General features: G+C 41.7%; 2 protein-coding genes and 1 pseudogene across 2 annotated transcripts in view; 2 read left to right on the forward strand and 1 right to left on the reverse strand.

The window, feature by feature from the left end:
* LOC125294873 (phospholipid phosphatase 2-like) overlaps positions 1 to 6,221 on the forward strand; it is a 37,836-nt gene extending 31,615 nt beyond the window's left edge. The window contains exons 3-7 of the mRNA XM_048243926.1: positions 849 to 1,000; positions 1,295 to 1,557; positions 1,878 to 1,935; positions 2,367 to 2,543; positions 4,270 to 6,221. Coding sequence (XP_048099883.1) covers positions 849 to 1,000; positions 1,295 to 1,557; positions 1,878 to 1,935; positions 2,367 to 2,543; positions 4,270 to 4,422 — 803 coding nt within the window. The 3' untranslated portion in view covers positions 4,423 to 6,221. The remainder of the gene's footprint in view (positions 1 to 848; positions 1,001 to 1,294; positions 1,558 to 1,877; positions 1,936 to 2,366; positions 2,544 to 4,269) is intronic.
* Positions 6,222 to 12,850: 6,629 nt separating this feature from the next.
* On the reverse strand, positions 12,851 to 15,284 carry LOC125299252 (annotated as a pseudogene).
* A 17,551-nt stretch (positions 15,285 to 32,835) lies between these two features.
* LOC125294912 (DELTA-sagatoxin-Srs1a-like) lies at positions 32,836 to 50,281 on the forward strand. The gene is made up of 4 exons (XM_048243981.1): positions 32,836 to 32,854; positions 47,198 to 47,246; positions 47,619 to 47,697; positions 49,622 to 50,281. The coding sequence occupies exons 3-4, from the start codon at positions 47,627 to 47,629 to the stop codon at positions 50,037 to 50,039; spliced, it is 489 nt and encodes a 162-aa protein (XP_048099938.1). The 5' UTR covers positions 32,836 to 32,854; positions 47,198 to 47,246; positions 47,619 to 47,626; the 3' UTR covers positions 50,040 to 50,281.
* The last annotated feature ends 21,808 nt before the right edge of the window (positions 50,282 to 72,089 follow it).

A 72,089-nucleotide genomic window follows, 5' to 3' on the forward strand; every position in this document is an offset into this window, starting at 1 on the left:
TGGTAAAGTTATAATCGGACCAGTAGGCCTAGTCCGATTTAACACTGCAAAACAGAAGCAGCAGCTGGCAATGGAAGTCCAATAAATAATTTCCGGGTCAGAGCAATCGGAAAAAATAAATATCAAAATCAGTTTTGGGCCTGAGGCCGTTTTTTAAACGTTCTACTTTTGATCTGACCATGAAATCAAAAGTCTGAAAAACAAAGCATTATTTGTTGGTTTGTATCACATTCATAAACAAATAATGAAAAAACAAGTCCTTTTTTCGTTTTTTCATTTTGGATTCTCAATTGAATATCAAATGAACGAATAATACAGACCTTCCAGCTCCGAACCAATGTGCCACGTTTTGAACCGGTTTTCGTTTGGTCGAAATGCTTAGTACAGTTCAAATGTTGGTCCCGCGAACGAGAATGGGACCGGCTCTCTGCAAGTGGAAAAGGACTATGAGTGGTATCTTGGTAGTGTGTATACTATCCACTGAGTGTATCCATCATTCGTGGCATATACAACTTCCTATCTCCATATTCTATTTCCTGTCTCCACATTCTTCTTCCTGTCTGAAGCCTCACATTGTTACGCAACATCAAGACATGATTCAATTCCTTTATATAGCATCATAAACAATTCACATTGTCTCAAAATGCTAAAAAGAGCTCAAAGCCTGAACTCCTTAGGGTAATCACAAAGTCAGCAGCTACAAGGACAAACTGACAGGAACTACAGGGACTCATTTTGAGCAGAACACCACTCAAAAAGCAGTGAATTATTCCTTTTATGACTAAGTTCTTTTTATGACTAGGTTCCTTTTTAAGGATTATTTTTTCCTCCTTCCCATTCGTTCCCAGCGGCAATGCCCTTCATTATCATGACCATCGTGTTCCGGCCATACCAGAGGGGCATCTACTGCGATGATGAGAGTATCCGCTACCCCTACAAAAGTGACACCATCTCCCATGGCATGATGGCCGCCATCACCATCTCCTGCTCAATTATCATTGTGAGTTACCCAGAACATGTTCAACAAAACACACACACTCTCTTGTTTCTCCACCCCTGTAAATCATGTCAGACAAGGCCTACCTGGTGTACATCAAGCAGTTACACTCTAATAATACATACACACACACACACAAAAAGCTCAGAATGAAGAGTGGCTCTTGTTTGCCCACCCTTGTAAATAATGTCCGACAAGGCCTACCTGGTGTACATCAAGCAGTTCCACTCAATAATAATAAGACACACAGACACAGACACAGACACAAAAGTGGCTCTTGTTTCTCCATCCTTGTAGATCATGTCTGGTGAGGCCTGTCTGGTCTACACCAAGCAGCTGCACTCCAACTCTGGCTTCAACCAGTACGTGTCAGCACTCTACAAGGTAGTGGGCACCTTCCTGTTTGGCGCCTGCGTCAGCCAATCCCTGACTGATCTGGCCAAATTCACCATTGGCCGGCCACGGCCCAACTTCCTGGCCGTGTGCGCGCCCATTTCTTGTACGGGCTACGTGCTAAATATCAACTGCACTGGGAACAACCGCAATGTCACCGAGTCTAGGTAAGGCATTTGGAGTGGTGTGTGTTAGAGTGTGTGTGTCTGTGTGGTGGGGGTGGAGGTTGGGGGGTAATTCCCAAATCTAGGCAGTCCCTCCTTTCTGTATTAGGAATATTAGATGAGTGCAGTTCCTCAGAAAGTGTGCGTACGTGCGTGTGTGTGTGTGTGTGTGTGTGAGAGAGAATTGGAGTCCCGGTGAGGGTAGTTGAGGCAGTCTTGTGAGGAGCGAAAGTATGAGTAATGGCTCTGCTAAAGGCCATGGTGAGATAATGAAGGAAGACTAAGCATTTTTCATTTTTTGTTCATTGTTTGTTTGTTTGCAGGTTGTCTTTCTACTCCGGACACTCTTCCTTCGGCATGTATAGCATGCTCTTCCTTGCAGTGAGTACTGTTATGAACTGTTATGTACTGTAGTTTCAGTTTCCCACTATTTTATAAACTGTACTTTACTGTGCTGTGCTGCTTGGAAACCTCCAGGCTGTCCATGACCATAGTGTAATGCATAAACACTCTTAGGCAGGGATCACATTGACCAGCAACAGGTTTCTTTATGGTTCAGCCGCAGAACGGTGGCAGCGCTGGCGTAGCGGTAGCATTGAACAAGCTGGGCGTTGAACTTGGTTCAACTTTGAAAGCGCAACGTGAGCGTATTCAATTGTCAGTTTAGTCAAACCGTTTGTGTTGCTTAGGGATGAGATAGAACTTCTTATGATCTGAGCGTTGCACTAGGCATGCCGCTTTCCGCTGGCCAATGTGATCCCCACCTTACTCTGTGGTTTGTAATTGACTCTGTGGAACACCCCCATCTGCAGTTGTACGTCCAGGCCCGCTTGGTGGCCAAGTGGGCTCGGCTTCTGCGTCCCACAATCCAGTTCTTCCTGGTGGCCTTTGCCGTCTACGTGGGTTACACGCGCGTCTCTGACTACAAGCACCACTGGAGCGACGTGCTGGTGGGGCTCCTGCAGGGGGCGCTCATCGCCGTCCTCAATGTGAGTACCTGCTGCAGCACAGCACCACTGCACCACAACACCACGGTCACATCCTCCTGTACCAATGTCATATTACATCACAACACCACTGTCACATCCTCCTGTACCAATGTCATGTTACACCACAACACCACTATCACATCCTTCTGTACCAATGTCATGTTACACCACAACACCACTATTACATCCTCCAGTAACAATGTCATGTTACACCACAACACCACTATCACATCCTCCTGTACCAATGTCATGTTACACCACACTACCACTGTCACATCCTCCTGTACCAATGTTATATTGGGGCAGCAGTGGCCTACTGGTTAGCGCTTCAGACTTGTAACCGGAGGGTTGCCAGTTCGAACCCCGACCAGTAGGCAGCTCACTGCGCCGGGATTAGTGTGTGCTTCACCTCACTGTGTGTTCACTGTGTGCGGAGTGTGTTTCACTAATTCACGGATTGGGATAAATGCAGAGACCAAATTTCCCTCACGGGATCAAAAGAGTATAAATACAATACTATTACACCACAACACCACTGCCACATCCTCCTGTACCAATGTCATGTTACACCACAATACCACTTTCACATCCTCCTGTTCCAATGTCCTGCTATAGCCAGGTACTGTAATTTGTAATAGGAGGAGAACTTTCACTATCAGGACACTTCAGGTTTCCGAGAATCGCTGTTGTTCACCTAGAGGATACACAATGATTGGAAGCCTATGGAGCATCACCGACCAATCAGCATTCATTAGCAGAATGCTAACATGTTAAGGGCCAAACCAGCCCACCCTGTAAAATACTGAAAGGACCGATATTTGTTTGTTTCACGTTTGATGGAAAACCCACACTGTAGTTGTTATAACTACAGTAGAATTTTTTTTGCGATAAGCAAGTGAAAAAAAAATTCCCATCTTTCCACTCCCATTCATTTTGCACTTGCTTTGGACCGCCCCTAGGGGAACTATAGGTGAACTGCAACTGGTTTCGATACAATGGCAGTTAAAGGTGCTCTAAGTGATGCCACACGTTTTTTAGGCTAAAGCATTTTGTGTCACTTACTGCAAACATCACCTAACGAAGTCCGTGTCCTGAAGACACTGTAAAAAAATGCTGTGGACAGCCCAGGCTCCAAAAACGGCAACAAAAACAACCTGGGCAAACCTAGCCCATAAAAACAAAACAAACTGTTGCAGCAAATCACAGACGAGATGCTCGTTAAGGAGAGTTTCAATTGCACGGGAGCAGCACGGGAGGGAGGGGGAGGAAGTAGTGAGCTAGCTCTCTGTTTTGTTTGAAAGTCAACAGAAGTGACGTTACCCAGCATCGCTTATTTGATATTTATTGATATTTACTCATATTGCAGTTGTTGCTTGAGACCGCCTTGCCTTGACAAATGATGAATGGTGGTATCAAGTAGAAAAGAAGAGGGAACAGCCTCTATCTGGCTGACTGAATGAGTTGCATAACTAAGCACAACAATTTTCCCACCCAACTCACTGACATTATTTGCATTTCTATGTAAACTAAGATACTGTCTGGTCTGTGAGGTAAAGGGTGATAAGAGACGGAGCCGACATGAGCTGTCTCTCTGAATGTTTACTTATGAAAATCACCAGGTATCTTCAGTTGAAATGTGTTTTCCCATTAAAATATTACACAAGCACATAACACAGGAGTAAATTTGTGTGTGTGTGTGTGTGTGTGTGTGTGTGTGTGTGGACAGGTTCGTTACGTGTCAGACTTCTTTAAGATCCGCCCACCCCTCTGTGTGCGATCGGACTCTGGAGAAAGTGAGGATCTGGAGAGGAAGCCCAGACTGCAGATTGCTGAGACCGACCGGGCCAACAACCACTACAGCTACCCAGGACCTGTGTGAAGCCTTCACACACACACACACACACACATTATACGTTTCCTCACATGCACATATTTTAATATTTCTTATGCACATTATACACATATTGTCATATTGCTTTTCACACACACATACACACACACACACACACACACACATTTACACACACACACACACACCTTCTAATCAAGTACAGACACATACATGGACTTGCATCACTGAACTATTCAGTCAGTCACCTGGCTATTACCCCATTGTGTGCGTGTGTGTGAGTGAGTGTGTGTGTGTGTTTGTGTACTTTGTTTTTTTGTGTTTGTGAGTGACCATGTGTGTACAAATGTACAAGAGTGTGAATGGTGAACAAGCAACACTTTTATTGTTCTTCATAAGGCTGACTGCTGTATGCAAATAGCAGGTCTCTCAGTAGCTCAGTAAGTGGCCTCTTCCCACTGCGTTGCTGATGTTCTTCAAGGTCAGAGGTCATTGTAAGCAAGGGACCAACAGACTACGATGGGAAAATTTCTGGATTTCAAGAGGGCAGGATGCGAAAAGGCTTTTTTTTACCCATAGCCATGTTTACAGTGCCTTCATGGTTTGTTTTGAAATTGTTTGTAGTTTTAATAGTTGCTGGGTAGTAGTTGAGCCTGCTGTTGTGGATTATTATTTTGTTGTTTTTTGTAGAACGGTCTCTATATGCCTGTTTTATACTATTACCCTGTATTTTAGTGCCACATTTAAGTCTTATTAATTTGTACTTAACACTGTGCTTTGGCACTCATGCTAACTCATTATGAGTGCACCATTAACATAAAGAAGCAGTGCTGTATTGATAGCCTGGATATATTAGCTAATGGCTGCTGAGCTAAGCTTGATTAGTTCTGTTTGATCTGAGCTGAAATATCAAAACATGAACACATTGGACCAGTGTCGGAGCTGAGCTAGAACTGAGCCGGACTCACACCGGGTCGAGTGATACTTTTGTGTTTGGTGTGTGCGAGTTGTGTGTGTGTGTGTGTGTGTGTGTGTGTGTATGTGTGTGTGTGTAAGAACCATTGCTCTGGAGAGCATGTGCATTTCCTTAGAGCACAAACTACTGTCTGCCATTTAGATGTGAAACAAAGTATGTAAACTCACACAGTTAAATTTGTTCTCAATTAGTGTGTATGTGTGTCAAACACTTAATAACACATTCGTTGGACAATATTATAAACTTATACAACAGCACCTGGGCTGTTCTAAGAAACACTCCAGGTTCTTGGAGAAGTTATACGAATAGATTGCCACCTTGTTTTAACAGTGTGTGTTCTTATTCTCATACCGTAACCGATGGAGCCCTGACTGTTGTTGCTGGTCCACTAGATGAATTGTTTGGACAGCAAGCCTGCGCTTACTCTTCCTGTCTGTATAACTATGTTTTGTATCTTCACCAGTCTTTGTCTAGACGCCCATGTTATATTTTCTGTACACACCTGTGAGGCATATTTATACTGATAGCAACTGCACCCCATATTCAGTCAAGCTGTATTTTATGTCATTTTTCTCAGTACTCATTCTATACTGTATGTATGTTTGTTTGTTTGTTTCAATCATATAGACCTGAATGTTTTTCACGTAAAAGATGCTAAGCCACAGAAATCGTTGTTCTGTTTCTTGTAATTAGTTGTGGACTGTGTTCTGGTCTCTAAGTGTACCCAGCCTAGTGTCTTCTCTATCTCCTTCATTCTTTCTTTCTTTCTTTCTCTCTCTCTTTTTCTCTCTCTCTCTCTCTCTCTCTCTCTCTCTCTCTCTCTCTCTCTCTCTCTCTCTCTCTCTCTCTCTCTCTCTCTCTCTCTGCTGGAATGCAAGAGGTGACACTGTGTCAACTCTATCGCCTCCACACTCGTCACATTCCAAGACTCTCCCTTCAAAAACAGGAAGCGCAGTGTTCCTGCGTCTGACACCAGGCCCCCCTGCCCACCACACAGGAAGGGACACTTCACTGTGTCTCTCTCCCTCGCTCTCCTTCTCGCTCTCTCTCTCTCTCTCTCTCCGCACCGCGCCACCCTCTGTCCTCATGCCAACGTAAATGCCAGCCCATTGTGCCGCAGGGTGGCAGGTCAACCAGGGAAGAGCTGCACGGCACAGCGTGGCTTGACCGGATCACTCTAGTTCACGGCTGAGAGAGGCCACCTCAGCAAGTCACATGGGGCCACCACAGAGAGGAGCAGCAGCACCGAGGGTTAACCAGGGGAGTCATCACATACCATATGAGGAGAAAGGCCGACCTGGACAATCACATGCTAGAGCCCATATGAGGAGAAAGGCCGGGACAATCACATGCCTGGACAATCACATGCCGACCTGGACAATCACATACTAGAGCCCATAATGGGTTAATGTCAGGTTGGGTGGGGGAATAGACCACACCTTGTCACATTGTATTAGCTTGGTTTCAGTGAGTCCTGTGGTCTTGTGGGTTAGCTTTGGTCAGCGCCTTCAGTGAAGTTCATTTACACGCAGACACTAATGACGTGGGCCTCATATTGGCACAACCCTGCGCTCACTCACCCTGCCTTCAGCTGACCGCATGAACTCATCATGAACTTATGATGGACTCATGATGGAGACCTGGGTCACCCCAGTCAACACTTGGTGTCTTCTCCCATGCAGGCCACCGGCCAGAGAGGTGAGGGATGGATGAGGATGTGGCCGATGCCATGATGGATGTTCAGATGGAGAAAGCTACATGCCTGTTCTGTGTTGACGCTGTCTTGTCCCTCAGGTGACCAGACCTCTGGAGAACAGACTCCCTTATGTGCTCTGATCTTGGTGACCTGCTCACACCATATACACCTGATTATGATCACTAAAGCCATCCCATAATGCCCCAGGACTGGAGAGGAATCTCATCACACCTGGCCTTACCCCGTCACACCTGGCCTGATCCGTCTGTGTCCTCTCCTACCCGATGGCGTCTGTGTCCTCTCCTACCCGAAGGCGTCTGTGTCTTCTTCTACCCGAAGGCGTCTGTGTCTTCTCCTACCTGAAGGTGTCTGTGTCCTCTCCTACTTAATGGCATCTGTGTGCCGAAGGCCTGACATCACTGGACACCACACGGTTCACGACATACTCTTTGTCTCCCATGTCCTTTTCTGGAAGGACGACATGCATAGCATCATCTTTGTGTATTGTGTTTTTGTGAGTTTTTAACTTTGTTGTGTTTATGTTTGTAAGTTTTTTTCTTTGATTCATAAACATTTTGACATCCATTAACAAAGTTGGGTCCAGTCTTTTCTTCTGTGTGTCTGTGTCTGTGTCTGTGTCTGTGTCTGTGTCTGTGTCTGTGTCTGTGTCTGTGTCTGTGTCTGTGTCTGTGTCTGTGTCTCGCGTACGCAGAGTGAGTGAGCGAGAGGGGGGAAGTATTGGAGTATTTCTGCTCCAACAGGAACTGAGAGAGGTGAGGGTGTCATGTCTCAGCCTGACGTTCAGGGTCGGTGCTCTACTGTTTCTCACGGTTGTCACTCGGTTACCGCGCAACACTTTTAGCTGCTCCAGATAACTACTTCCTGCTCTCCTAAAGGGCATCATCTCCTGTCCTATTCCGGAACGCTGAGATGGAGGTCCTCACCCCCGACCCTCACAATGCACCATGGGAAAGGAACTGCAGTGTGTAAATCTGATTTATGCCTTCCCATTGTGTGACATGCTCTGGCAAAAACACAGCACTGCTGAACAAATGGTGCCCCTCACATTAAAAATGCAGCCCAGTAGTAAAGGGCACAGAAAAAGCTGACAACTGTAGACCCCCTCCTCTCTCTCTCCCACACATATTTGAAATGGTTTTGAAGGCTCTCCAGCACCACTGTGTGGTTTTGAAGGATCTCCAGCACCATTGAGTGGCCATTCAACTACAGATGGGCCATAACGTCTGCTCTCCACAACCTGTTTACTGTTTGGACTTCATGATCAACATGATGAATAGGAGCATGTCATCAGACTGAAGTAAAAAACCAGGTAGTCCGGTAAAATCAGGCACATATTAGATATTTTTGGTAAAATCGGCCACATAGTAGATATTTCTGGTAAAATTGGCCACATATTAGATATTTACGGCAAAACCGGGCACATATTAGATATTTCTGGTAAAATCGGGCACATATTAGGTATTTCTGGTAAAATCAAGCACATATTAGATATTTCTGGTAAAATCGGGCATTAGATATTTCTCGTAAAATCAAGAACATATTAGATATTTCTGGTCAAATCAAGAACATATTAGATATTTCTGAAAAGGCCATTACTTAGTTGTGAGTTTGAGTTGTGAGTTTACTTAGAGTGTAGCTTTACAATCTTCTTTAATCTTTATCTGGTTGCTGTAAACACTACAAGGTAAAACACATATTACACAATTTTCTGAACTATTTGACTACTTGACATGGAGAGTTCCTAATGTGAAAGTGTCAAAATGATAAAAAATTGTCCACAAAACACCTATTGTGACATTCTGCTTGTGTGTGTGTGTGTTGGTGAGAGGCCCAATTTGGAAAGTGTTGTTATACCTTCTATTGAAACTCCCTACCACAGCACAGATGTCTTAGTCAGTCCTGTTCTTCTGGGGGGAGATTTTTGAGCTCAACTCACCATGTGGATGTGACCCAGTGCTTCCTCTCTGTTTTGTCTCTCACATGGTATAAGAGCTCTGGACACCTGTCATATGCTTATCTCCACCCCAGAGTGGCTGAGTTACGTGGATAAATATGCAGACTTGTGTCATCCATCAATTCTCAAGTTAACTCTGCCGCTCTCTGAGTGTTTAGGCCGAGGCTCCAACACAGACAAACACGCGCACAACACACACACACTCACAGTTTTGGGGCTCAGGTTCCAGCACCCAGTGTTGGCTATGGTGAGCCAGACTGCTGTACACCTGTGAGTTCTGGGCCGGATCCACTGTGGAAACCATTGGTAGGCTTTGTGTTTAGACCAGTAGTGCCCCCTAGTGGACTTTTAGAATAATACAAGACAAAAATGGAATGGGATCACATACAGTAGATGAAGAAAAATGTCCTTATCCTACAAATCACTGAGTGGGAAAGAAGTTCCATCCAGACTGATCATGAGAGACCTGTGAGAGATCAGCTCCTCCCTGTGCAGTTGGATCCTAAACTTTGTTTATATCACATTCATAAACAAATAATGAAATAACAAGTCAGTTTTTATTTCAAATGAACGATCCAAACACAGACCTGACCCGAAACTGATTTTGATATTTAATTTTAACATCACACATCCTCAGCATTTTTTTGCACTTGACTATAGTTTTTATTTTTTTATCTTTTATCTTCCCCCCTCTTAATACTCACACTTCAGTCTTATTTAATTAGCCATTAATATAATAATTTTTAATGACTTAATTTATTATTTAAAGTTGAGCTGGCTCTTGAGCATAAGAAATTGCATTACTGATAAATGTATTTATTGTACATGACAGTACACTTGAACTAGAACTTGAAATCACATCTTTGGAGAAGTTTGGTCTCCGTCATCCCATTGACCGCTGCCTATTAATTTAGTTTTCAGTGAGTCACTTTACAACGCAGTGTGTGTGAAACCTTTATTGGGAGAATCACACTGCTACCAGAAAGACTTGGTAATGGTGGTAGCAATCCTTGGCTGAAATAAAATCAAATATGTATTCCAGGGTAGGATGATATTTCATGAAGACTTAACAATAACAGTATTTAGTGTGAAAGTAGCAATGAGTGTTGATGACTGGGAAGAGGGGCACAGAGCCCACCCAAGACATGAGAGCTGAGTCCAAGTTATGGTTGTTGGTAGAGAGAGGTGAGACATAGGTGACAGACATGAGCTGACTAATCATGTTTTGCTTTTTGGATAGACTCCTGCAGAAGAGACCTGCACGTTGTGTTCTTGGATTTGGCTAATGCTTTTGGGTCTGTGCCGCATAGTCTGTTGTGGGAGGCCTTTGATTATTTCAGAATCCCAGGTAGCATTAAAAGCCTAGTAAAAGCATACTTTCTGGATATTCAATTATGTTTTACTACAGCTGATTACACCACAGGGTGGCAACAACTTGAGATAGGAATCATGGCCGGATGTACCATCTCCCCACTTGCTTTTACAATGGCAATGGAGGTCATCATTAGGGCCTCAAAATGGGTAGTGGGTGGGGAGAAGTTGCAGGGAGGGCCACGCCTCCCCCCAATTAGGGCTTTCATGGATGACATGACAACCTTGACGTCAACCGTTCCATGCACCAACACGTTGCTCGATAAGTTAAATAGTAATCTGCAATGGGCCAGAATGAAGGTGAAGCCAAGTAAGTCTAGGAGTCTCTCAATTGTTAAAGGGATGGTAATCGATAAGAAGTTTGCTATAAATAAGGAGGTGATTCCCACAGTTCTGGAGAAACCAGTGAATGATGGATGCTCTCAAATGAGAACTTAAACAGAGTTGTTCAAGAAGTTCTTCAGTCTACCACAAATGCAGGTGAGCAGTATGTGCATGGGAGCTTGAGGTCACGTGGATTACGCATTCAAAGGTGGCGCGTTAGACAAAGTCTGCAGGAAATTGACCCAATTGGACGGTCCTTCAGAAAACGCTGCGCAATACGCCGACAAATTTACAGTGTTCCAAGCCCCAATCAGTTATGGTCAGTTCCGACTTCAATTGGTATTAATATGCACTTTATCATTAGTGTCCTGATAATTGTATTGCATTCTCATTTTTTATAGGTAAAACTCAACAAATATAAAATATTGTTCAAAAGTTAATTCATTTCAATAACACAATTCTGAAAAATACTGTATGTTCACGTAGGCCTATATGGCCTGATTGAGGCATGTGTTTTTGAGCCCTGCTTGCTGTTAGTAGCCTGGTAGTCTTGTAATCATAACCATTGATTATGACTTTGGATTTGTTAGTTTTCTCCCTCATAAATCATGATATCATATCAATGTCTTTTAGGCACATTGATGGAAATCATAAGCTTGTGAGATGGAGGATGGTGTTCCATGGCTGTGTAGATGGTTTCAGTCGAGCCATCATCTACCTTCCTTGCCTGGATAACAACAGGACTTCCAGTGTTTTGCCACTCTTCATTGGAGGGATACAGACTTTCGGAATGCCATCTCGGGTCAGATGTGATAACGGAATGGAAAACACTGCTGTTGCCCGTTTCATGCTTTACAGGAGAGGCTTAAACAGTGTTATTACCGGCAGGTCTGTACATAACCAAAGAATAGAAAGATTATGGGCAGAGCTAAATAGAGTGGTGTCTTTTCATTTTGCCAATATTTTCAACTTTATGGAGGAGCACGGTATATTAGATTCACTTAATGAGCTCCATTTATTTTGCCTATTTTATTTAGGTCTGCCACAGAATTTCAAAACCAGTGGAATAACCATGGTCATTCCACACAAGGAGGGCAAACCCCTCTCCAGTTGTGGCAAAGGGGCATAATTAACACTGCAGGAATGCATAACCCAGGTATGAATGGAATTTGCAAAATAGGCGCTGTTGGTACAGATTATGATAGACCATTCTCTGAGTTGCAAACAAACAACAATATTGTTGTTCCATCAGTTAACATTACCATCAATAAGACAATGGATAGACTTCAGCAGACATTTGATCCTTTTCAAGATGATAACAATCATGGTATTGATTTGTTTTGCAACCTTGTTCATTTTCTTGAAAGGCAGTCCTAAAGTAAAGCACAAATATCAAGTAATACTTTACACCCTCAACAGCTATTGCACCAAGAGAAGAAAATGTCTGCAGTGATGTAATGCTTTATGTCTAGTTTGAGTTCATGGATGTCAGATACTGAGGTTTACACTATTACATTTCAAGTTTCACATTCATACTTTCCATTATTCAATTCACAAGAAAGTGAGATATCTGAAATACGAGATCACACTTTATTGAACATTGAATAAACGTTGATTGTTGTAACATTGTTTTTTAAAAAATGTGGAATTCTATTCTATCAGAGAAGAATTCATCACACCAGAGAAGGATAAAAGGACAAATGCCCATGCCTCTTAGCAATGTAACCTGGTGCAGGTGTGAGGATTTTCAACCTGTATTTAATTAAGGAAAAACAAAACATAAATGAAACAGTTTTTACCTTCTACTTTTTTCTGAGGTTTAATAAAACTGGAACTCTATTTTTTGTCCACAACCAAACCAACCAAAAAAAGTATAATATTGTCACATACTAAAATCTTGGTTATCATAAAGCTTCATAAGCATTCCCTCAATACTTTTACACACAAAGTATGTCATGTTATGAAAAAACAAGCAAATTGACTCATAGTATGTAAGCTATGGGCAAACACGAAGCAATTTGTAACAGTATAAGGTTATTTACATTAACATTTTACGATACAATTATTTAGATTGTGAACTTGACATTTACATGGAGACATACACTAATGACACGATTTAAGCAAAACCAAAGCCATGGGTATTATCCAAGGCAAAGTCAATGTTTTCTTGAAAATCATTGTATGTTGTGTGTAGAGGTAACTTTAAACAATTGATGCATGTGTTTGCAATGGGTAGCTTGTATGTTGTGTCTGTGCCATGCTCTTTATGCAGAAATTCAACTGAGGGTCGTGGCGAGAAGCCAAGTGGTGGGATCCTACTGGCTCCTGTGGCAAAGATCAGGATGGACGCCAGTTTTTCAGTTCCCTGTGCTAGAATTTAAAGAGAGAAGATTACATCAGAGCAAAATGAAAACACACATACATCACTAGTAGGCCTTCAGTATATATCATGACAAGATAAGTGCATTATTCATTCAATTCTTTCTAACTGGATAAGAGGCAAGTTGTATTAGTTCCAAATATGGTTTGGTAAATAAAGACTGATTGGTAAAACAACACAGGAAGAAGAACCAAATAAACTAACAAACCAGAATAATTTGGTGTCTTCAAACATGATTTGTTGTAAATTAAATTGTTATATAAGAAGCAATATGATACAGTGTACCCACAGCTTCAGGCCTTAATACCAGTTCCATTCTCCCTTGTCCCAATAAACATAAGAAGAACTTAAAATACATGTACTAACTTTCTGCATCACTTAGATAGTCACGCCATAAAGGAATGACAGCATCTTCAGCAGTCCATTTATTGGGACCCTCTTCAGATCGGCGAATGATGAAAAACTCGTCAAGCAGGTTTGCGTTCAGGGTTGAAGGCACCCAACAAAGAAGGGGACGAAAAACTTTCAGGATAAGCCTGGATTTTGTCCAACACTTCAAGGGTTCTCAGACCATCCTGAAACCTGTTAAAAAAAAAGGACACTTACTTCCCTGTCAAAGCAAACTAACATTGACAAATAAAAGATAGAACCGTACCTTTCAAAAGGACCACAAACTCTGTGTACGACATGAAACATCAAGATGTCATCAACAAGCACAACCTTGTCTGCCAACCTTCGCAGTGGTCTCAAGCAACCAGCACTGGCCAAATATTCCTCTAGTGGAATGGTAGCTGCTCGGATGTCCTCAGTGGTTTTACTCTCTGCAATCTTCCAAAAAGAAGCAAACAACAAAATTGTGTTACAAAAGAAAATAAAGCAGCAGAATGTTACAATGAAAATAAAGCAACACTGCACATACACAAACACACAGACTGCACTCACATACACAAACACGCGCTATCCCCTACCCACAGCCACAGCCCTTAGCCCCACCCCTGTGCAAGTCAACATCAGCACTGCTGACCAACAGAAAGCAATGTCACTACATCTTACACTTAGTAATTCTTTGTATATGACAATATGTGATATATAAAAACAAATATACCATCTTAATTTTTTCTCGCAGGTCCCCATCAGCAATATCTTCCAAAATCGGCTTGGCGAAGTCAGGTCCATTCACGAGGCACGTGAAGAGAGTTGGGGACAGAAAGCATGCAGGAGGACCGCCGTGACGAGGCTAACTGCAATGGCCCTCCCGGCAATAAAATACCGGTCCTCCCTCATGGCTAGGGAAAATAAGATTACATGCAATTTTAGACATCTAATGTTTTAAAGAAAAAAAATCCTAAGATTTGACAACTAATGAAATAAATTCAATTAATTCTGATATGTGAAAAATGTCTAGGGATTAACATTTTTTGATCAATACAATCAAGACATAACCTACCAATACTGTCAAGGGCCAAATCTGTTTTGCCTTCCTCCCCCTCAAACATAGATGATTGTGACAAAGCATCCATTAGAAGCCTCAAAAACTCTCTTTTTGGTCCTCCCAAATCAATAGCTTCCTCAGGGAAACCCATATCGTCAGAAAATCTGACCATGATGTTATAATGTGGATCATATGACCCCCTTTTGAATCCTCTTATGGCTCCATCAAGCACATTTGATCTGCTAATGTTGAACTTCGACTTCATTTTGAAGTTGATTTTTGAAGCAAGCTCTTCCAGAATGTCTTTCACTGCTGGAGGACATCCAGTGGATCTACTGTAGAACAAGATTAATTTCAATTTACAGCCACAGTTACAATACCCTATAAGTTTGTAGCTCACTGTTAGTTTAGCTCTGTGCAACACTTCTTGAAAGCAAAAAAATACAGTATCTCACGAAAGCATATATGTGAGACATTTTAATTGTGTGCAAACCTTTCACTCTGCAGGCTTGCAAATATTGCATGGTTCAGTTCCTCCTCATCAGTTGATTCATCAGACAGTGCAGCCACTACTGAAAGGTAGTTGTTGTAATTAGTAGACGGTTGGTTTGTTGAGGTAGAAGGCACAGGGCAATAACTTTCTGTAGTGCTGTTCTGGGGGTCTGAGTCTGAGCTGATCTGGATGGCTGAACTGGGGGGCTGATCTGGAGGGCTGATCAGGAGGGCTGATATAATCATCCTTTAAAAGAAATTACACTTCTGTGTCTTCTACTCACACTATTCTGAGAATTGGCTCACTACATTGACATGTGCCAAAGCACTTTTTGCAGGGTTGCCAACTTTGGGTGTTTGGCTGGAGTGAGATTTTGTGAAGTCATAGTGCGTGTGCGTTAAATTTTTCCCTAAACCTAATTTTAAAAATGTCTGACCCCTAACTTTTTTGCTATGTACAGTATAGTATAATCCCTGATTTATGTTTAAAAAAAAACGAATAGAATTGAAAAGTTTCTTCAAAATGTACAATTAAATTATTGATTGCACTTGAAAACAAGACCAGTGTTTTAACCCCGTGGCATGGAAGGATTATGAGCCTGGGCCCCTGGGCACAGACATGAAAAGGGCCCCCCTGCCCACCTGAAAAAGGTAGTAGCTCAGTAGAAAAAATTGAAAAATAACCCCTTAAATTAGGACTTCTGGCGAGTTTTGTGGAAATAAATGGACAGATTGAGACTTATGAATGTGTGTATGAGTGTGCGTGATGTATCAGGGATGGAAATAGCCTAAAATATTTTTTTTCCACCTTACCATTGTGGCTGGTGGATTCCAAAGTCTACCAGCCACTAGAGATACAGTATGAACATTTGATGAAAAATCATGACCAAAATGATCACGGTTATTGGTATTATTATGACAACAAGAGCAGGTTTAGTCAGATTTTTTTTTTTTTTTTTTTTTTTTTTTTTTCTTTTTCGCATGTCCAAATTTCCGCCAATGATTCCCGGGACACTGAAAGACCGGGGTAGACAAAACTTGCGGGCATGTAACCCCATATGGATAGCATGGAACCATCGTTTTCGTTTTGATCTGTAGCCCCCATCGCTGGACTGCACCCCCTAAAGGAGGGTAGGCAGACACAGTTTTCTGTGAATATCTCGAGAACCGTAAGGTTTAGGAGGACCACCTTTTTTGTATGTTGATCTCAAGGGGCCATGTCAACCCATTCCATAACCACTAATTTCATGTATAGCGCCACCTAGTTAAACACAAAAAAGTAAAAATGAGGTGTTGTAATTGTAGGTATCTGTGACCTAACATAGTCAAAACTGCACGAAATTGGAAGTGTAGGATCATTTTGACACCTTCTGAATGCACGCCAAGTTTCGTGGAATTTTGTTCATGGGGGGCCACACAATAAATTAATTTATATTACTATACACCAACTGGCCTGTAGGTGGCCGGAGACAGTTTTCAGAATATCTCGAGAACCGTAGGGCCTAGGGGGTCCACCTTTTTTTTGTATGTTGGTCTTAAGGGGGCATGTCAACCCATCCCATTACCACTTATTTCATGTATAGCGCCACCTAGTTAAAAAAAAAAAAAAAAAAAATTAGGTGTTTTCATCTCAATATCTCTGGCTGACAAGGTCAAAACTGCACGAAATTAAAAGTGTAGGATCATTATGACACCCTCTGAATGCATGCCAAGTTTTGTGTACTTTCGTTCATGGGGGCCTTACAATAAAATAATTTATGTGTACATTTAGTGACGCACACCAACAAGGATTCCCGACACTGGAAAGACCGGGGTACACAAAACTGGTGGGCATGTACCCCACATGGATAGCATGGAACCGCTATTTTTAGCTTTCATCTGCAGCCCCCGCTGGACTGGACCCCTCCGAAAGGAGGGTAGGGCAGACACAGTTCTCTGTGAATCTTTTATGGTATGTTGGTCTCAGGGCCCACATCAACCTGGCTCATAATCACTCATTTGTGATTTGCCCCCGGTAAAAATGAAAATCAGTAGGATTAAAAGAAAGCCAAAATAAATATTCATCATCATCATCATGGCTGCATTTTCAGTATTGGTCGCTTATCGCTTGTCCACTAGATGCGATCGTTGCAGTGAGACGTAATTTTGTTGGAAGTTAAAAGTGGGTTGAAAAAACAATGGACGCTTCATACAAGGACTGTAATTTCACCGCGAGCTTAACATCTAATAAGGATAGGACGATGTTCACATGAAGTGTAATTCCCATTTCTTCTTGAAGCCTAAATAAATCTGAGGATGTTTATCGGACATGCTTGGTTTTTACTGCAGGTAATGCTAATCTTGTAATATCAATAAGGACCTAGGTAATGTTACCGCGAAGCTTGGTTGAGTGATGGAGGCATTTGATTTATTGCATTTGTAGAAAACTATAAATGCGGTTATACCAAGCAAATGTATAGCAGCACTGTTTGTATCTTTCGACTGTCATTTATTGCACGTGCTAAAAAATCATTCTGTGCAATGGAAGATTTACCAACGCTACAATCGGGTCTGATACAGTTTTGCCTATACATGCGTGGAGACTGAGACGCCGTTTATTTTGTTTTAAGGCGCGCAGGGTGTGAGAGGGGAATCGATGTGCTTTGATTACAGCTTGGTAGTTGTAGTCTGTGAAATTAAAAAGCACGCAGTGTGTGAAGTATCCAAACAATGACACCTTCATTTCATTATGGCTGCTTTAGCAAAACACCTTAAGCTACTGTGTAGTGGGTCCCATTTAGAAGTGGCTACTTCATTCCAGCTTTCCTTGACTCATGGAGCTGCGGAATGTTATTACAACTTTTCGCCACGATATGACAGTTTAAGTCCGCTTTGATACTGTAAGGTGTAAGCCATTGGTTTCCAAAGGAGATTTTATTTGTGTCGCCAGCATAGCCTATTGACAATTTATGTTGTCATTAGGCCTACCTTATAATCCTACCTGTAGCTTAGGGAAGCTAACAACTTTCTATTAGGATCTAGTTTGTTAGTTACCGCTTTGTCATAACTCCCTGATGCATTTTTGCATTTAGAATAGCCAGAGCGAAGGCTATATCTCAATCGAAAAATTAAACAATATCGGGTGCCTATGGACTAGGCTGGGTGAACCCAGCCTGATCTGCCCGCTATTTATTTTTTTTGATTTCTTAAAAGATTGAGCTTGGTCTGATGAAAGCCAGACTAGCCATGGACCTCAGTTAAACAATGCAAGGGAACATGAATCAGCCTATTTTGCACTAACAATAACGGACAAAAGCTCTTCAACTTTGGGTCTGCTAAAATGTGTATGAACAGTCTAGCGACGATTTCATCAAGGCCCATTTGGACATGTCAGTTATTTGCACCACTGGTTAGATGTAAAACAGCATTTCGTTTCAGACTAGGCTACTGTTACTTAATTTGTGCATTAACAATAACGTTTCAGACTACTGTTACTTAATTTGTGCATTGACAATAAAGTATTACATGAACTAAAGATGACTAAAATCTTATGTAGAAGAAGAAACATTCACAAAAAATCCATCCATCCAAAATGACCTTTGTTTTTTTGATAGCTGTTGAAAACGGCATGGAACTGACAGAGATGGTTTTTGTTTATAAATACATAAAAAATAAATAAATAACATTATGCTGATACCTTTTGCTTTTCCCAAATACAATGTAGCCTACAGGTGTAAGTGACCTTTCATCAATCCAGTTGCAATGGATGAACTGTGATGAACTGCCCTACTTGTGATTGTTTAGAGATTTTAAAGGTTTTATAACAATTCTACATCTTCTTTGGCTATTCTACAATCTATTCACCTTTTCAGCACCAGTAGGGTACTTTCTGTGCAGCCGCACACACACACTCAGGCATGCCAAATAAGCATACACAAAAGTTTCAAGAGTGGGGGATGGAGTAAAATATGGAGACAAATTGAAGTGTGATTTATTTTCGCGGAACGGATGTACAGGACTGAGCGGCGGTCATATTTTGTACCGCTATGCGGTACATCTAGTTACAATATGATTAAAATGTGTCCAGGGTTCACTCCTGTTAGGATGGTATTCCTCTGTCCAAAACAACATTTTCTGACTGTTACAAGCCCAGTAATAATAAATAAAGTTGAGTAGTGCCAGGCCAGCAAGCCCTTTGGGTATTTCACAAGATTGTCTTTTGATCCTGTGTGGTTTACCATTCCAAATAAATGACGTTATGCTCTGGTCCAAAGTTCTGAAAAACTTTTTCCTTATTAAAATGGAATGTTTTGGAAAAAATAAAGAAATTTTGGTAATACAAGAGAGTGGTAGATTCGACCACCTCACCATATCTTGTTTACATTTAGGGTCATTCCACGTCAATTGAACCAGGGCCCACGCACTTAGGTCTCAAAAAATTCTGAAAAAATTACCAGGTGTACCTATGTTATCCAGGAGATACACTGTAAAATTACTCTTATGTAAAATCTATACTTTCCAAGATACAGCCTATTTTACAGGGGGAGGGGGGTGTCAATTTTGGTCGGCCTCTTTTTTTTGTCAAAGTTCACAAGCCCACAGCGCAATAACTAAACCATGTAGGAGGCTCAAATTTTGAATGCTGGTACATAAATAAGAATAGTATGTAGCAAAATCGTCACGCTTGGTCTGGATCCTGCATGGTCATAGTTGTCCCTCAAAGTTGATAAAAAATGTATTGGAGTTTTTGGCTGGGCTCTGTTTAGGCCTTCAGAAGACATATTTGTACTCAACATAGGCTCTTGATTTATTTTCCTTACTGAGATAAGTAGAAACACTCTCACAAAAAGCAATGAACAGAAAATAAATCCCTTCAGGGTCTGAACAGCAGACCTCACAAGTCTGAAAAATCATTTTGGTTATCATTTTCAGAGCGCCCAAACACCTTGTGGGAATATACAAATATTTGTTTAATATGTTTTTCTTTATTCTCCATGATCCCTTCTTTTTAAAAACACCAATTTGACTTGTCTTATGAACATCTCTCTTTTATTTTCCACCCTGAACATGGGCAAAATGCCCCATTGACATCAATATGTTTTGTGTAGAGTTACCACAGTGCCACCTGTGGTTGTATTGAGTAACCTGTGGTAGCTCTATACAAAACATATTGATCTCAATGGTGCATTTTGCCCATGTTCAGGGTGGAAAGTGAAAAAGAAAGATTTGCATAAGACAAGTCAAATTGGTGTGAGGATGCCATTTCACCCCCATGTTGAGGGGGCACAAGACGGTTTCACCTATTGCCAATTTAATGGGGGGTCACCCACTCACATGTGCGCAATCACACACACACGGGAAAAATATGGTCACAACAAGTGAAAAAGAAGGCACGGCACACAAAAACAGGGGGTATCCCGCCACCGAAAGGGACGCTACACCTCGGGCCTCAGCTCCTGGGAAACAGAGAGGAAAGCAACACAGGGTTAAGGGGATCACACACACACACACACACACACACACACACACACAACTGAACAGGTGAACACAAAATACAGTACAGGCCAGGGACCTTGATGGCCCTGGCACTAGAGATCCACAGCTATAAAAGGCCTCCGGCTAGTGATGGGTCATATGAACACAGGACGAACACAAAATACAAATACTCTCAAAACGAGGCTCCAGACACAGATGATCAGCAGCACTATGGAGGGCCTCCGTCAGTGGTACAATGAGATGAGATGTAAAATAAAAGAATAACACAATCAATTAAAAGGGGCCAAACGCTGTCACACTGGGTATCAGCAGCGCTACACAAATGGCCTCCTCCCAGTAGCAAACATAAAAAGGTAACTGACAAACTCATAAACAAAATGAACGAAAACGCTCAGTGGTCAACCAGGATCAGTGGTGGAATGTAACGAAGTACAAATACTTCTTTACTGTACTTAAGTAAATTTTCCACGTATTTGTACTTTACTTAAGTAAAATTTATAGTGCATACTTTTGACTTTTACTTCGTTACATTTTACAGCAATTATCTGTACTTTTACTACATTTCTACAGCACCATCGTTCCTTTTTACGATACATTTTATGATCAGTTTTTTTTTCTCTCTCTGACAAACACGTTTGTTTTACCGGGGGGGTTGCTACCAAAGATTCTGGAGCGCTACGTGCATTCTTAGAAACATAAGCTTCTAGTCTAGACCAGGCAAAGCGTGAGCTTGTAGCCATCTGCATTCGGTAGGCTATGTTCACCAGACCCATGGCTACACTGTACATGCAACTGTGTTCTGTGCCTTTCTCTGTCTGTTATCTGCAGCGTTAGGGCCTCCTCTCCGATGAGATTGCTATCCGCGGATCAGCGAAGTTACAGGCTATGCCCATGCTTCTGTCACTCGTCTGATCATTTGCGGCACAAATGAATGGTAGACTATTAATGAACCGGTGGCCGGAAAAGACGTAACATTTTCCAGATTAGGAAATATTCCTTAATTGTGTGTGATTAAATAAAGATGCATAGCCTACAATTGTGGCGTAACGTCAGCGCTCATTTAATGTCTATCAAGTGAAACTGAACTTAATCATAAAGACACCTTTCTCAGCAACTTTTCTGTTCAATCAGCATAATTGGCATTACGATCCACCCGACGTTTCCCTTGTCTACCCCGTTAAACTTCAGGCTCTCGTGTTTTGCTGAATGATATTACTCAGCAGATCACCCTAGTAGATAACCAGAATTACAGTCTCTAGAATTGTAGGTCAGAATGTAATGGGCCACATGGATGGTAAGCACAATTGCATTAACTTAAAACTATCTAGTCGAGTATAACCTAAAACTATCTTAGAAACTAACTAGATTAAAATGCCACAGCCCATACTGATTTTTCCTTTTAGAATATAGATATTAAGAGAATAAATCATTATGCAAATACTTTTACTTTTAATACTTAAAGTACATTTAAAAGCAGGTACTTTTTACTTTTACTTAAGTAGGGTTGTCATTGTGGTACTTTTACTTTTACTAAAGTAAATATTTCTCTGTGTCTTTGTACTTTTACTTAAGTACTGAGTTTCAGTACTTCCTCCACCACTGACCAGGATACTCAGACACTCAATGCATTCACACAATAACAGCATATTCATTCATTCCTTCATTCATTCATTTGGACGCTGGACACACAAAGACGAATGACACAACACAGAACACAGTCCAATCCAGCTGGCAAGCGAAGCACGCTAGCCGCAAACGTTGTTGTAGAATGATGGTGAAACAGCGGTCAGCAAAGCAGCAGTATGTTCAGGTGTTAGTAGGACCAGCGTGATGGTTGCCGCGCCCTTGTGCTAACTGGCCAACCCGTTCAAGCGAGGTCTTACTTCACGGAGCCCAGCTTGACTAGCGTAAATTCCACCGTAATCTATGATGCACGCTTGGCAGGTGGAAGTCCAACACAAGGGATTCTGGGGCAACGACGAATGTCAGGGAGGCAAAAACGGGGCGGGCCTTTGACGTCTGGCACCTCGTAACGAGTGATTCTCGATTTAAATAGAGGCGCACCGATAGTGGTTGGCTCACATCTCGTTACAGAGAGCCATTCACCATGCAGCAATTAGAGCTCAAATGAGAAGTGGGCACTACACCACTTCATCCTGCTACATTTGGAAATTAAGAGCATAGACAATTATCATTGTTTCAGGAAAAAGGCAAAATCCTGGCTCATGGACAATTTAAATCCCTAGTGACACTAACATGTCGTCCTCCATGTGAGTTGTTGTCTGTTGGTGTTGTCTATGTATGCACATTGCACTTTAGTACAGAAAGGTAGGGTTAGGGTTGTTTGTTTTATATGTTTAGCCTCTCATAGTCTATGTTTATGATGTTTAATTGTTTTGTTTTATATATGTCCTGTTTTGTAACATCAGGGACCATGATGGAAATAAGTGCTTGCACTTTATCATGTTTTTTCTATCCCTTGAATATGTCTTTATTCCAAATAAATCAAAATCAAAATAAGAAAAAACCTCCATGGTGAAAACCCATCATTAAGTACACATTTACACATAGCCAGAGTAATGTAAGAATTCAGAACATATCTTCAGCGTTGTGTACCCTTTTCTGGTTGGCAGTTCAGGCTGGAATTATATGTTTCATGTCACCAGCAGCTGCACATCATATCTGTTTTGACACGGAAGGGGGAGGTCTAAGGTTGAGTTGAAATATGTACATCTCACAGGAAATGAGCAGGGAGTGGTTGTGTGTGAAGAAAACACGATAGCCAGAAACGAGATAAGTCTTTAAAAAAAACTTTAATCTGACCTTAAAAGACAGCACAGACACCACCAAGACATAAGGTAAGGCTTACTATGCACAACTTCCCTTAGCAGTGGTTGCTGTTAGCAGACCTGTTGCCTTTATGAGTTATCCAGTAAGTTGAAAGGGAAGTTCTACTGTACATATGTACAGCATACTGTACTGTCTTTGAATGCAGAGTTTCTGATCCCATATATATTGTTTAATGTACATAAATATGACCTGTATGGTTCAGACTTTGACAGACTTATGAATATCATGCCAGGAATTTGTGCAATAGAATGCCAGGTATTAGTACTTTCTTAAGACAGCTTTCAGAAAGATGATCAGTCTAAACACATACTGTAAATTACTTGAGATGAAGGCACAATGTAGAATTTCTATTATATGAGTTTAATTTCTAGTAGAATTGTAGTGGAAGACCTTGAATCTGAGGGGAAAGTTTTCGGCGTTCTTCCTGAGTAATGTGAACACTCAGTTGTGGGAGGTAATGAACAAGAAGCGACTGTGTTTGAACTTGCACAGATGTTGTGCAACCAGTCAGACCCGACAGAAATAAAACAATAAACAAAGTTTCGTTTTTTGTGGATAAGCTCCGTCTTGTTTGTTATACTGCCTTGGTAGAGCTGTCACTAAGGTTAATGTTACAGTAAGTGTAGAATTCAATGGCATTGTTGTTAAAAGTTAATTTAAGACCAGTAGGTGGCATTGTCCCTCCTCACACTCTGTCCATTTGTTTCTCTCTTTCTCCCTCTGAAGACTTCCAGCTATGGCAGCCATTGCTATAACAGTATCAAAAGCCATTCCAGACATTGTTAGCAAAGGAATGGCCATTCATAGCCAGTTAATGCAGGTGAAGAAGAACAAGACATGCTGTGCACGTTTGGCAAAACGTGTGAAGGCTTTGGTGGATCCGCTGGAGGGTTTGGCCAACCAGGGTGTGGATGAAGAGGTTTTGCAGAAAGCCCTTGATGTATTCAACAAGGCATTGGAGGAAGCTGAGACGCTGATGAAAAAGTATGAGAAAACCAACTGGTTAAAGAAGACATTCAATGCAGACACCTTGAAGGGATATTTCAAAGAGGTGAACCTACACCTCACAGAGGCATCACACTGTCTCTGCCTACAAGTGGTAGGCCGAGCAGAACAACAGAAACTTGAAGAAGTGTTTAATGGTCAAAGGATTCTCAAGGAGAATGATGAAGACATGAAGATTGTTCTGCAGGAATGGGAGAAATGTAAGGTCTCTTCATATGCATATACTTACATAAGTCTTCGTCTGGTGTACAGTTCCATTTAGCTGCTGTTTTTACTCAAACCAATTTACAATCGAAAAGCAACGATGTGAAAAACTAAGCAAGACTGTAGGCTATGACTGTAGAAAGAAAGTTTCAATGGCAGCTGCTTCTCAAAACATCAATGTCTCTATGCTAACAGCTCTAGACTGACACCTGCAGTTTTGAATAGAGAGACTAGCTATACAACACCAGCCACCATTACAAATGAATCAGAGACTGGAGAATATAAATGTCAAGTTGGAAAGAAATGGACAGATTCAAACAAAGTAGGCTATGGTATGCTGACTTCACGTCAAGTTAAAACTGAAGGTGCACAGTCGGTAAGCTCCAATATCCAAACGGGGTGATTATACAATGTAACCTCATTAATAAGGTAATGTTGGGATATATGCCACCTTGTGACACTGTAATGGGAAAAACATAAATCCGTATCAGCATATTAATTTGATACTGTAATGTTAATTTGTAACATTCTGTGTAACCTATGTGCAGTTAAGAACTACTGGTCTCACCGTGTTTGCCGGTGGGACAAGCGAGAATTTCGTCCATAGAGATTGAATGATGTAACCTAATTTGCATGCTCTTGTCCTGTACAAATAGTACATCTGTACATGTACAGTATGCTATGACCTTATAAACAGTGTTCTGTGTTCAAAAGAGTTCAAAGAATCTGCACATATTTAGGCTACTGTGGTAAAGAGAAAACCCTGTTATAATCACCCCGTTTGGATATTGGAGCTTACCGACTTGTGATTATTTAAAAAGGGTATGAATAATTTTGGTCATGCCATTTTTCATAAAAAAAATGTAAAAAGATGAAAACACCTCTTTTTGAGTCCATGTTTCTACCACGTTGTCTTACAACCTTTAGCCATGTGGCAGTGTCATTTTATCAACATTAAATCAGCAGAATGTGTGCAGGCTGAAAAGCACTTAGTTAGCTTATTTTACTTACGCACCTGGGAAAATATGTCCATGAGAGCTTAATTTGGAAAATAGTAGGTGCATGAGAACATATAAGTACTCAAAAGTATCATCACTTATTCTAAAATATAGGCAACAAAACCAATACGTAAGCTGCCGGTAGACAACATCAGTTGACTATTTCCAATCATCCTCAGATCGTAGGCCTTGTATGACCAACATATATGAATCAAGGCAGACAAACCAATTATCAAAACTTGCGGTGTTGTCAGTTAATTTATCCAGTCCATTCATCTCTTTTTGAACATCTTTCCAATTAATAGTAACACCAGACGAGGATATAATATTTGGTAACACTTTACTTAACAGTATCGACACAACAGTGACATGACACTGTTATGAACACATGACATGACACATGAACCCTAACCCTAATCCTAACCTCTAACCTTAACCCTAATCCTAACCCTAACTTGTTATGACAAAAAACGAATGACATTTAATAACAGAAGCGTTATGTCATAAACATTTATGAGTTGTTTATGACACGTTCATGTCACTCTTATGTTGATACTGTCAAGAAAAGTGTAACCTAATATTCCCATAGTAGGCCTATCATAGTTATCAGACATGAACTCCAATCAACTGATTGAAGGGTACTACTACTCCTGACCGGTAGTGCGACAATATGACGTCAAAATTGTGCCATTTCCTCTGTCGCACGAGAAATTTCAGCCTCACGCAGGCAGGTCGTGCACAGGAAAAAAAAATTCAGATGCGCGCGACAAGCAGGATGAGCTTGAAGCCAGTCAGGGAGCATGCATGCCTCTATACAGACATCAACCACATTCAGGCATTTCATCATCTTAAATAAACATGATATTTGAATAGACAGTTTGAGAAGAGAGGGAAATTAACCTGGCTAGGTTACCAGCGAGAATTCGTGATTTTTAAATTGTTTGCTGGATAAGTTAATGAAGCTAGAGATGTAACACTGGGAATTAAGATGAAAGAACTAGGACCCAGGGACATGCCAATAATCCAGCAAAAGGTAGCAAAGATATGTATTTTCAACCAAAGGATATCTAAGACCTGAAAAAAACCTCTTTCCACCTTAGGAAATTACACAAACTCATCTCTCAGCACCAGCCAGCTAGCTAAAATTTCCCTCGGGATGAATAAAGTGTCTATCTATCTATCTAGCTGCACACACTTTGGAAACTAGATGGTAATGATGGTAGTTGTGAATAGCAGCAACAAAGTCTGAAGTATCATCACAGAGGGTAGTTTTTACTGCCATTGAGGCCAATGCCAATTCAGGAGAATATTGCAACTAGTGTCGCGACCACCACGCGCGAGTATAAATGGTTACGACGCTCCCGTGACGTCACATTGTCGCGCTAGCGGTCGGGAGTGGCGAGGATGTAGAATCCATTAGCGTGACTCATACAGTGCAACTGGAAAGGTTTCAGACCCTTTCAAGTTTCACACATTTTGTTATGTTTCAGACATCTTAAAATGGATTCAATTAATCTTTTTCTCATCAAGCTACACACATTCAGACCCTTTGTTATGACACTTGCAGTTGAGCTCTGGTGCATCCTACTTCTATCAATGGTTCTTGAGATGCTCCGACAACTTGATTGGGGTCCACCTGTGCCTAAATGAATTCATTGGACATTATTAGGAGAGGCACACATCTGTCTATATTAGGTCTCACAGTTGATGATGTATGTCAGAGTGAAAACCAAGCCATGAGGTCAAGATAATTGTCAGTAAACCTGCGAGACAGGGTTGTGCGAAGACACAGATCTGGGGAAGGATAAGAGACACTTTCTGCAGCATTGAAAGTGTGCAAGAGCACGGTAGCCTCAATCATTCTCAAATGGAAAGGATTAAGAAACACCAACAGTCTTCCTAGATCTGGCTGCCCAGCCAAACTGATCTGGGATAAAGGGCCTTGGTCAGAAAGGCCAATGGCCCCTATGAATTAGATCCATTCTATTGATTTCTGGGAATAGTCACATTTTTACTATATTGAGTTAGTTGGCAATGTCTGGGTTGGTTGAAAGAGAACAGTTTTGTAGAAAGGTTGTTGGAATAATGTCTTGTTATTGTGACAGAGTTCATATACATGCACATATTTTATGCAGTGTGTACCAACTGAATTGAAATCCTGTTGTCTACACAGTGCTATCATTAGCTGAGGAAACCAGGGATGAAGTAAAAACTGTGCATGGTGGTGGACGGCACTGACCAGAAAGTGAGCTCTTTACAAAGAGACGTGCCTGACATCAAGGACGCTGTGAGAGCAGGCAAGTAACCTTCTGTATTCATTGACAAAAATGTAAGATTGATAAAAATGTAAGAGAAAGTCAAAAGCTTGTTTGTAAATATCAACTGCAGTAAAACATGGATTACTATTATTGCTTCTACACAGGTGCTATGAGTCAGCCATCTGCAGCATCTTCACTTGAAGCCACAGGTAAGGAGTAGAAGGAGAGCAAACGCTGTTAGAGACAAATCACATCTGTGATAAATAAGACCTGAAATAAGAACCTTGCTGCAGATTGTGTTATTCTTGCTGTATTATTGTGAAAAATATACAATATCTGTCATATTCATATTAGTGCAGTGTCTGTGCATGTGGCTTTGTGACCAGCAGGACTTAAAATCAGTCATCACCATCTCCCCACAGATCAAGTGTTCCATAATCGATGTGAACTCATAAATAGGATAGAAGATGCCTCTCTGAGAGATCTACTGGATGGCCTTCAGAAACCCACCTCTGACATGCCCCCTGTCATTAAGGGCAGGGAGAGGAATGAGGTTCTGCAGAAGCACAGTGTGACTGAGGACCAGGTGACCTGCCTGGTGGACATGGTGTGGAAGAAGGGTAAACGGGCCTGTGAGAGATTTCTGTCTCTCCTTAAAGAAGTGGAGCCTGGCCTCTGTGAGGAGCTTGGTTTGTAGACATGTGATCTGTCATGTGACAAGCGATCTATGAGATAATAAAACCAACCAGCCCAAAGAGAGCCCACCAACATAGACCCCAATGTGGTTTACTGGGAAAAGCACAACACACACTCTGATCCAGTCTATTTACTCTAGAACATGTCACCATATATTTTATTGTGGAAATATTTGTTTTGTTATGGAAAAAATACATTGGTTGTTATTAATGTCATAATGCTTCCTGTCATGTACAACATTATACAATTAATGTGATAGTAGATCCTAATTTAGAACTCTTGGATATTTTCAAAGGCAATCTGATAGCAATTTCATGTGTTCACATTCCAAAATGCAAAAGAGAAGTAAGCTAAAGCAAGTTTGGCAAAGTCTTTAGTTGATTGAGTGCTTCACAGGAGTCTACTATGCATGCAGGCATCAGCCAGTATCCATGGGTTTGTGTGTGAGTGTGTATGTGGGTGGGGTTATGGGGTGTGTGTGAAAAAAAGATTTGGATGACAATATCTGTCTTCACTAGACTAAGGGTTTAAAGCTGCAGTTGGCAAGTCTGACAGATTGAAGGGACTTGGAAATGGAATGGACTTGGAATGATTACAACTCTCATGCCCCTCCCCCACTAACACCGAGCACCCTCTCATAGAGTTTGTGCTCGTCAGTGCGTACCAGACTGCACCAGACTGTGATTGATGGTCAGATCTCACACAGCCCTGCTCTGATTGTACCAGAAGAACCGGGAGCTGTGGATTTTTGCAAAACAAATAACAGGCTCTAAGTGGAGGTAGAATTGCGGGTAGAATTTTTCTTAAAACCAGCTGATTCTCAATTGTTTCTTGAATATATGTGTGAATGTGGTTTCTATAAACATTAAAATGTACAAAATAAAAGGAATGTACCTAACATTGCATGGCTTCACAATCAATATGCAGCTTCTTACAGTTACACAATATGCCCACTAGGTGACACTCACACAGCTTACAGAGGCTAGTGTCGTGTTAATACTTTTGGCCTCGAGGGAATCACATGTAGCCTACATGTACATGGCAGATAAAAATCCAATGGTAGTAACGCAATTTACATAAAGTCTTAATGCAACATACAGTGCTGTGTTTGCCCTTTTCCCAATTTCGGTAACACTCCATAATAAGGTGCCATAATAAATAGAAAACTAGTAATTACCTAACCCTTTGTTAATATTTGTTAATTGTTACTAAAATATCTAAGTTAATAGTTTTTTCATCATTAATTAAATATTAGTTGTTTGCATAAAATCTGGATGTTATGTTTCAACAAATCTATTAACTAATTTTGTATTAATATTTGTTAATAGTTAACTAAATGTCTTTTTGGCACGAATTAAGTTATTTCTTACATCATTTAAATGTTAAATGTTTATTTACAAACTATATGTTAATAGAAAAGTTAATTACATATTATTATTTAACTAATTGTTATTCAACTGTGCTTCTGCCTATCCCCAATATGAACCACTCCCCATAGGACCCTAATGTAGTAAAGAGCTACATGAGGGTCCTATGGGGAGTGGTTCATATTGGGGGTAAAGAGCACTCATGTGAAAAAGTATTGCCTCCCTAAACCTAGTAACTGATGAAACGTTTCAAACAAATCGTTTACATCGCTGCAGAGCAATTTTGGCCCACTCTTCTTTGCAGAATTGTTTTAGTTCTGCCATATTGTTAGCCTAGAAATCTAGACGCGCCCCTAGCGCTAGTCTAGCAACTCTCCGTTGGCTTATAGTGAGCTCCAGAAATCGAAACTTAATCAGGCCAATGAAATCGTGTATAGAGTCGTTATGTGGGCTTAACATAATGATTGATGGCAGAGTTGCAACGGTTTGGCTTGAATTCCCTGCTACTTGAAAAAACAAATAAGATGGATGTTGCTGCTGGCTTAACAGTGTGACACGAAGTTAAGCTTTTATTAAGTTGGCAAACGCTTGAACTAGCCAACTAGCTCCGCTGGTGGGAAACGCATGGGACTCATAGCGCTGCCGCTGTCCTATTGCATGCAGAGGGAATTTGAAAGACAACTGATTATCCCGCCCCTCGGACTGAGCACTGTGAACGGTGGTAGCCTGACCTAATGTGGGTCAGGCTACCATATTGTACGAACTCACCCACAGACAAGATTCACCTTTGGCCAGAACGGCCATTTATTGGAACAGGCAGATTCAGACACACTTAGACAACTACACTGCTCAAAATAAATAAGGGAATACTTTTTCATAGGTGTATAGCATCAAGGTTATCAAACTTGTAAGCTATTGGTCTGGCCAGTTACGTAACAGAGGGGGTTGTGAATCAGTTTCACCTGCTTTGGTGTCATCAAAGTTAACAACAGGTGCTCTAGAGGGGCAACAATGAGACAACCCCCAAAACAGGAATGGTTTTTGAGGTGGTTGTAACTGATCATTTTTAACCTTCTTGATTTTTCATAAGTTTCGCATTTGGGTAGGGTCAGTGTCACTACTGGTAGCATAAGCCAGTACCTGGAGCTTACAAAGGTTGCACAGGTAGTCCATCTCCTCCAGAATAGCACACCAATACGTTCCATTGCCAGGACTTCTGTGTCTCCCAGCGCAGTCTCAAAAGCAGATTTCTGGAGACAGGCAGTTGCTTTAAGAAAGCTTGGCAGTGTGGTAGAAGATCCTTTACCCAGCAGCAGGACCAGTATCTGCTCCTTTGTACAAGGAGGAACAGTAGGAGCCCTGCCAGAGCCCTACAAAATGACCTCCAGCAGGCCGCTGGTGTGAATGTCTCTGACCACACTGTCAGAAACAGACTTCATGAGAGTGGCCTGAGGGCCCTATGGCCTCTAGAGGGACCTATGCTCACTGCCCAGCACTGTGGAGCTCAATTGCCATTTGCCATAGAATACAAAATTGGCAGGTCCACCATTGGCGCCCTGTGCTTTTCACAGATGAGAGCAGGTTCACCCTGAGCACATGTGACAGACGTGAAAGGGTCTGGAGATGTCGTGGAGAACATTATGCTGCCTGCAACATCATTCAGCATGACCGATTTGGTGGTGGGTCAGTGATGGTCTGGGGAGGCATATCCTTGGAGGGACGCACAGATATGGGTAAAACAACGGCACCCTCACTGCTCTTAGGTATCGGGATGAATCTTCAGACACATTGTATGACCCTGTACTGGTGCAGAGACCCCTGGGTTCCCCCTGGTGCACAACAATGGCCGGCCACATGTGGCGAGAGTGTGCAGGCGGTTCCTGGAGGATGAAGGAATTGATACCGTTGACTGTCCCCCACACTCCCCTGACTTAAGTCCAGTAGAACACCTCTTGGACATTGTGTTTTGGTCCATCCAACACCGGCAGGTTGCACCACAGACTGTCAAGGAGCTCAATGATGGCCGTGTCCACATCTGGGAGCAGACCCCCAGGACACCATCCGCCGTGTCATTGTCAAGCATGTGGGGTCCAGACGAACTACTGAGTACCATTTTGAGTTGCTGCAATGAAATTTAGGCAAAATGGACTAGCTTGTCGCATAATTTTTTCACTTTTTTCATTGATTTTCGTGGGGGTCTTTGAATTCTGCCCTCTGTAGGTTGATCTTTTTCATTACCAAAAAATAATGTGTCATCCTTTACCCAGTACACATTACCCAGTCCATATCAGTATAGATATCCAGCATGAGTTTTTTTCCCATTGAGATCTGATGTTTTTTCAAAGTGTTCCTTTAATGTTTTGAGCAGTGTACATAGGGCAACACAGGGGTAGTCTCAGCCGCACATGCAACACACAATAAGGGTTTACCACACACATCAACACGGGGATAAGTACATGAGGTACAACCAAAGAGACTAACACGCTAACAAATACACAACACGGTAAACGCGAATACAACTACTATAACCGACATTACACATTATAGCATTCACTCGCACTGCATTCTGGCAGACACTCATTCAACATCAGACATGTACAACCACCGACGCTACAATACAGTAGTTGACATATGTAAGTAACTTTGGATAACAGGGTCTGCTAAATTAATTAATTTAAATGTAAACTCTCGGATGCTGTTTTTGCCCAGTCTCTTTTTTATTGTGAAATCTGGGTTGATGTTACCACGCCCAAAATCAAATGCTTTAAAGAGAACAGTTATTTATCGTGCCATCAATCACTGGAATAATTGCCCCCTGAATATACGTGAAATTAATAGCAAAGTATCTTTTTTTTTTTTTAAATGATATTTTTAGGGCTTTTTGCCTTCATTTGGATAGGACAGTGGAGAGTGACAGGAAGCGAAAGGGGGAGAGATAGGGTGGGATCGGGACATGACCGCAGGTAGGATTTGAACCTGGGTCCCCGTGGGCACTTGGACCCGTATATGGTACGGACGCTGTAGCCTGCTGCGCCACAGCACCCCCAGCAAAGTATCTTTTAAGTACCATGTGAATACATTATCTAAATTTGTGAGTAGGGAATGAACATATTTACTGTATGAATGTAATAATGAATGGAATACTGTAATTTATTTTGAATACTTTTTGATGTTTATAATGGTATCTACAATGTTTTACTGCTTTTAAATTACGGAGTGTCTATTTACACCCCTGGTAAGAATAGCCTTGGCCACACAGCTGAGCTATTTATACCCTGCGAAATAACAACAAAAAGACGTTGCTCACATGCACAAATAACATGGCGGACATTCGTTTTTCGTCAGCAGAAGAATTCTGAAAGGTTTCGGCACTATATCTGTTCAGATTAAGTTTTAGATTGAAAAGTTGTGTTTTATCTTCATAATCTTGGTTCAGTGAATACATACAACCGTCAGTTTGTTAGTTAACAGAAATTTCGTGAATATCGTTCAGGCGTTCAGGCCTATAAACTATAAGTTTACCTGCAAACACTATTTCCTTGTGGAAGCAGATAGTACAGTGGTCACAGACAAGGGCTGGCATGTGGGAGACTGGGGTTTGATTCCTGTGTGATGCGTTTTGGCAGAGTGAGTGTGCATGTGTACCAACGTCTCTGGAGAGAAGGCGCGCAATTTGAACAAGAAATCGGTTCTCAGACGGAAGTTTTGATTGCAACAATTAGCTAGTTCATGCACCAGGGTGTAAATAGCATGCAGTACTATAAACACCAGGGTACGAATAGCATCCACTTCTAACTGTACATGCAAACAGCATACCTTATTCAGAGTGTCTATTACACAGCTGAGCTATTCACACCCTGTTACGTAACAACAAAAAAACATGTTGCTTGTTTTTAAAAAAAATATATTGTGTGATCAATATGCCAGAATAAATGCACAGGGGTGCAAATAGCATACACTGATATTTGTACCAGACAGGGTACTAATAGAACACATTGTACCAGGGGTGCAAATAGCCTTACCCTTTAAATTATCTTTGCTACAGTAAGTGATCTTTTTTTGTTGTGGACCCCAGAAGGACTATTTCATCCCATTTTTGACAGCTAATGGATCCTTTTAACAATAAACCCACTAGAGGGCTTGTCTGAGACTTGTGGACTTTAGGGTTTAAGAGTCTCCAGCTGGGTTGACTACTGCCATGGGCTTGTCAGAGGCCTTCCTAAAAGGACTATCAAACAGCATCAGATTGTGACACCGTCACATTAATTTAAGTGTTCCTTTACATTTATTATTGCACGGAACATTATCTTGATTTCCTATAATGTTTATGTATGAGGAATGATATTCATATGTATATCTGTGTAATATATGTATTGTCCACTGTGGTTTTGGTAAGAATGTGGGGTGTCTCTTTAAGGCCCTCGCCCTTGGGATTGCTATGACCACGCATACAAGCTTACTTAGGTGGGTGGCCAGGTGTTTGGGCGGTCGGTGGAAGATTCAGCAAATGCAGGGTGTTTGAATCGAATGCGCCAGTATTGTTTGCTGCAGCCACATAGAGATAAAGCTAGTTCCCTTGGGTTTGAGGTTCTTAAAACACGTCTTAAGAGACTGCTTTAAGGGAGGAGAGGAGAAAACATTGTGCAACTGCATAGACTGTACACCTCATATCGTGCGTCTCCAGCAAGAGGGCGTGCCCGGACCCCAAACTTCAACCGGCGTTAACGCGTTGCCCGGACGCTCAACGGATCTGGTGAGATCTATCTCGTTTGGGTATTTTTTGGCGTGGTATATCACTAAAATCAGCTTGACCTTTTGCCTTTTTGTTGTGGATTATTTATTTTTCGCTGCAAGGCCGACAGAGGATTATTCTCGCCGCCTACCTGTTTCCTGGTTGGAATATAAAGACTATAGCGCGATCCTGGGAAAGACCTGAAGTTTTCGTTTAGTTTGGACTTTTAGTTTAATTTTGGGGACTGAGACAAAGGGGAGAGATTCATTATTGTGTGGTTGCACGGATAATTGGTGTAATAATAATATACCGCGTTAAAAGCGTCATTCAATTCAACTGTTTGCGCGTCTTTTTCTTTGGTTCAGCCGCCTGAATATTCGTTGGTTGCTGTGTGCTTTATTAACGGCAGTATACCCGGCTCTTATGCATATGTGTTGGTGTAATAAGGCAAAAGTATTTGTGACAGTATTGAAGCGCTTTTGTTATTGTCCGATTACTACTTTCATTCCCAAGAACCCCTTGTGCTTTATAGTAACACAGCTGTTTTAAAAAGGACGAAAGGGCTGATTGTTACAGATGGTGGCCCGTACGGGAAGTGAAATGTAATTTTTGACTTTGCTTTATTATTACTATAGTGCGAGGGAATATTGTCTGCTGTTGTTAACTTGTAATTATATCCTGTATATTGCTGAACCCCACAAAGAGCAATAATTGCTTACACACTACACTGCTTTTGCATTGAATATTAAGCACTGTTTATTACGAAAAGGGGAGATATGTATCAAGAAAGTGGTCCAGCTCTAATTGAGCTTAATGAATCAGAGGACGAAATCTCTGAGCATGGCACCGAGGGCTTCTACACCTGCATCAGGGCACGGGCCTGATTAGAACCGCACCATGAACCAAGGGAGATGCATGGGTCACTAGAAGAAATCCTATTAAGAAGTAACATCACTAATTAGTTCACTTTACCTATCAGACCCAGAAGAGAATGAACAAAGCATTGGAGATGAGGGAAACACATCTTACCTCACACTTCCTGCTCTCACAACCATTACCACCGACTTAGGTTCAGTCATGGACAGACTAAATACGCTGGGAGACTGACTTCAGAGATTCTGTTAATAGTGCCTTGAACAGAGAAGCGGGTATAAGGAGTTATGTGGACCCGAAGTGTTGAGGTGCTTGAGCAATGCATGATAACAACACTGAAACAGTTTGAGGAAAAAATTAGTGGAGTGCTTACAAAGGCGTGATGAAAAAATGGAAGCAGAAATGGAGGCGGCTGAAGCAGCGCCAGCCTTGTTGCTCTCCGAGGCCTTGCTTATCCACACCGCAGGCTACTATTCTTCCACCTCATAGCCGCTCCACTCCTGCTCAAGTTTCCTATGGTGTTCCATTGGCACCTTGTTACTCCAGTCGCTCACACAAACTCATGCTTCTCTTAGCACGGCAGGGCCTGTTATGACCCTGCTATCAGTGGCATCACTCCTCTTCTCAATTAAGCGTGACCACTCCTGACATGGCAGCTAGTTCTGACAGTGCTGTGCAGCCCTCTTCTCCTCATGTTCCTTGGCAGGCTCATTCCAAACCAACCAGCTCATAGTGTGGTAGGTGCCCAGCTTCAGACACCCTTCCAGGGAGCACTGTCTCAGCCACCCATACACAGCCTTTACACTAAGCCGCGAGCCCCTCACCCTCTTTTGAGTGCTTCAGGTAGCCAACCCACCCTCAGACCTGCTGTGGTTTTATTCCAGGCCGGCTATACAGATGGAGTTCCTTTTTTAGTGGGTCCAGGGAAGTGGCCGATGTGCTTAATTTTGTTGATCGCTCGCGAAACATTTTTGCAGTCGCGGCCATTGTATGATGCAGAGCTGATAGAACCCTGTCCAACACGGCAAAGGGCCAGCACATAGCTGGTGGATGGTGGCCGAAAAACAATGTGCACAACTGGCCTGAGTTTAAGAACGCCCTTTAAGGATAACTTCCTCCCTCCTGATTACCTCACCGAGGGTAGAAGAAAAACTACTGGACATGGTACAGTTGCTGATCAGTGTCACGAGGGATTTTGCTTTATGACTACCGTGCTCTGTGTCTGGGTGGAAACCAGACATCAAGCAGAGACTGAGTTGGTGTAAAGATCCTGAACAACTGCAACCCTCCGAATAGCTATGGCTGTCTCAGGGCACCGGCCACAAACGGGACCAGCTGGTTCAGATTGGCACCCTGGTGGAGAAAGACTGCAGCTCATCTAAAGAGTACTGGGGAAAGGTGGACCAGCAAAAGGCCAAGGAGAAGGGCTTAAAGAAGACCCAGGACAAGGGCCTTCTAAGGATGCCAGGAAACCTGCTGATGTGGTGACGGTAGTGCAGCTGGGATGGAAGCCTTCAGTGGTGCTCCTCCATGTCCCAATTGGAGTGAGGGGAAAGCAGTGCCATGCTGTGTTCGACACTGGATGCACCTACTCACCATGCAGCAGAGTGTCTGGCTGGAGCTGGCTCGTGACGGTGAGCGACTGAAGCCGAGTGATAACCAGAGCTTTGCCCTGGCCAATGGAAAGACTTATGGGGCTGTGGGAGACACAGCTTTGGTACACCTGGCATGAGGTGATATGGGCTCTGGAGACATTTATCATGGCTGACAACCACCTGGCTTTCCCGGATCATCCTAGGCTTGGACTTTCTTAGCAAAACCTCCACCATCATCAATATGGGAGACCAGACCTATGGAGTGAAGGGACCCAGGGGCTATACTTTCCATCCTTTCTGTCTCACCCGCCAGAGGGAACATTGAGGCAGGAGCCTGGCTCGCTCAATGCCAGCCTATATGTAGCTGTTCCCGCCCAGGCTCATTGGGTCCATTTCCATCATTGGGGTGGCTCCCCAGTTTTTCCAGACCACCCTCCAGAGGTCAGGAAACTGTCCCCAGGCCTGGCCCATGGTATGCTCTGGGACACTAGGCAAGACCAGAGTTGAGGAACACCGGATCTTCACCACTGACGAGGGGTGCCTGTCCGCTGCAGGGCATAAGCAGGGTGTCAGCCCTTCAAGCTGGCAGGTCATCGCTGACCATGTGGAGCAGATGCTCAAGGATGGCATTATTGAGCCATCACAGTCTGCCTGGGGTGCTCCGGGTGGTCTTAGTCAAGAAGCCAGATGGCTCCATTTCGATTTTTGTGTGGATTTTTCGGGCGCCTCAATGCTAAAACCCACCCAGACGCCTACCCCATGCCTCTGATCCACAAGCTATTGGAGTTCTATGCACGGTGCAGCAGTCTTCAGCACCCTTGACCTGAAATCCGGCTATTGGCAGGTCGCCATGTCCGCAACAGTAAGGCCAAGACAGCCGCGGATAACACCCATGGGCCTCTACCAGTTCAGGTGTATGCCATTTGGGCTCATGAATGCCGGAGCCCGCTTCAGCCGCTAATGGAGAAGGTCCTGGGGAGCTTAGAGGGAAGATCTGCTGTGTGTACATTGGACGATGTCATAGTCTTTTTCCAACGCCTGAACAACATCTCCGGGATCTGCACGCCCTAGGAAGAGAAGCTCCATAAGGCTGGCCTGACACTTAATCTTAAGAAGTGTGCCTTTTCCGGCAGGCTGCTGAAGTTCTTGGCCCACGTGAAGTTTCTCGGACAAGGGCGTGCAGGTGGATCCAGAAAAGACTCTGGCAGTGACCATGTATCCACCAACCACTAACATAAAGACCCTCCAAGCGTTTCTTAGGGCCTTGTGGGGTGGTACCACAAATTTATTGACCATTTCAGCAGACCTGGCTGCTCCTTGAATCGGCTGGAAGAGGAAGGATGTAGAGGGTCTGGTCAGAGGAATGTCAGCACAGTTTGATCAGCTGAAAAGGGCACTGGGCGGACGCACCTATCCCTCATGCAGCCTGACACCTCCCTGCCGCTTGAGGTCCACACGGATACCAGTGATGTGGGTTTGGGGGCTGCGCTGGTGCAGAGAACAGCCGGGAAGGGGGAGATAGGATCGCCACGCATCCAGGGGCTGGGCGCGGGTGCAGGAGGCAATTACTCCACCTCTGAAAAGGAGGTCTTGCAGTCGTCTGGGCTGTTGAGAAGTGGAGGTAATCTACCTTGAGGGGGCGGAGAGTTCACTACACACAGACCATGCTGCCTTGACCTGGGCCTTCAATTGTCCTAAAACTCCTTGCCTGACTCGCTGGATCCTGCGACTCCAACAATAGTTTAAATTAAAGTCCAGTACAGGGAAAGGCCTCTATAACATCGCGGCTCTCGATGCCCTGTCCCGAAAGGCCAGTTACACCTCCCCTCTTCAGCTGCAGTCTGTGTGTTAAGTGAATGCCTCAGATTCCTCCGATCTGCCCTCTCTCGACTGAAATAGGGGAAGGCACAAGAGATCTGAGGTCACAGGACTCAGCTAAAGAGGCAGACACCTTAGTAGGCCGGACAGACAGGGCTTCATTGTGTTGCAAGTGCCTCCTGTATCGATGGCCGCCTGTGAAGGAAGGGGGAAAATATCAGCTGGTCGCCCCCAAAGTCTCTTGTGCCTGTCTTTCTGGCCTACTTCCAAGGATCATCCTCTGAGTGGGCATCTGGGCAGGCTGAAAACACTCCTGAGGATCCTTGAGGTAGCTCTGGTGGCCATCCATTCGCAAAGACGTGTGGAATCATCGCCAAGGTCTGTACCATCTGCCAAGTCTACAAGGTTGAAAATCAGAAGCCGGCTGGCCTCATGCAGCCTACTCCAGTGGAGGACCAGGGGTGTTGTATAATCTCATGGGGCCTTTTCTCAGCAAAAAGGCAATACCTTCCTTCTCGTCCTGGTGGATTATCACAAAGGGTCAGATGTCTTTAAAAGATGGCAAGGCACACCGTGACAGTCCGCCTTAGTGATGAAATCTTCACCCATGGTGTCCCACGGGAGTTGGTCTCGACCGGGGGCCGTGCAGTTCACTGGCCAAGGAAATAGCTTAACCTCTGCAAGACCTGGGGAGTGACGAGAAATTCTCGGCACCACCAGTTATCACCCCAAGCTAACCTCATCGAGCGGGTCCAACCGGGTCCATCGGGCGATACCGATTATGGGCCATATGTGGGGGACCAACATAAGAACTGGGACCCAGTGGATCAGGGAGTTCCGCTACCATCAATGCTGCCCATCATGAAACCACAGCCGCGACACCTGCAGAGAGAGTTGGTACTCGGAAGGACCCTGAAGGGTCCACTGGAGAGACCTACTGCCTCACCTCCTACGCCACAACAGTCACCATACACACTCCTGAGAGACAAAACAAATGAATGAGCAAATCAAGAGAGTTGAGGCTGTCAGTCCAGACAAGCCAGGTAATTACAATACCCACAGGAGAGGTGCAATAACCGCCGAGACCTGGTCTGGGTCCGTACTCTCACCCACTCTCTAAAGCATCAGAAAACTTCTCATCGAAGCTTGCGCCCAAGTGGTCAGGTCCAGCTACTGTGGTGAGAAAAACTAGGCCCCCATCAATTACCGTGATACAGTGGAATGACCAGGACAAAAAATGGACACACTGCTAATGGGTCAACCTGAAGCCCTACTTCGGGGGTTCCCCATTCCTCCGGCTGGGGGAATCTGTGACACCGGTCGCATTAATTTTAAGTGTTCCTTTACATTTATTATTGCACGGAACATTATCTGATTTCCTATAATGTTTATGTATGAGGAATGATATTCATATGTATATCTGTGTAATATATGTATTGGTCCACTGTGTTTGGTAAGAATGTGGGTGTCTCTTTAAGGCCCCGGCTGCCCTAGGATTGCTAGTGACCACGCATACAAGCTTACTTAGGTGGGTGCGGCCAGGTGTTTGGGGTCGGTGGAGAGATTTGAGCAAATGTGGGTGTTTGAATGCGTGGCGCCAGTATTGTTTGCTGCAGCCACATAGAGATATAAAGCTAGTTCCCTTTGTTTGAGAGCTCTTAAAACACGTCTTAAGAGACTGCTTTTGGGGAGGAGAGGAGAAAAACATTGCAACTGTATAGACTGTACCTCATACGTGCGTCTCCAGCAAGAGGACGCCTGACCCCAAAACTTCAATCTCGCGTTTAACGCTGCCTCGACGTTCAACGGATCTGGTGAGATCTATCCTGTTTGGGTATTTTTTGGCGGGTATATCACTAAAATCAGCGCTTGACCCTTGCCTTTTGTTGTGGATTATTTATTTTCGCTGCGCTCCCGACAGAGGATTATTCGCGGGCCTACCTGTTTCCTGGTTGGAATATAAAGACTATAGCGATCCTGGGAAAGACCTGAAGTTTTAGCTTAGTTTGGACTTTTAGGCTGTGTGCTTTATTAACGGCAGTATACCGGCTCTTATGCATATGTGTTGGTGTAATAAGGCAAAAAGTATTTGTGACAGTATTGAAGCGTTTTGTTATTGTCGATTACTACTTTCATTCCCAAGAACCCCTTGTGCGTTTATAGTAACACAGCTGTTTAAAAAGGACGTAAAGGGCTGATTGTTACAAGATGATACAAAATGCAGCAACTAGGGTTCTCACAAGAACTAAAAGAACTGACTACATTATTACTCAAATGCTTAAGTCCCTGCATTGGCTTCCAGTAAGTCACACAATTGACACACTTCCACTTGTTTATAAATCACTAAACGGAATGGGACGTAATTACTTAGCAGACATGCTTCAGCAGTACACACCTTCGCTTCCAGACGTCTCAGGAGAAATACCTGTTAGTAAAACCTGCTGTTATAACTAAACATGGTGAAGCAGCTTTTAGTTGCTATAGATAGAGTCGGCAGAAAAGTTCCCGCCCCCACACTGGAGGAAAACATGCTAACAGCACGCAATGAGATTGGGCGAAATCGCTACCCTGAATTTTGAAAAATAACCACTTAAATAATGACTTCTAGTGAATTCTGTGTAAACTAATGGACACATTGAGATTTTATGAGTTATGTATATTATAATGTAAGTATTACATATACATATTATGTATATTATAGGATAGTATACTATGCTGAGATAACCCTGATGGGATGCTACTTTGTCTCAATACATTTTTACTTTGAACTCTGGCCAAAGTAGCCTTATGGTCAGGTTTAGCACAGCCCGACACATTGTGAACCCACTTATTATAATGTTCAGTGGAACACATGGAGCTAAGTTTAATCTAGGGCTTAAAATTCATTTTTCAAAATGGGGTTACATTTTACAAACTGAAATCGCATTTTCCTTAAAGGCCTACAGGCGTCAATGAGAGAACACTTACACTTACATGATTTTGGTTTTGATTTTCTAATTGGAGTAAGTCTTTGTGACAACACGTCATGATACTGTAGCGACCGGCTGTCAGTCAGGGAGTGCCCGCGCTATGCATAACCCCGGGCACACTCATGGTTGGCAGCCTGGCAAGAGGGGGGCGGGACCCCCGGGGGAATATAGGCTACGGTTCGAGGAAGTTCTGCCTCTTTCAGTTCTGGGCCTGACACGGCCCGCTGTGTGTTATATGCTGCACTATGTGCTTGGTGACAATAAACCAGTTCATGAAACTCTGGCTCTTGGTGAAACGCTACAATACATTTGATAATGTTTGACCGTTGTTTTGGTATGAAACATCTTTTACGTAATGAATGCGCACTCTAGAAAGTGAAAGTAGCCTAACCTAGGCCTACTATGTCGGCCTACTATATCGTTGTTTTGGTATGAAGCATCTTTTACGTAATGAATGCGCACTCTAGAAAGTGAAAGTAGCCTAACCTAGGCCTATATGCGCTCTGTGTCTGAGCTGTCTGTGCACGTCCGCAATTGATTACGTTCCTCAAATGGAGAACACATCAATCCCATGGTATTCTTTGCCCTAAAATGCATGAAACATGCAAGTTCAAAATCCCGCCGGTAGCCACGTTACATCTCCGTTTCATGTTTGCCTAGGCTACTAGTCTACAATAAATTCATTGAACGAACTAAACTGACAACAGGTAAATCTACTGATTGAGAGACTCTATGAATACAGTACAACACACTTTCTGTCTTTCTGAAGTTTATTTTTGTATTCCAGGGTACAGTAGCCTAATTGCCTAAATGTCTTGACAATGTGTTTTTCTTATCGGCTTGCTGTTTAAACTGACTGCGCCGCTCTGAACTTTCCTGCCAGGTTGATGACATAAACCGCTACATCTCGGCTCTGGCATTGCCTAAACTCATCGTGTGGGAAATCAGATTATCTGATTATCAAAATAAAGGGATATTTGCTCAGAAAGTAGCCTAGAATTTATAGAGAAACCCGGAAATTAGAATCGAAAAAACACATACAAAAAAAAAGATTCGGGGCTTGAGCCCCCGAAGCCACCACCTCGCTCCGCCAATGCTGGAGTTCCTGCAAGCACAATTTGAATTTGCTCAGCGAGTCACTCTGGCGATGAGCAATTTGCCTTATTCATCCGGAGGTCAGAACGAGGCTACAGGGCATCATTTGCCATCACACTTCAGTCCAGCAAATGGTTGTAATGCACTCCGTTTGCAAACTGCTATAAAAAACCTCACCGAAGAAGACCGAAAGTTCATGGCATTAAGTTACTACTGTCTTTGGTTAGCCTGGCTAACATCAGACCTCATCGCGCGTAAGGCAGCATGGGAAAACCCAGGCTAGTCTTAGGTGTTTTTAAACTTACTTTTCAACTACTTGAATTTGAAGGCTGGCTGCATGCATTGAACGTGAACAGCATACATAGCAGACGGAGACTGCTCCAGACAACAGGGGGCGTAATATACAGTATGTAAACATTTCAAGCTTACTTTGATAGGCTAACCCTACTGTCACATTAGCTACAAAATACTGGGACAAATCCACCAACTTGCCACTGAGTGGGCTGTGCTTCACAGGTGATTGATGGCTACCGTTTTTTTTTATACATGCTAGGTGGCTGACAGAATCTGATAGATCGTACATAGCTTCAGATGTAATTTTTGGTTACAAAACCTGACTTTTTAGATTTAATAGTGCATATTTGCTTTAGCAAAATATAAGGCCGCAAACCCTGAACTGCCTTCTATGAGTTAGCTCCGCCATCTTAGATAAACTTTTCGAGTTAACTTTCACACAACGAATGTCACGTCGCCTTCACTATGATTGCCTGTTGACAATTTTTCTTGTATTTCTGTTGATGTCCAAAGACCTAAAGAGTTTGTTTCCTCAATCGACCACTATTGAATTGACTTCTCGTTTTCAGTCATTTTGTTCATGATAGAAGCCATTTCTGCTGGGGAAAAAATAAATGGCGGCAGAAATTCTTCTAGTTGTTGGGATAGCTCCGCCTACAACCTCTATGACGTTTGTGGTGTCAGCTTTTGGGCACCAGCACCTGTCATATTTTGGTCGAAATGCGCAGAACTGGTTCTAGATGAGGCACTGAGGGTGGTCAAAATATGTGGATGGGCTCCATGTTGATAGGCTCTCCTGGGATGGGCTCTAAGTGGATAGGCTCTATGTGGATGGGCTCAGAGGGGGTACAACAATGCTCTAACAACTCTAAAAGACATACCCGTGAACTGGCAAAAATATAAATACAAATGTTACTATATCAATGTTCCTTACAGGGCAACAGGGTTTACCTCATTGAAAAGACTATTCAAGAAGGAGAACGGCTTACGTTTCAGGAGACCGACATACAGATCCCGAATAGTCTCCATGGTTATCTGGTATTAATTATTTTCTCTAATAAACACGTTCAATAAAGGTGCCAAAGTCAACGTGTAGTTGAGTAAAATCTAATTTAAACCTCCATTATAAGTTTTTTTTTCTTACTAATGTTGTGGTTTACACCCTTCCACAATGTGTACACAATGTGTATACACCTGAACCATTTTGGAACATATAAAAACATAATTGGGAACCTACACTTTAACCTTAAACCATTACCAACCCATCTGAACAAATTCTGAATGTATCTACCAAAATAAAGGGGCATTCACACCAAGAACGATAACAATAACTATAACCATAACCATAACGATAAAAGCGTCCACACTGGACAATAAGCAAAGTTTCTCCTTGTGTTAATGAATGTGACGGCTAAAATTTGATGGGTTCTGATTGGCTATTAGCTTTTTATCAATATTTGTTTATAGTTATCGTTATAGTTATCGTTCTTGGTGTGCACAGCCCTTAACACTGAAAAAAAAAACATGTTACAAGTTGGTGTGCTACTTCGGTAACTCCAACACACACCATCAATAAAATATCAATGGATATTTAATTGCATTTCTTTGGTTCAATAATATATCCATGGATATTTCATCGCATTTCATTGCTTCTGTATTTGTACTCTGCACAATGAATCTAATCTAATATACCTTGTCTTTAAAACCTGGAACAATGAGACACTCAGGCTTGCTTTTTATTGGTCACGCCTGAGTGTCTCATTACTCCATTGGTCAGGAGTGACATTTTTATTTGAAGATTATTCTTGGCCCTTCTGTTTCAAAACTCCTTTTGTTTCTCATTTTGCAGTGAATATTAATTAAAGATCATTAAGCAGGTATCTTGCCAAGATAATCTACATTTCAAATAGTCAGCCTTTTTGTGTGAATTTTGAGGTATATGAAGTGTATGAGGTGTGAAATTCTGCAGGAGTGTGAAGTAAATGTATGAATGCAGATAGGTGTGTGTGTGTGTGGGGGGGGTATGTGTGTGTGTGTGTGTGTGTGTGTATGCATGCATGCATCCTTGAGCGGAACAGAGCACACAATTGTCTGCATTTCCATTAACCTGCTGTACAATTTGAAAACGCAAACTACAAGATGAGTATAATGGACACAGGTGACTTGGGGGAAAAAAGGAACTGTTACTGTCACATGCCTTTGATTAATCATTAGCATGGATTTTGGTGGATGCAGCAGAAATGATAGACAGTATATGGTGTTTTTCTATGATTTAAAGGATGCATTTATGGTTTTTATAAGCTTTAATATTACTGCAGTTATTATGAGCGTTTCAAGGCTATTACACATCTTAAACAGACCAGACCAGCAGTCAAAGAGTGGGGTGCAGGAGGATACAGTAGACACTAGGCCTCTCATCAAGAGAGCGGGGATGATATCAGCTGGTGAGGATAAGAGCAAGGACAAGTAACAGGTGGGCATTGTCTGCTATGAAGTAAACAAGACCACTGGGGGCCACTGGGGGCGATCGCCATGAGTGCAAAATGAATGGGAGTCAATGGAGCTAGACGGCTAAATATGTCTCTTTCACCTGATTGTCATTGAGAAATCTCGGATTTTATTGTAATTTGTATGAACAAGTACTTATGTCCTTTTGATTTCTTACAGGTTGGGTCGTTGTTGCCCATAACATGCTAGCATTGTGCTAATGAATGACATCATTGACACGTTTGAAAGGCTTTTTAGAACATTTAAGTGACTTTAAAAAATATAATACTCAATCAAGTATTTTTTCTTTGCCTCCCTTTTCGAATACAATATTCAAATTAATTGACAAGAAAAGTGGATTTTGAGGGGTACAGCTCCATAGACCTCCATTCATTCTGCACTTGTGGACGAGCACCCTCATGTGGAACCACAAAAGGAACTGCAACCAGTTCAGAAACTGAAAGTTTTCTGAGAGTGGAAGTTCTCCCCTTATTAGACATTCTCTGGCCAAGGGGTATAAAAGATAAGCTGCAGCCATCTTTAAGTCAGATTTCATCAGGGGGCACTGGCTGATTACATCTCCTCCCTATTGCTTTGATGGATGGTCTGGACTTTGGTTGGGCTGTGCTATCACTGCAATACAGTGAATAAAGATCAACTGTCTTCAGAGATCTCCTGTCTGCCTTGTCTCCTTCGGACACCTTGTTCCAGAGTGCTAATTAGTAAATAGTTAAGTGATTGATTGTTAATTGGAATCGAGAGTGGACAGTTTTTCCACGACAAGTATCAACTGAACATCCATTTGAAGTTAGAGATCCATCGCAATGTTTAACTATTGCGAGAAAACCTTTATGTTTTATTTGCATAACATCACTAAATGGACTCAGCAGAGTATTCATAACTGTCAACTGTCAAAAAAGAAAAAAAAATGTCAAAAGACACCATGAAAACCCAAATACTGATTCCGCCTTTTGATGGGGAGGGCAGCAGACGTGTCTTTTCTTTTCACAGGGAAATGGATCAGAGCTTCCTATGATTTAGGTGAAGCAAACCGCAAACACTGCACATACTTAGGCTACAGAGTAATTTCAGAGCGCTTTGCTGACCAATGGCATAGGTAGGCTGTAGATTGTAGTGTGTCTGTGTTTGCATAACTCACTTCACTTTTATCAGAGAACACTTGACCCAATGAAATCCTGAAACCTCATATCTTAGCTCTTTATTTCAAAATCTCTGAATGCCCACACCTTAAGTACACACACACACACTCTCTCTCTCTCTCTCTCTGCATAAGCTCTGGTTAAGTCACTGCTCTTCCACTCTACCTTATCAATGGAGTCACGCCCAATCATCAGACTATAAGACTTTCAGACAGTTAAAAGCAGCTGTTGCAGTCTGCAGATCAGCATAGAGCTCAGAAACTCCGCTGACTTCATCCCACAGATTGAAAACCTGCCCAGCTGCCCAGAACCCCCTGCCCAGAAGGCCTGAAGTAAGTAACTCTTGGCTGTAATTCATTGTTTGTGGGGTTGACCCACTCCATCATTGCAATAAATCAATGGATACAAAAGTAAAACTACTTTGTGGAACAACTACTTTATGCAAATTCAGAGCTCTGAACATTCAAGTAAAGCCATCCTTACACCAGAAGACTGACAAGATTTGGGAAACATTCTTGAAAGATTGTAGTCTTTTGAGTAAATCTTGAATCGGGGGCATTATTTAAAAGACTCCAATCTTTCAATAATTTTTCTAATTTCTTGTCTTCTGATGTATGGGGAGTAATCTGCAAACAACAGTTTCGAGGCACTTGTACTTCATGTCAGTATTTCTGTATAAAGGTCTGTGCTGTTTTTCTGCACAGGTTCAAAAATGGCTCATACACATCGCCAATGCAGCATTGAGATTGAGAACACCTCTATTTTCATCCTGTGCAATGAGAGGTAAACACAGCTCAGCCTTCACTCTAAACTACAGCTCAGCGTTAGGGTGACCATCCGTCCAGATTTCGTCCGGACAGTCCGGTTTTTGAGCTTGTCCGGAGAGAGAGTGTGTCCTCCTTTTTGGACATTTGTCCGGATTTTTATCATGAGTGGCCATCTGTCCGCATTTCATGAGCACATAGGCTATGCCTCATTTCAAGGCCTCTGTAAGCTACTCTGTTACATGCCATCATTTCTAACCCTTTGCTACCGAAAGCAGGACAGATGCAGCCTACCATGCATTTTGTAAACTGTGAAACAGATATTGATGCCATGCCAGCTCCAGGGATAAGAGTGTCATAGAGAGGCACGCTCTCACAGGCAGGCACAAAGAGAAAGCCAGATCTGTCGTGAAAATCCTCTGTGACATCGTTTTTGCTCCAGCAACAACCACAGCTGCAGAGCTCACTAAGTTATTAAGTGACTAAAAAGTTATTGCATTAAAAAGGTGGGTTTGTTGACTAATGTGGAAACACACACACACACAAAAAACTAATGTTAATATGTCATTATAATAAGTATGGGAATGTTGGAAATAGCTGACTAGTGTGAAAAAAACACAACAACTGTTACTATAATAAATTATGTTATAATATATATATATATATATATATATATATATATATATATATTATATATAACAGCCTAAATAGGTGCCTTCTATAGAAATGGTTTATTTTCTAATGTTATTCCCCATATGTTACTCCGATTCCATATGTGTCCTCACTTTTGGACCTTTGTCCTAACTTTTGGGCACAAGTGTCCTCATTTTCAGTGTCATGGTGGTGGTCACCCTACTCAGCGTGCATGCTAAACTAGGCTAAAGCTCAGCCTGCATGCTAAACTAGGCTACAGCTCAGCCTGCATGCTAAACGACAGTTCAGCCTTCATGCTAAACTACAGCTTAGCCTGCATGCTAAGCTTCAAACTAAGCTACATGCCTATAGCTAATCAAACACAGGTGTGGTTAGTGGTAAGGTTAGATGCACTAAAATACTAACCCAGACGGATTAGGCTACCTTAAAATATAAATGTTTATTGACATAATCAATGTAAAAAAAAAACTATTTGAGAGTTGAGGACCAGTGACTCAATTATTTATATTTGAGGTGACCTTAGCCAATTAAGTCAATAACAGGAATTTAATAAAGATTTCGGGAGTCAGGAGTTCCGGGAGCACACTGTGTCCTGGTTGTTTAGGTTGGGGATCAATGCAACAAAAATTGTTGTATGAAAAGTGCAGCCTTTTTCACCTTTCTGATTATTTTAATGAGTTCCATACTCTCACAAAAGCCCTTCCAGAGACAGGCATTGAAAATCAACATCAGCAATAAATATTATGATAATTACAACACAGCTCTTCCATAGATAATTGACATTGTCTAAGGCTCCGTCCCATGAAAACAATAAACTTAGAAACTACTGTTACTGCAAGGCCAGCGCTCCCTAAGTTACCTGTTAGCACAACCCCCTAGCTCAGGATTTGGATAAACTGTTTAGCATGCTGGCAAGTTTAGCAGTCCAGGTCATTTCAGAACTACATGCTGTGCTTTTGGAACCGCCCGAATTTACCGGCAGTATGGCGGAAACCAACTTTACATTATTCCTAGAGTCACGATAGTAAGCAGGTGATGAGAGGCATTTTCATAAGCTGTATTGTGGGTATATCAGCCTACTATGGATACTCATATTACATTGAAGTGAAACACTTCCATATTAAGCAGAGTCAGATTTAGGTTTACAGGGGTTCTATAAACAATTGTTATATTTTTTACAGAGAGCTTCACAATTTCCTTCGACCACTTCCAGTTCCCTCATTGGCTCTGAAAAGTGGTGCTTACATTAGGACAAAGGTCTGTGAAATGTCCGTTTCTTTTTTGTCCAGGTCTCACAGTGTCAGTGGATTCTGTGATATTCCTCTGCCTTCGAGACTCGACCCGTCCAAAGTAGGCAGTGGTCGCTTCGTCAAGACTCCCGACACAGCCTGTGGGGCTGTGGGCGTCTTCACCTATGACATCTACCAGGAATTCGAAGATCAGTACATCGGAAAAATAGCTGTGATGTTCTCTAATCCGTATGACTTTGCTGTCTATTCTAACTGGTACGCAGTGGGAGTGTTCAGCATGGAAAAGCTCTGTGACCATGAGCTGTATAAGGAGATGTATTACGAGGAAAATATGGGATTTGTCAAGGGTAAAGCCTCTGAGGGCAGTCTCACTTACAGGGGCTCTTCAGTGGCCATTACTGCCAATATGTCGGACAGCTACGAGCCTGTCCTCAAGGTCCAGGTCTACAACGACTGACACCAGGGGTGCATTCAAATTCTAGCATCAAAGCAGTGTTGCAACACCTATGGCGGTGTAACAGTTTCAGAGCAAATTATTTCAATTCATATTACATTTAGTTAATTTGAATTCAGTTCCAAACAAATACATTCAATTTCAAATGATGCTGTTCAGATTCAGTTTTTCACTGCAATAAACCCCTTAGAGCCCTAGGCTATTTTCTGTGTAATTTTACTACCTTTAAGCTCTTGATAATTGTAATGGCCATCTATATACTGTATGCTATTTATATTGGGTTTTTTTTTAGAACAGTCTGGGCTATTCATATCTGGGACAGTGTAATGTGATAATATTTGCATACTGTATGTCTTATGTCAGCCTTTGGATTTTTAAAAACGTAGTTCATAGTTTTAGGTGGGAATATCTGGAATCTGGCAATGTAAGAATCATGATAGTGGGATACTCTATGGCTATGCTATTCATTATGAATAGTTTTATTCACTGACATCTTGTCACTGAACCATTGAATAAAGAATTTGCCTTACACTCCTCTGCATTTGTGACCTGAAGTAAGCTATGCTTACAGATTACATGTAGCAACAAGCACAGCTGACCTGTACATGCTATGACAGAGAAGGAGGGGTGTGAATTTGGACGCAATTTGCGTCCGTCGGGCTCTAAGATTTACGGACTTTCCCCTAAAGATGGCAGCAAAGATGGCAACATTTCCGGAAAGGTACTGGCTTGATGAAATTCATTCTGGACTCTCTATCCGACCACATAAAGTCCTCAGGATACTTCGGTTTGGCTTTAGGGACCCTCTACTCACTACCACATAAGTGTAATGTTGTTTGGAACTGTAGAAAAGGTATAAAAATAGCGTTTTGTAGCGGCGAAATAATATGCCCTTCTCACTTCCACGCTAACTAGTTTTGACTTAAAAACGGTAAAATCGAACTTTATCAAAACACATCCGAATGACATGATTTTGATGTCAACTCAACGTATGTACTCCCAATCAGTGTATGTTGTTGCAAAAATTTGTTTCTCAGCAAAAGCCACGATGAAACGGTAACAAATAGGCTATAGTCTAGGCTATGTAGGCTAAAGAGTCATATCGTGGGGAGTTTATTGTTTCGTTTTGGCAAGTAGTCGTGTTGCAAGCAGAAATTGGTGGATGTCTTCATTTTTGGAAAATTTGTCTTCACTTTTAGACCCAATTTGTCCTCCATTTCAGAGTTGGGTACATGGCCACCCTATTTCTGCTACTTTATAGTGACATGTGGGCTCCACTTCCCCTTTAGCAGTGTGGCTGCTGTAACCTATATACAATGGTGCCGAAATGGAAATCGACACGCAATGAAGCCGTTCCACACACGACGATGTTCAATTTGTATCTCATATTAGTTGTAACTCGTATGGACATTATCTTACATTATGCAATTTTCTTTTCCAATCACTCAAAGTATGGCTCTTTTTAATGCTTTCAACAGTGTGTAAAAAAACACAGAAATTACCATCATAAAGCATAAAGTAAATGCCTTGACAGTACCAGTGATGACTGCTATGGTACTAATCCTAGGATTTGCCAGCAGCAAAACAATGTTGTTCTGGGAGACGTTCAGGTGACTAATTAGTACATCAAACTTCTCAATAATGCCTGGAAGGTGCTGACCTGTGCATTACAGGACAGGCCACTTGCACTAGAGCACCTGGGTTTCTAGAGTAATATCCTCACACAGTCATGATGAGCAACCTTAAGCTTCTGCACTTAATGGAGCAGTGTACAAATGAGTACAATATGCTTTAAAAAGGTAAATTTTGACATCACCTGTGCTGGAGTTCTCTTACCAACACGTTAGCTTGGGCATAATATCCACCACTGCCTGCATATATCATCATCTTATCTATATCATTTTACCCCTTAAACCATAATTTTACTATGTTTTTGGGGTAACCATGATAACCATGGTTTATCACTGTAGTTGATAAAAAACATCATGCTCCGCGTGAGGATCAAACTCACAAACTTCAGATTATGAAACTGACACGGTATTGGATTCCTGATGGCTAGCCAAACCTGAGCATCGCCATTGGCTATTCAACAGGAAGTGCCAGAATAGTCTCAAAAGTATTCGTATACTTGCAGAAAATGTACTGTGGAAGGTTTAGTACCTGTGGAATATATATATATATATATATATATATATATATATATATATATATATATATGTATATATATATGTATATATGTGTGTGTAAGTGAAGGACATATGAGTAATACTTAAAATCGTTCGTGTTTTCGTTCGTTTTGTTCGTTTTTGCTTAATCACAAATCATTTGTACAGTTACAAATCCTGATACACACACACACACAATACATATGAGATGCTTCTTATCCCTAAGGTGGTGCAAAAGTCTGTGCACCTGCAGAAAATATTTGTAACTATAGGACAACTTTTTGTATGTAGAATATTGATTTGTAATTGTAGAATATATTTGTAATGGTAAAATATTTTTAACTGTAGGATGATTTGTAGCTGTAAAACCGATCCGTACTCGTAGAATAGATTTGTAAGTGTAGGGCATATTTGTGATATTGACAATTACTTGTACAGATTATTTTTACGGTTACAAATAATTTCTACAGTTTCAAAACGTGATACACACGTACAGTACAAAACATTTGAGTCTAATATTATTCCATAACACCTACTTCACTAATGAGGCATCAGCTGAACATGTCAGCACGGAGAGCTCATTTTAATTCAACCCCTTCTACTCTATTGCTCCCCCTGTTTCTTCACCATACTAAATATCACCAGCAAGAACAAACTCGTTAAAATCTCACACTTAGCATCCAAGATAATACAGCTTCCCACCCCCAGCCTCACTGATGCAAATGACACAGCCACCACACGCCTTGCACGCACCATAGTAAGCAGACCTGACCATCCCCTGAACCGGTTCTTCACCCTACTCCCATCTGGCTGCAGATACAAACCCTGGACTGGAAAAAAGCACACTTTAAGATTGTACCCTCAGCTATCACTGCACTAAACAAACTCCTGTGACAATCATCCCTCCCCCCTATTCTTTTGTGTTTTATGTTGTCTGCACTGTCCACCTTTTTGCTTGTATGGTGTATGGTGTTGAGGAGGGAGAGAAACTGGGGGTGTTATGTGATATGTATGAGGCTGATAATATCCTATTATGACAATAAAGACTCTATACTATACTATACTATTATATACTATACTTGACAGTGTTTCAACTCTGGTTTTGTCAACTCAATTACAGGTGGGCTGAACCTTAAAAAGTGAAGGTTCTTGGACCTTATATGGATATTAAAGCTGTAGCAACTGGACTAATAGTTGTAAAAAGGAAGTTCATATTCACAACAACATCACTGAACAACTACCTCCAGCAGAAACAATACTTTAACCCTTTGCAGACTGAACGTCATCGGTACTGGGGCACCAAAATTAAAGTGTGCGGTCTGCAAAGGGTTAAGTCAGGTAAGTAAGTAAGGTTATGCACAGGATTAAGGTGATGTGGATGGTCATCTACTTGATGGTTTGTGGCACCAGTGTTGTGCCAGTTCACAGCTTTTCTGAACTAGTTCAAGTTCGGTTCATACATGCTCAAAGTGAACAGTTCACGTTCAAAGTTCACAATTTTAATTCTGAACTAGTTCAAAGTTCAGTTCATTTTACTTTTTTCGTGAGATATTCAAATAAATACTTTTTTTCACACTACGAGCTAGAAATCACTATACGTTCTTTAAAGCTGCTCATTGTAGACATTTGCTCATGACACTGCAATTGTGGGTTTCTTACCAGGTGATAAAACTTGCAGCAGTACAGACAAGGTAGACCAGTTCTATACTTAGTGCAATGAAATCCAGCCCTCCGCGCTCTCGTCGTTGCCTGCTACGCGGCGTTGCTATGCCTACCCCGCTCTGCTGCAATTCATCACAGGTAACGTTGTGCGGAAGCCAGTATGCTATTCAACTATTCTCAGCCGGACACTACGTTGCCCGCAATGCATTGCGCACATAATGTCAAAACCATTTCTGTCTGGTGATACATGATTTAAGCGGCACCAGCGAGAATACAGGAGGGAGGAACTTTCTCGTTGCGTTTCAAAAGAGAAAACAGATGTCACTCAGTTTTCAATGGAAAACAAATTCCAACGTTAATTTACAGTGATGTCTGCCGTTCATGACACATAATGTGAACTAATTCACGTTCAAGTTCTTTATTAAAAAATGTGTTGCGTTCAGTTCAACGTTCACGAAAAAATGAGCGTGTTCAACACTGTGTGGCACCAATAAACAATTGCATGACAACATAACAACAACAGTATAGCCTTTAGTGTCACTGTCACTTTTTTTTCAAGATTAAATTTCAGTAGGCATTATATGTGATATCTATATAATATGTTGACTGGGGCTGTGGCCTTCCTGGAACAAACTTCCGCTAATTGTTTTTGTTTTTTAGATTGTTTGTAAGTTGTACCAACTTAAGTGTGCCTTACTTACAATATTTAGTCCTTAGATTAGTTGTTAATTAGCATTTGATGATTTAATTGAATATTTGAGTTATTTCAAATTTGAGTTATTTAATTCACTGTCAAGTTGAAATTACTCAACAAAAAAAACAGTGAAATAGGTTGACTTTCTTTTTAAAGAAAAATCAGACATTTTTTACAGTGTGATTATGCCTTCTGAGGAAAACCATGGTTAACTAGATGTACCGCAGAGCGGTACAAAATATGACCGCCACCAGGTCCAGCACATTTTTTCCACAAAAATGTTGTAACGTTTGTCAAATTGTGTTCATTTCCTACTTTGTTCCTTTTTTGTGTTTGTAATTGAGTGTGCAGAGTGTATGGTTGTTTTTGTGTATATGTGTGCTTCTGTGTGTGTTTATTGAGTGTGTGTGCCTGCATGTCAGTTTTTTTTGTGTGTTTGTGTGTGTGTGTGTGTTTGTTTGGGAGGGTGTGTGTGTGTGTGTGTGTTTTATGTGTTTGTGCGTGTCGTGTGTGTGCATGTATGTATGTGTAGTGTGCTATTCAACCACTTTACCAATAATCTAGACCATCTGTTACAATAATGCATGCAGAACTGGTTTCTTCCTTCAAAATACTGTAGGGGACTAGTGAATCACCATAATTTAACAATGTTAACAAACATTAAATGTAAAGTGTATATATATGGGGTGAGAAGGGTTAATGTAACAACAACATATTACAGTTATAGCACTTTTCTTGACACTCAAAGTGCTTCACAGGAGAGGCGAAATCACACTAAGCACCACCAATGTGTAGCACCCATCTAAGTGATGCACAACAGCCATTACAGTATGTGCCAGAATGTTCACCACACACTAGTTTCAGGTGGAGAGTGAAGGAGGGAATGAAGCAATTACACACTGGGAGGATGATTACAAGGCCAAATTGAATGAACCAGGTTGCAGGCATGAAAACGGGTCAGGGGTGAAAAAGGTGAGAAGGGCGCAAAGAGGGAAATTGCCGTTTCATAGCAAAACAAGCACGAGTGACATTGTTGCCAACAGTGCATGGCTTCCATGGAGTATGAAGTTGCCTAAAACCAGATTTATATATAAAGAAAACAAACTACCAAATGACTAATTTTTACAAGAAAATACCTTTATTTCTTTTTGGCTTGGGCCTAAGTGTGAAGGCGCCCACTTGCACTGTTTGGCAACATGCTTCAGCTTGGCCCTCCTCTCCTCAGTAATCTACACAAGTTTTCTTTCTTTATTTCTTTCTTTCTTTGTGCCTGAAGTTATCAGACATTTCTGAAGATTTCATAGGCCTAATGGACACTTCATAGTAGACTATTAGAATAAGTCTGAATAAGATAAGTCTGAATATTTGTTGGACAAAACCAGGTAATAAATAAACTGGGTAGGGTAGACTAGGCTTTAATTTGTAAAATTGGTTTGAAATGTTTTAACCTGCAGCCTAGGCTACTTACAGATTGTGGCATTGTGCTAGTGTGTTTAACCAACCAATAAAGTTGTGTGAACAGTGTTCACAATACATGTTAAACCCTGTAGAGTAGACTAGGCCTACTGATCAGGCCACTGAACGTTTCTTAAAAGACAGCATTACCATGTCATGTCATACCATGTCATACCATGTCAAACACTGCTTTTGTCTCTGAACTCGACAAAACGCACCAGCCCAGTTTAGGAGCATTTAATTCAACTATTCACATTAGCCTTTGCTATACTGATAAAGTATGCCAATTTGCTTCACCTTTTGTCGATCTAGATGGCTCAAACTGCACGTATTCTTCATCAAATGAACTCGTTATGTCTATATGTCTGTCCAATGTCGCTATCCAAAACAGCCTATGCTACGATGCTACACCAATCTCAACGTCAGACAGAAGTTGTAAGTTTCAACTAGCCCACCTGTGACATCAATAAGCATCTCTCCTCGCCGGGCTCACATTCCAGCTGACATTTCAGACGCATATCTGTAGTCACGCAAGCGTTCTGTTCGCGTTGCATCCGCAGCAAAAAATGAGCTTCCACTGTTTAATAGGCTAAATGTATAGGGGCTCCATTCACATAATCGTTGCTGGATCAGACAAGTTTTTAATTGGGCTCTTGTCTTACAACGCATCAAGATGCGTTCGCGTCTGCGCATGATTTGTAAACTCAGTTGTAACGCCATACCCCCCCCACACACACACACACACACACACACACACAATATTTTCTCATCGGATCTGCGCGAACCAGGCAAGTCCCCTATTTTGGTAGCATGGGTGTTCCCATGCTGCCTTGTGCGCGATTTGATTCACGCTGCTAAGGCAGCCTGGAGACAATGGAGCAAATTTTCGCCTGAGATAGGGAACCAATCACAGAACAGGGGGGAAAGCAAGACGATGATGAGCTATGCACAGACGCATTTGATAGACATCCGTGGCACACAATAAACTGATCTGGGCATTTTTTTCAAATACGAGAAAATGAACGTTTGGTTCCCAGACCACGTCTCATTGAGAAGTGGTGGCGCTAGCCAGGCTACTATTTTGGATTCAAAACGGCGAATTTCGCCGAAAGGTGAGGAGTTTTCATGCCTGAGGTTGGAAATTTGGCCAGCAAATCAGGAAACCACCTAGCCTGACGAGCCAGACCCACATTAAAATGTAGGGTCTGGACACTCACCGTTGGCAGTGCTCCGTCCAAGGGGCGGGATGATCGGTTGTCTTTCAAATTCTCTCTGCACGCAATAGGACAGCGCTCACAGCGCTACGAGTCCCATGCGTTTTCTCACCAGCGGAGCTAGTTGGCTAGTTCAAACTTTTGCCAATTTAAAAAAAAGCTTAACGTGTCATGCTGTTTGTCAACAGCAACATCCATCTTCTTTGTTTTTAAGTAGCAGGGAATTCAAGCCAAACCGTTGCAACTCTGCCATCAATCATTATGTTAAGTCCGCCTAACGTCTTTATACACGATTTGATTGGCCTGATAGAAGTTTAATTTTTCCAGCTCACAGCCAACGAGAGTTGCTAGACTAGCCCTGGCAGCAAATATAATTATCTGCCGCTAGGGTGCGTCTAGATTTCTAGGCTAGAAACCACCTACTCTTTGCGATAAGTGCCATGGGATCTTTAACAACCATGGTGAGTCAGGACCTCAATTTAACATTCATGCAAAGGAAAACATTTCCTACAGTACAGTGTCCCTGTCACTGCAATAGGGCATTGGGATTGATATTTGATCAATCCCAATGTTGATATTGTTTGGTGGCTGGCTTTTGGCCACAGGGAAGAGTACCACCTACTAGCCAGCCACCAACATCACTTCCAGCAGGAACCTACTCTTCCAAGGAGGTTTCTTATGGGTCATTCCACGTCAGTTCAACCAGGGCCCACGTACTTAGGTCTCAAAAAATTCTGAAAAAATTACCAGGTGTACCTATGTTACCCAGGAGACACACTGTAAAATTACTCTTATGTAAGATCAATACTTTCCAAGATACAGCCAGTTTTACAGGAGGAGGGGGGTGTCGATTTTGTTCAGCCTCTTTTTCTTGTCAAAGTTCACAAGACCACAGCGCAAGAACTAAACCATGTACTGTAGGAGGCTCAAATTTTGCATGCTGGTACATAAATAGGAATAGTATGTAGCAAAATCGTCACGTTTGGTCTGGATAATCCTGCATGGTCATAGCTGTCCCTCAAAGTTGATACAAATGTTATTGGAGTTTTTGGCTGGGCTCTGTTTAAGCCTTCAGAAGACATATTTGTACTCAACATAGGCTCTTGATTTATTTTCCTTACTGAGATAAGTAGAAACACTCTGTGTCTCCTGGGTAACATAGGTACACCTGGTAATTTTTTGAGACCTAAGTGCGTGGGCCCTGGTTGAATTGACATGGAATGACCCTTATCCAAGTACTAACTAAGACTGCTTAGTAATTCAGCAAAGTCAGGGTATCTGCTGGTCTGGCTGCTGGCTAAAAAAGGTGAAAGGATTCTAACTGTCTCACTGAATTACAGTGGTGGAATGTAACGAAGTACAAATACTTCGTTACTGTACTTAAGTAAATTTCCCACGTATTTGTACTTTACATAAGTAAAATTTATAGTGCATACTTTTGACTTTTACTTCGTTACATTTTACAGCAATTATCTGTACTTTTACTCCGCTACATTTCTACAACACCATCGTTACTTTTTTTTATACATTTTATGATCAGTTTTTTTTTTTCTCTGACAAACACGTTTGTTTTACCGGGGGTTGCTACCAAAGATTCTGGAGCGCTCGTGCATTCTTAGAAACATAAGCTTCTAGTCTAGACCAGGCAAAGCGTGAGCTTGTAGCCATCTGCATTCGGTAGGCTATATTCACCCTGACCCATGGCTACACTGTACATGCAACTGTGTTCTGTGCCTTTCTCTGTCTGTTATCTGCAGCGTTAGGGCCTCCTATCCGATGAGATTGCTATCCGCGGATCAGCGGTTACAGGCTATGCCCATGCTTCTGTCACTTTCGTCTGATCATTTGCGGCACAAATGAATGGTAGACTATTAATGAACCGGTGGCGGAAAAGACGTAACATTTTCCAGATTAGGAAATATTCCTTAATTGTGTGTGATTAAATAAAGATGCATAGCCTACAATTGTGGCGTAACGTCAGCGCTCATTCAATGTCTATCGTCTGCCTGCGCAAGTGAAACTGAATTTAATCATAAAGACACCTTTCTCAGCAACTTTTCTGTTCAATCAGCATAATTGGCATTACGATCCACCCGACGTTTCCCCTGTCTACCCCGTTAAACTTCAGGCTCTCGTGTTTTGCTGAATGATATTACTCAGCAGATCACCCTAGTAGATAACCAGAATTACAGTCTCTAGAATTGTAGGTCAGAATGTAATGGGCCACAGATGGTAAGCACAATTGCATTAACTTTAAACTATCTAGTCGAGTATAACCTAAAACTACCTTAGAAACTAACTAGATTAAAATGCCACAGCCCATACTGATTTTTCCTTTTAGAATATAGATATTAAGAGAATAAATCATTATGCAAATACTTTTACTTTTAATACTTAAAGTACATTTAAAAGCAGGTACTTTTTACTTTTACTTAAGTAGTGTTGTCATTATTATTAGGGTTGTCAATATTTCTCTGTGTATTTGTACTTTTACTTAAGTACTGAGTTTCAGTACTTCCTCCACCACTGCTGAATTGCATTATGCACACTCAATTCTCACTGGTATGTGCTAGACAACAAGTACTAAAACATGATTAGTTCATATATTCCACATGTAAAATACATTTTATACCCCATCTTGCCTGTTCATAATTCAGAGAAATTCTTGAATTGTGTGCATGTGTGGCTGTACGTGTTTATGTTTATGTGTGTGTGTGCTTGTATGTGTGAATGTGCATGCATGCGTACATATGTCTACTGTGTGTGTATGTGTCATACGTACAGTATGATTACTGTGAATGTATGTGTGTGCGTGTGTATCTGTTTATGCATATAGAATGGGTTAACATGACCCATGGAGGCAAACATAAGCAAAACATTGGTCATCCTAGGCCCTACGGTTCTCAAGATATTCACAGAAAGCTCTGTTGGTGTACAGTCACTAAATGTACACATAAATTAATTTATTGTATGGCCCCCTGTGTCATAATGATCCTACACTTTCAATTTCGTGCAGTTTTGACCATGTCAGCCAGAGATATTGTGATTACAATTTAAGACCAACATACAAAAAAAGGTGGTCCTCCTAAGCCCTACGGTTCTCAAGATATTCACAGAAAACTGTGTCCAGCCACCTACTGGCCAGTTGGTGTACAGTAACATAAACTAAGTTATTGTATGGCCCCCATGATCGTAATTCCACAAAACTTTGCATGCATTCAAATTCAGATTATATTTGTCACATATATACAATGCAGTGAAATGTTATGACAGAGGGTGTCAAAATGATCCTACACTTCCAATTTTGTGCAGTTTTGACCATGTCAGGTCACAGATACCTGCGATTACAACACCCCATTTTTACTTTTTCATTTTTAACTAGGTGGCCCTATACATGAAATGAGTGGTTATGAAATGGGTTGACATGGCCCCTTAAGATCAACATACAAAAAAGATGGTCCTCCTAAACCCTATGGTTCTCGAGATATTCACAGAAAACTGCGTCCGCCCTACCCTCCATTCGGGGGTCCAGTCCAGCGGACAGATCAAAACAATGGTTCCATGCTATCCTTGTGGGGCTACATGGCCCCCAAGTTTATGTGCACCCCGGTCTTTCTGTGTCCCGGGAATCTTTGATGGAAAATTGCTCATGCAAAATTGCTGTGCGGCAGTTATAATGACCATGGTAATGTTAGGGTTTAACTGCAGTCAATCCATGATAAAACTAAAGTGATAAACCATGAGCTCACCATATTCATGTCTGCAGCTGAAGCCTCGTCAGTGCAGTAGGTACCATGACAGTCTCATAATTTGAAGGTTGTGAGTTCGATCCACACATGGGGCTGGATGCTTTTTTTTATTAACTGATAAATGATGGTTATCATGGTTACCCAAAAAACCATGTAGTAAAACCATGGTTAATTTTTGTAAGGTATCAGCATCCATGAAATTAATTACCAAGGTGTCACCAAACATATAGCCAATATTGCAGCCTACATCAGCTACCGATTGGTTCACTCCAATTAGATCTTGGTGGGTCTTTTGTGGGTGACTGTTTTTACTTCCCGTTCCCGGACAGCCTTCCCTCAACCATCTGGGGCAGAGAGCTGCTTGGCTGCTGGAGATGGCAACAAAGTGTTTCAGGGTTTGGTGAAAATGTAGCCTAGGTTGTGCTCATTATCATCATTTGTTTGAAATAGTCACACAGTAACTTTTATTTTGACGGTCAATCCGTTATATTCATCCAAAAAGACGTTCAATAATGTTGCGGTCTTACAACTGACATTTCAGTTCCATTCAGATTCTGCGTGCGCATTCACTGTGCTTGTTAGGTGCGCAGGCACCACAACCACTGCTCATATTCACTCTAAACTCCATTCATTGGAACCCAGAATCTCAGAATCAACACCAGAATCGGAGTGAGCGGTCACTGTTGAAAAAAAAGTCCCGCCTCCTCCTAATAAATTATACAGCACAGACACTAAACGCTCAAACCATAAGTCAGTTAAAAGTCAGCTGGAGCACTCTTATGATATATTGCTCATCTTCAGGGGATAACGTCCGACTGACTTCGTTGACATTTCATTACGGTAGGCTATGTAGAATCTGCACAAAAATAACTTTATTCAAAATCCTATGGCCTATATAGTGTCATCAGTTGAAGCTGAAGTAGCTATAAATGGTGGAAGACTTGATGAACATCAAACAAGAATGTGAGCTCTTAGGACTGGTGTGTAATGTTTTTATTCAGGTGCCAGATTAGATCTTGTGAAAGTATTTATGGGCTAGCTCTTTAATCTTACCTACCTGCTAACACTGTTAAAAATGTCCCTGTTAAATAACAGTAAACAAGGCATCAGGGCTGCAATTATTTTCCTGTTATTTTACCAGCACTGTACTGACCTGTAAATAGTATTCTTCTCTCTGGTCATAAAATCTATCCAAATGCCTCCATGAAGTTATGGGGACACTGAGCTGCAATCTTTATAATGCAACGTTAAAGGAATTATCCGGAGTAAAATGCACTTTAGATCAATTTACGGATGATTGGGAGTACATACGTTGAGTTGACATCAAAATCATGTCATTTGGATGTGTTTTGAGAAAGTTGTGCTCACATCCAACCCCAGAAATTCCAGCCACAACTTTAGCCTTTCTGGATCGTTGAAAGGAAGTCTGTGACAACTTTTTTGCCACGAATTTTCCCGCAATTCGGAACTGCACAAAATCGCCCCATTTTAGCTGTCTGTGTATTCAATGAAATGCCGGTGGTTTACTTGTAATTGGCAAGTGTACGTGTAAGGTGCATTATCGCCACCAACTGGGCCAGAGTGTCTATTATTCAAGCTCTCAACGGAAGAATGTACGGGTGTGAGGCGTTTGGAAAAATAGCTCCACAGTTTTACAACGAATGGTAAAACACCTGTTGGAAAGCATCTTTTGCAGCGATTTTTGTGTGAGCATATCAGTGAACACCCCTGTTCACTCTGTGAGTTTCATGTCTTTGTAAACGAAAGTTTAATGCGTTTTAGAAAGATTGTTCCAGTGCACCTAGCGTTGTGGAGGTGGGTGGGTGCTACAACAGAAACCGAAAATTCTCAGGACAGCAGTGTAACGGGGGCAGGTGTGTGGCGGGTTTGAGGCCCGTGAGCGGCGAGCGAACCAACCTTGTGACAGCAGCATGTGTCCACATTTCTAAATTTCCACAATCTTAAATGCTCTATTTAATCATAAACTATCTGAAAACAGGGCTTTAAGTGTAAAATAGCGAACTTGTCTTTTAACCATGAGGTTTTGTCATGGAATTCACAAGGTGATTTTGGTTTTGATCAATCGCTGAGTTGAACCTGACACTCATGCTGCAAAGGCTCACTTAATGAAACTGAAACCCATTTGATTCTATTTATCACCTTCACCTTCAGAGGGTGAAGCACAGTTGAAAAAGTGTTTGAGACAAACAGTGTCAGCATTTTACCATTTTAGAAGTAAAATATTAATTATCTGTGTGTTTAGACAAAGAAACACTAAAATGTCCACTCCAACTCAAATGTTTGACAGTCCATCAGACAGAACTCAATCAAGATATATTAAAAACATTTTTTAAGTGTAACAACTTTTTTTGAAGCAACAACTTTGTTTTCCAAGGAGGTCTCATCCAAGTACTAGTCAAGACCACTCCTGCTTAGCATCAACAGTTTTGCAGAGGCAGGACATCTTTTAGTATGGCTGCTGGCTACACATCTGTATCTGTCTGTAACTCTGGCAGCATTTGTTCCACCCACAGGATTAGAATGTTTTCGGTAGTCATCTACTTGATGTTGTAATTCATCAATATAAATTACACATAAATCACACAACAACTGTATGTGTCACTGTCACTTTGTTATATATTGTTACTTAATATTGAATTTCAGAAAGGATTAATATGTGATCCCTAAATATATGTAGGCTGGGGCTATGGCATTCTGTAAATGTACTGTGAAAATGTAATATTCGTTAGCACAACTTAAATACACGTGTTGTGTTTAATAAACACATAGCTAAGCTATTGTGTTTTACAGTGTGTGTGTAAGTCTGTTCCAACATGTACGCTATGTGTGTGAGTCTTTATCTGATACAACATGCTCTGTGTGTGAGTCTGTACTGATACATGTTTTCTGTGTGTGTCTTATGATACATGTATGAACTCTAAGGTTCAGACTACGAGCAAATCAGATTTGCATTTCAGATCAGATATTTTTGTTGTTTGTACTATCAATTGTCAATAAAATAGATATGAAAGTTATATGCATTGTTTGCTGTTATAACAATGTAGGAAACAGTAACTAGTTACTCTGGTACTCACAGCTTTCAAACATGGAAGTAGAAGAAAGAAGGAGCATCATCTCACAATCCAAAAACTTTAATTTTCAACTCATGAAGCACAACTGCAAACATTGTTCTATATAGTAAAGTGAATGTGGAAGCATGTGAAAATATCCTCTAAAGAAAGCTAGCGTTCTATGGTGAGATACAGGCTAGTAGAGAAGCAATAGCAGAGTGAGAAGCCAGAGTTACGAACTTACATGCATGTTCAGCAGTGTGTCAATAAAAACACAATTTGGAGAACATTTAAAGTGTGGTGATTCCTCGGCACCTTAAGGATATCACACCTCCCACTTCAAAATATAGTTTGGATCAGATCAAGGTTTTTAGCTATTCAGACAATCAAAAATCAATCTAGACACAATTTGGCTATGCTAGAAATCAAATTTTGACTCAGTCTGAACCAGTGGTGTAGTCTAGTTAGCTATAGTGGGTATACTGTGATCAACCCCAACTGTTAATACCTATCCTTGCCTATTTTAAGTGGGTATACTGAGATGGTGAGGCTTTTGAAGTGGGTATACTGCGTAGTCCTGCGTATCATGTAGACCACACCACTAGTCTGACCATAGCCCGAGTCTGACTCCTTATACAATGTGTCTCATTTGGTAGCTTTGAAGCTTTGACAACTGGATTCGTTGATGGAGAATATAAGGAGGAGGATGGTTTGTTACTGGAGGAGGGAATTCGCTCACTGCAGGATACACAAAGACGCCAAGACTGCACCATCACTCTTACAGGGTAAGTTTACACAGTTAAAGTGTGAGTTGGTTGGTTGGTTGTGTGTGTACAGTACATGTTTGTGTAATATATAAAGTCTCATTCTCTTCTTACAGGAAGCGATGCCATAAAGACGCTGACCAGTGCAATGATTTTAAGGTCAGGGACAGCGATTGCAACCACAAGGTGCAGATTACAATGAAGGGAGAATACTATAATGAGACACCAGACCGAGGTGACTCCAAAGAAGATGAGGAAGAGGAGGTGAAAGAAAATAGTGAAGAGAGGGATGAGGATGAAGATGATGAAGAAAGTGAGGATGAGAGTGATGAAGAAAGTGAAGAGGATGGTTGGGAGGTTTGGGACAAGAGTTTGGAGATGTATGATGAAGAGCTGGGAGAAGGCATTGTCCCAGATGCTCCAATCAAGGGCCATGCTTCAGCCGTTCCAGTCCAGGGTCTTCATCAACCATTGTATGCCAATCCTGCCCAAAAAGAGTATGAAGATGGCAACAGTAAAGAAAGAAAAGAGGAAGAGGGTAGAGAGGTGAGCACATACATGTACAATGAAGCAGCAGCCTTGCATTTTTTTCCAGATCAGGGTCCGGCTCCAGCTTTCTATCCCAATCCAGCATCATATCCTTCTACAGTTCAAGGTCATGTTCCAGGCTTGTATCCTCCTACAGGTCAAGGTCATGTTCCAGGCTTGTATCCTCCTACAGTTCAAGGTCATGTTCCAGGCTTGTATCCTCCTACAGTTCAAGGTCATGCTCCAGGCTTGTATCCTCCTACAGTTCAAGGTCATGCTCCAGGCTTGTATCGTTCTACAGTTCAAGATTGTATTTCAGCCTTGTATCCACCTACAGTTCAAGGTCATGTTCCAGGCTTGTATCCTCCTACAGTTCAAGATCGTATTTCAGCCTTGTATCCTCCTACAGTTCAAGATTGTATTTCAGCCTTGTATCCTCCTACAGTTAAAGGTCATGTCCCAGCTTCATATCCCAATCCAGCCCAGGATCATGCTCCAACATTGCCTCCTGAAGAGATTAACTAATCTTTTCTTTTTTTGTAAATCTAATCTGATTTGGATACCTGAATTCCAGTATCCAATAATGATACCAATACCAGAGCATTTTCTTTCTTTCAGGTGGTGTTTAGATGAAAACGATGCAAAAGATTTTTCTGCATTTGACCCTGTCAATTAGACGCAAACGGAGGAGTTGAACACCCGCGGCCTGTCTGTGCGAAAGCCTTATAATGACAAGCGTGTAAACGTGCAGTAGAAAAGCATGCTTGTTGCATTTCAATTAAAGGAATGGACAACATTTCCAGTTTTTCGGTACTTACCTCGAATCACGGTGTATGTGCAATTTAAAGGGCCAGATTCACAAGAGATTGTTCCTCTCGATCGTTCACTCCCCCTTACCAAACACCACCCCCTCTGTTTACCACTGTCCACCCAATCTCCCTTCTCCCCACCACTTGTGACAGCGTTTTCACACACAAACTTGCTTTTCTCACACATCTGCGCAGAGAAAACCATTAATTTCACAAACCGCAATATGCAATATCTGGTATTGACCCAGGAGGGCGCCGTTACTCAATATCTGTTTCTCAGCAGCTTAGACAGTATGTGCCTCTGTAGGTGTTTTCGTGAGTATAGATGTAAAATGGGGTGGGTAAAAGACAGGCTCTAATACAGTATGTCATTCAGTTCATTAATAAATTATCTTACAATAGCCTTTTTAATGTGTCATATATGTTGACACAATTTCATGCATGATCAGAAGCCCTCTCACAGTTGAGTGTAGAGGTCCCATAGAATTTTCAGATGGCTTGTTGTAGGCCATCATATCAAAGTTATGACACTCTGTGCTTGGGAAATCTTTGCTTGACTAAAGCTGCTGTGTGGAGTATAATGTTGGTTGATCCACACTTTAAGGGGGAAAGTACTCTTTGGCACCTGATCAAACATCTCCTAAGACCTCCAGGAGGAACAGGGGCAGGATTTCTGTGATGTCTTGTGATAGACTGGAAATATACAGTGCTTCTACAGATGGAGCACTAGAAGATGTGTTAATCTGGTGGTCAATTTCATACAACTAAATATTATCACAGGTAACTCTTTCTGTATTATTAGCAAAACTATAATATTTGTCTTTGCCTCTTCTACAATAGATAATCCAGAGGTCACATTAAAGATGGCAATGTTTTGCTCGATGTCTTACAAATGCAAATGCATGATGTGTTCTTGCAGTTCTAACATGGGTGGTTAACTCGTGTGTCAAAGATTCTGTCCATTCTAATGTTCTGATGTTTCCATTCTTGAATTTCCCTTTGGGGATCAATCTATCTATGTATCTATCTATCATGTTCTCATAATCTGCTGCTCATTTAAGTTTAAGTTCATTTATGGTGATCAGAGGCACTATAGTGAGGGCAAAATCACAAAAACATGCGAGATGGCATTCTGACTTTTGTCGGACAACCGGCATCTCCACAGTAGATGTTATTTATAGCGAACACGAAGAGGAGAGAATAGCTTCTACTGCATTGGCCTAATTTCCTGTGGAGCATGATGAAATTATGCTGATGCCTATACATTTCTATTTCTCCCTCCCTTTGAAGTCCCTCTCACCAGCAGCAGCAGCAGTGCATCTCGCACAGGCTGAGGAGCTGCAGACACTGCATTAATGCTGACACAAAGCCCAGCTCACAACACAACACTCTGACAGAGACCACCCCCCCCCCCGCAAACAGAGTTTTTAAAATGTGATGAGGTGGAGATTTTGTTAGGCAGCCGACATCACAGTAGCCTATGCACAAACTTGCACCTGCGCCAAAAGTGTGACCTATGTTTACACTTTCATTTGGCTATGGTGATTATGGATGCATTCAGAGTACAGTAGCAGTCACATTTATGTTGGTGCAAACCCTTTTCGTCTGTTTGCATTTGCAGATACAGTTCACAGGTTTAGAAGAGAAAGAGGAAGTGATTTGTTGCTGTTGTTGCTATTTTCGGGATTGTGATTGGCTAACGTGGGCTTGAGCTTCTCGTTACACTGTTTGGCATGCTCTTGACGCCATATACCCGGGCCGGGTAAGTGTAAACGAAAACGTTTCTGGTGGTTTTTGTAGTCCAACGTTATGCAATCCAATCTTTTTATTATTTCATTTCTCCCATTATGGTCAAGTAAAGTCCTTTCTAGAATGGGTCTCTCTCGCTCTAGTATATTCTTAAGAGGCACATTCCATACACTTTTGTCTTTATCTTCTGCCTGTCTGTATCTATATCCATTCTTTTTCACTACTGCTTTCTCTATCTGTCTGACTAAGTACTGCTTTCTCTATGTGTTTGTTTCTCCCATTTTTTTTCTGTTACTCTATCCATAAATTCACTCTTTTCTTTATGCCTGCTTTCTAAGAGTTTCAATTTATATCCCTTCCATGTCCTCCATTCTGTTAATTGATTGTTCAACCTGTCCCCTTCTTCCTCCATGTCTTCTCTATCATGCATTTTCTATGTTCACTCCTCTCTTTCCCCAGAACCTCCCCCACTCTGTCTCTATGACATCAATCCTTCTCCAGCTTCTCTTGCTCACACTCAGCATCTCTGTATGATCTCTCTTTTTTCCTAACTCCAATATAGGACGAGTAGGTAACCAATAATGTTAGGCCTCAAGGCACAATGAAAGGAGGACTTAACCTCTATGCAGAGACTCCTGTGTTTTATCTTATTTTCAAATTGAAATGGGGAAATAATATGTGTTTATGGTTGTAAACACTACTGCTTTGTAAGCAGTGGACCTAGGTATGACTTCCAGTAAGGACACCTTTGTAAATCACTGAACAAAATATGGTAGATGATCTATATTCAATTCTATCTTTATTCCAGACTTACAGGAGGGTCCATAGCAATTAATGATTGAAATGATTACATAAGATAAAATCATGTCATAATACTAGTAAAATCATGTCATAATACTAGTAAAATTGCTAGTATGCAGATGTAACAGCCAATAGGTACATATACTGCAATCTGTTCTAGGGCAATCTCTGTTTCTCGAGGTTACTGAGTACTGTCGGTAGGGGAAAAAAAACAACCGGTACTACACTGAAAAAAAATAAATCGCTGGATTTACTTGATTTTATTGTGTAGTTCGGTTGCACATGAATGAAATATCTAGAATTAGTCCAGCATTTCTTTTTCGGTTTACAAAATTGATTCATGCTGTGATAACCCAATTTGATCAAGTAATTCCAATGAAATTGATATGTGAAACAGACTGTGGGAGGTGGAAGGGGTTTGAATGCTGTCCAGCAGTATGAGTGGAACGTTGGAGGGATAGAACCGGATCAGGGTTCAGACTCCTCCAGGGGGTACACGATTGGAAAATCTTCACCTGCTGCTATAGTGGGTGCTATTTCGAATTCGTCATTTCACTCACACTCAGCTTAAATCCGCTGCAGCCAGAGCCGTATTGGAGAGCCATATATGCGGCTCTGGCTGTGGCATCGCTGGTGTAGACTGCCCGTTCGGCGATCTGTTTGGCAGATAGCTAGATTATAAATAGTGAATAAAACAAATGAAAGCCTAATTTAAGGTTACTCTGATTTTTTTGATTATTTTGTTGTTTTTGGATTTGACATGGCTGATAGGCCTATATTAATTAATGACTGTTAATCAATGCCTTGGTGCACAGAGACATAGCTATTAGGGATAATGTAGCCCAAGACCCTTGGGCTACAAAAAAAAACATTAGGCCTGATATTATTTGGAACTAAGTGTCAGACACACACACACATACACACACCCCTAGCCTACACATGTAAACATGTATATTATCTGTAACATGGGTAATTTATAGAACTTGTTTCAATTTATTTGAACTTGATTAGAACTTGTTTATTATTGACATTTTTTTCAACCTTAAGGTAATTAAATCATGGGGCAACAATATGGGCTGTTGCTGAGCGACACTCCCATTGAGATTGGGCAACATAATTTCTATCTGAACGATCTGGATACTTATGGGCAACAAGACCATCCAATCAGAGTGCTAGCAATGAATCACATGACCAACCATCTCTGAGCTTCTGAAATGTTCAATAAAGATATACCAGGGTCACGATAGTGAAGCGAGGGGAAAAGAGAAGCTTCTTATATCTTTTTACTCCACTAAGTGTTTATGTTGAAACCCAAAATGGACATTTTACTTCATCAAATGCTTAAAAAACCAATTAACATCTATTTTACTTGCTAAAGTTGTTAAGAAGACATTGTTTTTTTCCAGTAAACTGTTAGCTGCCATTACTCCATTTAGACTGAATAGGATTTAGCTAAATAGCGGTGGTTTTGCTAACAAAGTTGCTAGTTGTCTGCTGCCCTCATTGCACTGTGTTGCCTAAAAATTGCCCGGCCCCGGTGTATCATTAGCTATACAGTTAACAATCACAGCTTGAGTATGGATGCAATATCTCATAGCCTACCTAGAGGTTGTCTGACCCTGGTGAGTGGCACAGATTCTCCAGTGGATGGACGTCACTTCTTTTGGTTTTGACGCTAACTAAATGGTGCATGTTCCCACGGTGATCATGATTGCATGAAGACTCATATGTAGCCTATATGATATTTTATAAACGAATACAAATCATCTTTTCTACGTTCTGTTTATGTTTATGTAACCTATAATTTTTCTGAAGAGGGAAAAAAATAACCTGACTCTCGCCAGATGAATTTCGTTCCGCCTAGCTCCACTCATCCATCTGGGACCAATCCATTGGAGTGTTGCTTCAGAAGGCTGGGCCTAATAAAAAAATGCTTGCATATGATTGAATAAGCCACTTGTCCGTCATCTATTGACGTGCTACTTCAACCACTCACATCGAAGCCAACCCGTGACGCTGATAACAGTCTCACAGTCACTTCTACGCTATGTCACATCTATGAAACTCCCGCCCTGCGTCCTGATTGGCTTTACCATAAAATCGGGTGCAGAATTCACTCTCAATGGAAGAGGTCCCAGATGGATGTGAGTGAAGCTAGGCGGAGCTAAGCGGAACGAAATTCATCTGGCGAGAGTCAGGTTAGAAGTTAAAAATGGTTAAAAATGCTTCAGATGAAATAATTTGGCGGACCCCCTGCAGTACCTCCACGGACCCCCGGTTGAATATCACTGATGTAGCCTATAACTTCATAAAAAGACATTACACAAAGTGTCTTTTCCCTCTGCTTCGCATCGGGGTCCAGTTCGTCCTGTTGGGGCTTATTTTCCCGATAATGACAGGCGTTCTATACATTAGATTCTATACCCCACTTATTATACGGCTACTTGCCAAAATGAGAGAAGACGCTTCGTGTAATGTCTTTCTATATGTATTTGTTACCGTTTTCATTGGCTTATGTCGTGGAGGTGCGACTTCCCCCTGTATATTCACTCCAAGTGGGCCTACCATAACTTACCAACTCGAGTAAACTGGCTATTTATATGTATTCATAAACTGGCTATTTATATGACCAAATGTATTTGTTCAACTTTATGAAGTAGAATTACGCACTGCTACTTGGAACGTAACACATTTTTGTTGGCAGGAGAGGGAATGACAGCGATTAACAAATTGCACTTGTTGCTGGTTACCAATAAATACTATATTTTTTTTTGCAAACAACAAAAACAGAAAGAATGGAGACAGCAAAGCTAGAAATGGGCAGGAACAAGGTCAATTGGTAGAAATGCTTGTCAAAACGTTAGGAGCTGGATGTGTGGATGAATGAAGCACAAGTAGCCTATGCTTTACTATGTCATGCACACTGTTTAAAGTTAGGCTACACGGTAAACTACAAGTAAACCAAAGTTAAATTTAGCTTTTTTAGGGCTGGATAAAGTTGAACAAATGGATATAGGCTGTTAGGCGTGAATAAAGTAGGCTACTTTGTGGCTCCAACCCTTCCAACGTTAATGGGGACGAATGTTGACATTTTCCGTATTTTGCATGACAAACCCGGGAAGTCTCTCTTATTTTCATTGCTCAATGTTGACAGAGCTATGGAATGATACGACAGATGGCGACAGAAATCAACAATCAAACAAGCCACTGATTTTTTTCTGTTTTCATTAATACAAAAGATGGGTGACCCCCAGACAAAAAAAGTTAGGTGACCCTCCCCTCAACAAAGAATAAAAAGACATGACTCTCCCCTATTTTCCTCCGGTGGCCCCGTTTATAAATAACGAACAGTCCCTTAACGAATTGTTTTGTCATTTTTTTCATTAACAAAA

The sequence above is a fragment of the Alosa alosa genome, chromosome 1, assembly GCF_017589495.1.
Source record: "Alosa alosa isolate M-15738 ecotype Scorff River chromosome 1, AALO_Geno_1.1, whole genome shotgun sequence".
NCBI lineage: Eukaryota > Metazoa > Chordata > Actinopteri > Clupeiformes > Clupeidae > Alosa > Alosa alosa.

Excerpts from the sequence above, each read along its gene's own strand:
- LOC125294912 (XM_048243981.1), top strand. The coding sequence starts at position 47,627 with ATGGCTCATACACATCGCCAATGCAGCATTGAGATTGAGAACACCTCT. Across the intron at positions 47,698-49,621 it reads TTCATCCTGTGCAATGAGAG|GTCTCACAGTGTCAGTGGAT; the intron begins GTAAACACAGCT and ends TTTTTTGTCCAG.